Source organism: Colius striatus, chromosome W, assembly GCF_028858725.1.
Source record: "Colius striatus isolate bColStr4 chromosome W, bColStr4.1.hap1, whole genome shotgun sequence".
NCBI lineage: Eukaryota > Metazoa > Chordata > Aves > Coliiformes > Coliidae > Colius > Colius striatus.
Window position 1 is genome coordinate 7,955,043 of NC_084789.1, and position 53,450 is coordinate 8,008,492.

General features: G+C 46.0%; 1 long non-coding RNA gene across 2 annotated transcripts; it reads left to right on the top strand.

Annotated features, from left to right (window-relative positions):
* The first annotated feature begins 29,007 nt into the window (after positions 1 to 29,007).
* LOC133628503 (uncharacterized) lies at positions 29,008 to 46,571 on the top strand. 2 transcript variants are annotated; one of them, XR_009820731.1, is made up of 3 exons: positions 29,008 to 30,449; positions 31,615 to 33,339; positions 44,847 to 46,571. It is a non-coding gene; the product is annotated as an uncharacterized LOC133628503 (long non-coding RNA). The 2 variants fall into 2 exon arrangements; XR_009820730.1 differs by lacking the exons at positions 29,008 to 30,449; positions 31,615 to 33,339 and adding an exon at positions 33,378 to 34,198.
* The last annotated feature ends 6,879 nt before the right edge of the window (positions 46,572 to 53,450 follow it).

The window sequence follows — 53,450 nt, forward strand, 5'->3', positions numbered from 1 at the left end:
AGAGAGGAACATCGTGAGGTTCAGCAAGGATAAGTGCAGAGTCCTGCATCTGGGAAGGAACAACCCCATGCACCAGTACAGGCTGGTGGTTGACCTGCTGGAGAGCAGCTCTGCAGAGAGAGGCCTGGGAGTCCTGGTTGATAATAAACTAAACATGAGCTGGCACTGTGCCCTCATGGCCAAGAAGGCCAATGGCATTCTGGGATGCATCAAGAAGAGTGTGGCCAGCAGGTTGAGGGAGGTTCTTTTCCCCCTCTACTCTGCCCTGATGAGGCCTCATCTGGAGTCCTGTGTCCAGTTCTGGGCTCCCCAGCTCAAGGGACAGAGAACTTCTGGAGAGAGTCCAGTGCAGGGCCACCGAGAAGATCTGGAGCATCGTCCTTATGAGGAAAGATTGCACAAACTGGGGCTATTTAGTCTAGAAAAGAGGAGACTGAGGGGGGATCTCATTAATACTTACAAATATCTAAATGGTGGATATCGGGCGATTGGGACATTCATTTCTCTATTGTATCTAGCAACAGGAAAAGGGATAATGGGATGAAGCTGGAACACAAAAAGTTCCATTTAATCATAAGAAAAGACTATTTTACTGTGAGGGTGACAGAGCACTGGAACAGGCTGCCCAGGGAGGTTGTGGAGTCTCCTTCTTTGGAGGTCTTCAAGACCTGCCTGGACATGTTCCTATGTGACCTGATCGAAGTGGACCTGCTTCTGCAGGGAGGTTGGACTAGATGATCTCTAGAGGTCCCCTCCAACCCCTACCATTCTAGGATTCTATGATATCTCATCTGTGCATTTACTTAGAATTCAGTTACCAGCTCTTACCCAACATGTACCTTCAACAAATTTATTTCAAAGTACTTTAAGTTGTGTCTCATTTCCCATCATTCAGCTTTTAAAAGCCTTTAAAATTTCCTCTTCAGCCCAAGATGTGATCATCACTAACACCTAAACCAAAGACCCTGGAGTTCCAAGATAAAGATAAAAACAAGGGCAGAATATCATAACACAGTGTACATTTTCCTTAGATTTGACTACCTGTTTCCATTAATGAAATTAATGAAAATTCAGTTGAAAGCTCCTTTCACCTCCTATGACACAAAGTCTATTTAATCCTAGTACCTGAACAGGTTAATGATGCAGTTTTCCATTTAGCACAATTATTCAAGGGCACTGAACTAACACATGCCTTTTGACACTATAAATTGTGAGAACTTTGAGAAACAATCTCTCTTGCATATTCATAGTAGTGCATGTTAGAACTGACTTTCCCAAATAGAGTCCTATTCCTAGATCACAAAAACTACATCTTCTCAAGAGTGTAGAAAATATCTATTCCTAATAGAGTTGTTATATTCATTTCTGTAAATAAAAAGCCTACCTGTGACAAAGACTCGAGTCCTTCTACAATACCAGTATGGACACTGGGATTCTGTATTGACATAGCTTGAAAGCCTTGAGACTGTGAACAGATTCTTACTCTTGATTTAAATGCCTGTCATGGTTTGACATGACAGCCTTTTCTGGTAAGGGGGAAGGGGCTGCAAAGATGGCTCCTGCAAGAAGTTGCTCACAACTCTCCCCAGCTCAGAGGCAGACCCACTTCTGGGGCTGAGCCAATTAGACGCCTCCACGATCACTTTTTAAGAAGAAGCCGGAAGGGGAGGTGTCTTCCTCCATCTTCTTTTCTTTCTTCTGCCCCTTCTTCTTTCTTCTGGCTGGTGGTGGTGCAAGGAGTAGGAACAATGAGAGAGACAACCATGCGGACTCCAAGGTCAGTGATGAAAGAGAGGAGGAGGTGTGCTGTAGCAGAGACTCCCCTGCATTCTATGGAGAGACCTGGTGAAGCTGAGATTTATTTTCATTTCTTTAAAGACCCCGCATCAGCAGTACAGACTCATTTTGATAATGAGCCCGCATCAGGGGCAGAGACTCATTTTGCTAAAGCTGACCCCGGACCAGGGGCAGCGATTCACTTCATTAAAGACCCCGAGCCAGGGACAGTGATTTTGGCCGGAGGAGGCCTTGTCCCTGTCGTGGTTTGGCCCAGCTAGCACAACAGCACCACGACAGTTTCTTGCTCGATGCCCCCATTCACCCCCACCCTCGTTAAGATGGCGGAGGACCCAGTGAAATGGGAGTAAAAAGATAAGCAAGATTGTTGTGGATTGAGACAAGGGCAGGGAGGGCTCACTGCCAATTATGGTTCTGGGCAAAACAGACTCCAGTACTCGACTTAGAGAGGAAAGTAGGAAAGTTTATTCTACAAGAAACAGAACGGAATAAAAGCAAAAAGGGAGTAGGATGATGAGAAAATTACAACCAGCACTTTAAGATCTCCCTCCCCCATCCCTCCTTTCTTCCCGGGCCCAGCTCACTGCTCCCGATATCTCTACCTCCTCCCCCCGCAACAGCTCAGGGGGGCAGGGAGTGGGGGATGTGGTCAGTCTCTCACAGATGGGCTTTGCCGCTTCTGTCTTCTCAGATGAGGATGACTCCTGGCATTCTTCCCCTGCTCCAACACGGGGTTCCTCCCCCGGAACACAGTCCTTAACAAACTTCTCTGGTGTGGGTTGTTCCCAGCAGCTGTGGCTTCTGCCGATACAGGTTCCCTCACACGGGACACAGTCCTTGGTGAATATCTCTGGCGTGGATTCTTCACCGCGGTTGCAGTTTCTGCAGTTGCAAGGTCCCTCTCTTGGGACAAGGCCTCTTCTGGGCATAAGTTTAATGAGCTGCTTTGTCGTGGGTTCCTCCCCACAGTTGCAGCTGTGGATATTGGGTCCCTTCCTCGGGACAAGGCCTCCTCCGGCCATAGTGATAAAGGGCCCCTCCTTCGGGACAAGGCCTCCTCCGGCCAAAATCACTGTCCCTGGCTTGGTGCCTTTAATGAAGTGAATCGCTGCCCCTGGTCCGGGGTCAGCTTTAGCAAAATGAGTTTCTGCCCCTGATGCGGGCTCATTATCAAAATGAGTCTGTACCGCTGATGCGGGGTCTTTAAAGAAATGAAAATAAATCTCAGCTTCACCAGGTCTCTCCATAGAATGCAGGGGAGTCTCTGCTACAGTACACCTCCTCCCTTTCATCACTGACCTTGGAGTCCGCATGGTTGTTTCTCTCACCGTTCCTACTCCTTGCACCACCACCAGCCAGAAGAAGAGAAAAAGGGGCAGAAGAAAGAAAGAAGATGGAGGAAGACACCTCCCCTTCCGGCTTCTTCTTAAAAAGTGATCGTGGAGGCGTCTAATTGGCTCAGCCCCAGAAGTGGGTCTGGCTCTGAGCTGGGGAGAGTTGTGAGCAACTTCTTGCAGGAGCCATCTTTGCAGCCCCTTCCCCCTTACCAGAAAAGGCTGTCATGTCAAACCATGACAGTCCCGAAGGAGGGACCCTTTATCACTATGGCCAGAGCAGGCCCTGTCCTGAGGAAGGGACCCAATATCCACAGCTGCAACTGTGGGGAGGAACCCACGACAAAGCAGCTCATTAAACTTAGGCCCAGAAGAGGCCTTGTCCCGAGAGAGGGACCTTGCAACTGCAGAAACTGCAACCGCGGTGAAGAATCCACGTCAGAGATATTCACCAAGGACTGCGTCCCGTGTGAGGGACCCTGTATCGGCAGAAGCCGCAGCTGCTGGGAACAACCCACACCAGAGAAGTTTGTTAAGGACTGTGTTCCGGGGGAGGAACCCCGTGTTGGAGCAGGGGAAGAATGCCAGGAGTCATCCTCATCTGAGAAGACAGAAGCGGCAGAGCCCATCTGTGAGAGACTGACCACATTCCCCACTCCCTGCCCCTCTGAGCCGTTGGAGGGGGAGGAGGTAGAGATATCGGGAGCAGTGAGCTGGGCCCGGGAAGAAAGGAGGGATGGGGGAGGGAGATCTTAAAGTGCTGGTTGTAATTTTCTCATCATCCTACTCCCTTTTTGCTTTTATTCTGTTCTGTTTCTTGTAGAATAAACTTTCCTACTTTCCTCTCTAAGTCGAGTACTAGAGTCTGTTTTGCCCAGAACCATAATTGGCAGTGAGCCCTCCCTGGCCTTGTCTCAATCCACAACAATCTTGCTTATCTTTTTACTCCCATTTCGCTGGGTCCTCCGCCATCTTAACGAGGGTAGGGGTGAATGGGGGCATCGAGCGAGAGACTGTCGTGGTGCTGTTGTGCTAGCTGGGCCAAACCACGACAATGCCTCAAGCTCAGTTTTAAAAGTTTCCAAATAGCCACCTTCTTCTGCCTGTAAAGAGAAGAGTGAAATCTTTTTAACCTTAGTCAGATTTGCTTCTAGTTGTAAGCATATATACTGCTAAAAATAACTCCTGCAGTAATGCGTATTATACTCATTGAAGAATAATGGTTTAGACAAGTCAATAACAATATTATCACCAGTCAGCTTAAAAAGAAGATTTAGGTATGCTAGGTTTTTTTGTTTTGTTTTTAAGAAACAGCACCTCCCACCCCTGCCACCATGACAGAGGGGATACCTAGAAAAGACTGGAAAGTACGCTTTGCTAATGAAACAGTACTACCTAGCGCTCCAAGTACTGATGCGCCTCTTCCTTGGGATCGTTAACTCCTGCTTCTCCTCCTCTCCTGTTGTCACCCCCCACGTCTGGGGAGGAGGAAGATCAACATAAACAGATTTTGCAGCAGGAACTGGCAAAACAAGGGGAAGAAATGAAATAGCTTTTGGCCTGCTTGGATGAACTGATTGAAAAACCAAAAGTGACAGCTAATCAACTGTTGGCTCGGCTTGATGAATTAATTGGTAAATCAAACGCACAAGTTTTGACTCCACCTGTGGTGAAACACCTCCAGCTCAATAACTCTGATCCTGCTAAAAAAATGGAGAGATTTCATATGTGATGCAGTAATAGAAGGAGAATTAATACCACAAGCCTTCCCAGTAATACCAGTGGGTAATAATCCTGCACAATGGCAGTGGGTGCCCTTCAACTGGAAATTAGTCAGGGAAGGACAAAAAGCAATAATGAAATGTGGACTAACCCATTGTCATGGTTTGACATGACAGCCTTTTCTGGTAAGAGGGAAGGGGCTGTAAAGATGACTCCTGTAAGAAGTCGCTCACAACTCTCCCCAGCTCTGAGCCAGACTCACTTCTGGGGTTGAGCCAATTAGACACCTACATGATCACTTTTTAAGAAGAAGCCGGAAGAGGAGGCTTCTTCCTCCATATTTCTCCTTCTTCCTTCTTCTGCCCCTTCTTTTCCTTCTGGCTGGTGATGGTGCAAGGAGTAGGAACAGTGAGAGAAACAACCATGCGGACTCCAAGGTCAGTGATGAAAGAGAGGAGGAGGTGTGCTGTAGCAGAGACTCCCCTGCATTCTATGGAGAGACCTGGTGAAGCTGAGATTTATTTTAATTTCTTTAAAGACCCAGCGGTAGAGACTCATTTTGATAATGACCCCATATCAGGGGCAGAGACTCATTTTGCTAAAGCTGGCCCCAGACCAGGGGCAGTGATTCACTTCATTAAAGGCCCTGAGCCAGGGACAGTGACTATGGCCGGAGGAGGCCGTGTCCCGTGGGGGGGACCCAACCACTTCACTTCAGACCCCGAGCCAGGGGCAGTGATTTTCTTCTTTAAAACTATGGCCGGAGGAGACCTTGTCCCGTGGGAGGGACCCAATATCCACAGCTGTAACTATGGGGAGGAACCCATGACAAAGCAGCTCATTAAACTTATGCCCAGAAGAGAACTTGTCCTGAGAGAGGGACCCTGTAACTGCAGAAACTGCAACCGCGGTGAAGAATATATGCCAGAGATATTCACCAAGGATTGCATCCCGTGTGAGGGACCCTATATCGGCAGAAGCCGCAGCTGCTGGGAACAACCCACACCAGAGAAGTTTGTTAAGGACTGTGTCCCGGGGGAGGAACCCTGTGTTGGAGCAGGGGAAGAATGCCAGGAGTCGTCCTCATCTGAGAATACAGAAGCGGCAGAGCTCATCTGTGAGAGACTGACCACATCCCCCATTCCCTGCCCGCCTGAGCTGTTGAGAGGGGAGGAGGTAGAGATATTGGGAGCAGTGAGCTGGGCCCGGGAAGAAAGGAGGGATGGGGGAGGGAAATCTTAAAGTGCTGGTTGTAATTTTCTCATCATCCTACTCCCTTTTTGCTTTTATTCCGTTCTGTTTCTTGTAGAATAAACTTTCCTACTTTCCTCTCTAAGTCGAGTACTGGAGTCTGTTTTTCCCAGAACTATAATTGGCAGCGAGCCCTCCCTGCCCTTGTCTCAACCCACAACAACCTTGCTTATCTTTTTCCTCCCATTTCGCTGGGGCCTCTGCCACCCTAACGAGGGTGGGGGTGAATGGGGGCACCGAACGAGAGACTGTCATGGTGCTGCTGTGCTAGCTGGGCCAAACCATGACACCCAGATGTACAGTCGTTATTAGATAATATTTTTACCAGTGGTTTAATGATCCCCTTTGATTGTGGAGAGCTGGCAGAAATCTTTTTTTGAAACCGACTCAGGCATTATTATGGGAATCTGAGTGGGAGAAGACAGTGGAAGAAGCAAGACTAGAGAATTTGAATTTATAGCAGGAGGATCCATGGCAGCTTGCCACAGCTGACATGATGTTGGGTGAAGGACAATTTGCTGACCCCCAAGTACAAGCTCAAATAGACATAGTTGTTTTGCAACAGACAGAAATATTGGTCCGGCAGGCATTTAAGGCCGTTCCTGACATGGGAGTGCCAGTTCCCTTGTACGCAACTATTATGCAAAAACCTGATGAGCACTTTATGACCTTTTTTAGACTGCTTGAGAGCAGCATTGGATCGGGTACCAGGCATGTCAGTCAAGGTTAAAGCTGCAATAGGAATGCAGCTGGCAGCAACTAATGCTAACCCTGACTGTAAGAGGATTTTACAAACTCTCCCATGGGCTGCAACATTAGTTGACATGATAGAAGCCTGCTCTCGAGTAGGGTCATTAGAAGTAATGCCTCTGGGTGAAGCCATGGCAATGGCATTTAAACCCCTAGTACAGCAAAGAAGAGGAAATCGGGGACCAAAGTGTTTTAGTTGTGGAGAAATGGGATGTGAGAAAACAATGTCCATCTAGACTGCTGGTCCAGAAAAACAGCTTGCCTAGAACATCAGAATTCAATGGCACTTGCAATAGATGTGGCAAATTTGGTCATAAAGCCATTGAATGCTGCTTTTGTGTGACCAGACATGGCATGCCTTTGGGAAACAGATTTACAAGCACAAAGAAGGTGAGCATAATGACACAAAAACACCCTTCGACATCAGTGACTGCTTGGATCGCCTCGGGTCAGCCACTGCAGGAAGTGCAGGAGTGGATGTGGAAACAGCAATAAATGTAACCATGTGGTGGTTTAGCCCGATGTCCATCCAGTCATAAAATCACTCCCTCTCCTAAACTGGACAGGAAAGAGAGAGAGAAATATAACAAACGACTTGTGAGTTGAGATAAGGATGGAGAGATCACTCAGCAATTGGCACTGTATTGGCTGTAATGTATTGTTTGATACAGGGGCAGATGTGACCATTGTTCCATTATCCTTTTGGCCAGAAAATTGGCAATTGGAGAGTTTAAGAACCCCCGTTGTTGGGGTAGGGGGCACGCAGATGACATGAATCAGTGAAGATGTAATTACAGTTTGGGTATAAGGTGAAGAAAATAGTCATGTGCAAGTTTGTCCGTATGTGGTGAATATCTCAGTCTGGCTCTTAGGCAGAGATGCTTTAAGCCAAATGGGCTATCACCTATCAAATGAAAATTTTTAGCAGCAGCCATTGATGGGTGACCAATCCTAAAGTTAACTTGGCTTACAGAACAACCAATATGGGTTGATCGATGGCCGCTAACTAAAGAGAAACTCGCCCAGATACACGAATCGGTAAATGAGCAATTAGAAAAGGGACATATTAAACCATCTACTAGTCCCTGGAACACCTCAGTTTTTACTATTCCTAAAAAACTCAGGAAAGTGGTGATTGTTAAACGATCTGAGGGCAGTTAATGCAGGATATGGTTGCCTTGCAACCGGGATTACCTTCCCCAGCAATAATTCTGAAAGACTGGCCTTTATTAATAATAGATCTAAAAGATTGTTTCTTTACGATCCCCTTACATGAGAAAGATAGTGACAAATTTGCTTTTACAGTACCCTCTATTAATAAGCAGGAACTGGCAAAATCATATCAATGGGTGGGTAGTATTGCCCCAAGGAATGAAAAATTCCCTATTTGTCAAGCATATGTCACCTGGGCACTGGCACCACTGTGTAAAAATTATCACTGTGTTCTATTTTGCCATTATATGCATGACACTTTAATTGCAGGAACAGACTTGAATCAACATCAGATATTAGAAGTAGTAAACTGACAGTTGAGTGTCTCATGCTTCTTGGAAATATTTAGGCAATATTATGTGCATATTTATCCTCTGAAAGTGACAATAAAACAAATTGCCAATTTAGCAGATATTCAAAAGTTGATAGATGACATCCAGTGGGTGCAAACTGTATGTGGCATTACAAATGAGGATCTTGTGCCATTAATGCCTTTGTTAAAAGGATCAGTAGAGACTGACAGTGTGTGAAAATTGTCTCAGGAGCAAAAACAAGTAATAGACAAAATAGGAGCCAAAATAGTCAATTATAGTTATTGATATGATCCAGACTTGTCTGTTAATATTGCTGTGTTAAATCAGAATTGACATGTAATGACAGTTTTGATGCAATGGGACTCAGTAGCAAAAGACCCATTGAAGATTTTGGAATGGATACCATCTAATTTGCAAAAAACAATAATGACTAGAATTGAGACAATTGCAAAAATAATAGTTAAGGCTAGAAAATGTCTGTTAGAAATAGCAGGAATTGAGGCAGACGTTATTTTCCTTCCTCTAACAGATGAATTTTTGAATTGGGCATTGCAACAGTCTACTGAATTACAATGGGCTTTGTTGTCATACCCAGAGACTTTGAAAAACCATTACCTGTCTCATAAATTGTTTTCAGTCAGATTTCTAATGGAAGATTGGCCAATGAGATCAACAGTACCTGTTAAAGTGTTAACTATTTACTGATGCAAGCAAAACACAAGCTAAAGCAGGAGTGGTCTGGTGGGAGAATAGAAAGTGGCAAAACTTGATTGTTCATTCCCTAGGCAGCTCAGTCTAGCTGTTAGAACTGATAGCCATGGTCACAACTTTGGAGAAATGGCCAGATGTTCCATTGAACATCATTTTTGATTCATATGTGGTGGATGCTGTAACTCGATTAGAGCGAGCATTATTGAAGGAGTTCTCTAATCAGAATCTTTATAGTCTGTTTGTATGACTTTAGCATTGGATAAATGAGTGTCAAACTGTCAACTATACTGGGCATATTTGAAGCCATTCAGGGCTAAAAGATGGGTTATCAAGAGACAATGAGGTAGTTGGCGAAGTAGTTGCAACACCTCTATAGGCACCTGTGGGGCCAATAACTGACAAATTTTCTCAAGCCGGTGGATCATATGACTTTTTTCACCAAGGTGCAAAAATGCTGGCAAAACAATTTGACATTGCAATATCAGAGGCTCAGGGTATTGTCTCTACATGCCTTGCATGCCAAAACCAAATTGGACTAGGAGTAGGAGTTAATCCTAGGGGTCTGACGCCACTAGGAATATGACAGTCTGATGTTACAATTTATGCTCCTTTTGCACGCTTTAAACGTATACATGTTACCATCAATACCTATTTGGCTATGGTATGGGCTACTGCCTTAACAAGTGACAGTGCTCGAGATGTTATAAGACATTGGAGGAGTTGTTTTGTAGCCCTTGGTGTTCTGCAAAAGATAAAAACTGAGAATGGCTCAGGGTCATCAAGGGAGCGGGAGGAAGAGTCAGAGCCAGAGATAATCACCCGGTCCTTGTCCCCAAGCGAACTGCGAGAAGTGCGAAAAGATTACAGCTGCCACCTAAGCAAGCACCTTGTCGCCTGACTGCTCCGATGCTGGGAGAATGGGGCCCACAGCTTGGACTTGGAGGGCAGGGAAGACAGGCAGCTGGGCTCTCTGTCCTGGGATGGCAGCATTGACAAGGCAATTGGAAGAAAGACAGAAGTCCTCAGCCTCTGAAGAAGACTTTTGTCAGGTGTGAAGATATTGTATGCCACCCAGGCAAGTGGACCACAATGGACAAAGGTATCCAGTACCTGAGGGAGTTAGCTGTGCGGGAAATGATTTATAATGAGCAGTCACCAACAGACCCAGATGAGGTCCAGTGCACACGATCTATGTGGCAAAGATTTCTGCAAAGTGCACCATCATCTTATGCTAATTCATTGGCAGTCATCTCCTGGAAAGAAGGCGAGGGGAAAACAGTGGGGGAAATGGGTGTTCAACTTCGGCAATATGAAGAAAGTCTGTCTTCCTCCCTACAGGCTGTTGTTTCAGCTGTAGATAAAATGTCACAAGAGTTCCACCAATTCAAAGAAGATATGTCCCGCCCTCCACCTGCCCGAGTCCATACTTCAACTATTAGTAGATGTCCCTCTGTTCAAGAGAGGGAATATAGAGGGCAAACACCACCAGGTGCTTTGTGGTCTTACCTGCAGGACCAGGGAGAGAACATGAACAAGTGGCATGGGCAACCTACTTCGGCCTTAAGGGCACAGGAATGGGAGTTACAGGGAAAAACCGTTACAAGAAGCAGTTTCTCCTGGAAAGATGCCGCTCCAGTTTCAAGTGAGCAACTCCCTAGACAGAATAGAAGGGTTGATCTCTATTCTGGTCCCCTCGAGGGGACTTCTAGCTCTTTTCTACAAAAAGTATCCAATGACTGCCATGGCCAGTACTAGGGAGGCCCTGCCTCCAGCCAGGTGGAGGAGAGGGACAACCGAGTTTATTGGACAGTGTGGATCCGATGGCCTGGCACATCAAACCCACAAGAGTACAAGGCTTTAGTGGATACTGGAGCACAATGCACTCTGATGCCATCAAGTTGTAAAGGGACAGAATCTGTTTGTATTTCTGAGTGACAGGGGGATCTCAACAGCTAACCTTGTTAGAAGCTGAAGTGAGTTTAACTGGGGATGAGTGGCGCAAACACCCCATTGTAACAGACCCAGAAGCTCCGTGTATCCTGGGCATAGACTACCTCAAGAGAGGGTATCTTAAGGACCCAAAAGGGTACTGGTGGGCCTTTGGTGTGGCTGCAGTGGAGACAGAGGAAATTAAACAACTGTCTAGCATGCCTGGCCTCTCAGAGGACCCTTCTGTTGTGGGGTTGCTGATGGTCGAAGAACAACAGGTGCCAGTTGCGACCACAACAGTGCACCGGCGGCAATATCACACCAGCAGAGATTCAGTGATTCCCATTCATAAGTTGATTCACCAACTGGAGAGCCAAGGGATGATCAGCAAAACTCACTCACCCTTTAACAGTCCCATAGGGCCAGTGCTGAAGTCGAGTGGAGACTGACAGTGGGCTATCGTGGCCTGAATGAAGTCACGTCGCCACTGAGCGCAGCTGTGCCGGACATGCTGGAACTCCAATATGAACTGGAGTCCAAGGCAACCAAATGGTATGCCACCATTGATATTGCCAATGTATCAATTCTTTTGGCAGTAGAGTGCAGGTCCCAGTTCACTTTAACTTGGAGAGGAATTCAGTATACCTGGAATCAACTGCCCTAGGGGTGGAAACATAGCCCCACCATCTGCCGTGGACTGATCCAGGCCACACTGGAGAAGGGTGAGGCCCCAGAACACCTGCAGTACATTGATGACATTGTTCTGTGGGGCAACTCAGCAGAGTTCTGAAATTCTTCTGAAGGCTGGTTTTACCATTAAATGAAGTAAGGTCAGAGGGCCTGCACGGGAGATCCAGTTTTTAGGAATAAAATGGCAGGATGGACATCACCATATCCCAGTAGATGTGATCAACAAAATTGCAGTCATGTCTCCCCCAACTAGCGAAAAGGAAACACAAGCTTTCCTAGGTGTTGTGGGTTTTTGGAGAATGCACATTCCAAATTACAGTATGATTGTGAGCCCTCTCTACCATGTAACACAGAAGAAAAATGATTTTGAATGGAATCCTGAACAGCAACAAAGTTTTGAACAAATTAAACAGGAGATAGTTCATGGAATGGCGCTTGGGCCAGTCTGGACAGGACCAGATGTTAAAAATGTGCTCTACACTGCAGCTGGAGAGAATGACCCTACTTGGAGTCTTTGGCAGAGAGCACCTGGGGAGACTCGAGACTGACCCCTTGGGTTCTGGAGTCGGCGATACAGAGGATCCGAGGCCCAATATACTACAACCGAGAAGGAGATACTGGCAGCATATGAAGGGGTTCAAGCTGCGTCAGAAGTGATTGGCACAGAAACGCAACTTCTCCTAGCACCCTGACTGCCAGTGCTGGGCTGGATGTTCAAAGGGAAGGCCTCCTCCACACATCATGTAACTGATGCTACATGGAGTAAGTGGATAGCACTGATCACACAACAAGCTTATGTAGGAAATTCTAGCCGCCCTGGAATTCTGGAATTGATCACAAACTGGCCAGAGTTGAAGACAGTGAAATATCACCAGAAAAGGAGGCGACATGTGCTGAAGAGGCCCTATCATATGAGGAACTTCCAGAAGACGAGAAGCGGTATGCCCTGTTCATTGATGGGTCCTGTCGTCTTGTGGGGAAGCATCGGAGGTGGAAGGCAGCTGTGTGGAGCCCCCTACGCAAAGTTTCAGAAGCTGCAGAAGGAGAGGGTGAATCGAGCCAGTTTGCAGAGGTAAAAACCATCCAGTTGGCTTTAAACATTGCCGAACGAGAAAAATGGCCGAGGCTTTCTCTCTACACTGACTCGTGGATGGCAGCAAATGCTGTGTGGGGGTGGTTACAACAATGGAGGCAAAACAACTGGTGATGACAGGGCAAACCCATCTGGACTGCCCCAATATGGCAAGACATCGCTGCTCGTCTGGAGAAACTAGTTGTGAAGGTACGCCATGTAGATGCCCACATACCTAAGAACAGGGCCACGGAAGAACATCTGCATAACCAGCGAGTGGACAAGGCTGCAAAGATTGGAGTAGCTCAGGTAGATTTGTATTTGCAACACAAGGGGGAGTTATTTTTAGCTTGGTGGACCCATGGCACCTCAGGTCATCAAGGAAGAGATGCCACCTATAAATGGGCTCATGATCGAGGGGTGGATTTAACCTTGGACACCATTGCACAGGTTGTCCATGAATGTGAGATGTGCTACAATCAAACAAGCCAAATGGTGGAAGCCCATATGGTATGAAGGACGACGGTCAAAATATAAATACGGGGAGACCTGGCAGATTGATTACATCACACTATCACAGACTCACCAAGGCAAACGCCATGTGCTCACAATGGTGGAGGCGACCGCTGACAGGTTGGAAACGTATCCTGTGCCTCATACCACCGCCCAGAGCACCATCCAGGGCCTTGAAAAGAAAAATCTCTGGTGACATGGCACTCCAGAAAGAACTGAATCAATGAGACACTTCCGGAACAACCTCATAGATGCCTGGGCCAAAGAGCATGACATTGAATGGATTTATTATCCCCTATCATGCACCAGCCTCGGGGAAAAATTGAACGATACAATGGACTATCGAAGACCACACTGAGAGCAATGGGGGGGTGGGACATTCAAACATTGGGATACAAATTTAGAAAAGGCTACCTGTCTAGTCAACTCCAGAGGATCTGTGAACAGAGCTGGCCCTGCCCAATCGGAACTTTTACATACTGTAGAAGGGGATAAAGTCCCTGTAGTGCACGTAAAAGATCTGTTAGGGAAAGCAGTCTGGGTGAGTCCTACCTTGGGTAAAAGCAAACCCATTCGTGGGATTGTTTTTGCTCAGGGACCTGGGTACACTTGGTGGGTAATGCGCAAGGATGGGGAAATTCAGTGTGTACCTCAAGGAAGTTTGATTTTGGGTGAGAACAGCTTGTGAATTCCATGAATCTAATTGTATTATGTTAGTTGTTAAATAACTTTGCTGTTGTATTCCACCATTACCATAGTTGCTCTATGCCATATCACTAACACTACAGTAAGAACCACCCAGATCACTGAAGGATGGACCTGAACGAGCAAGATACAGAATGACGGAATGTGAATTGGTGCCCAGTGATGTCCTCAAGATCAATGCCTTCAACTTACAGACAAGACACACCAAATAGACCAGCTGCAAACTCCTGATGCTACATGCAATGACTTATCTCACACACACACCCCCCATCTGCCCTGCTGCAAAAGATTTATGATGAATAAGACCTGAAATTATGGACTAAATGGACTCAACGGGAACGTTAGGGGGATGGCCTGTAAACTGAGGGAATTATGTACTTCTCTGTGTGTGCCCATATTTAGTTGGTTTTGGGTTTTTTTTTTTCAGGGAGAAGAAGTGTGGTGTTTAGATGTTGTATATTGTGAAAGTAGGCATGACGTAGATGGTATAGAATAAGGGATGGAATGTCCTGGTTTGGACTAGGATAGAGTTAACTTTGATGAGGAAATAGGAAGGGGTACAGCATGGACAGCTGACCCAGGCTGGCCAACAGGTATTCGATACCATACTGACGTCATGACCAGTACATATAGGCAGGGGCGGTGCTGCAGAACCGCGAGCTTGGCTGCCAGTCTGGAGCAGTCGTGTTGGATCCCTGGTGGTGAGCAACTGCAGCACACACCATTCGTTTTGTATATCCCCTCATATACTGTTAAAACTGTTTTTCCTGAACTTGTTTCTTCTTATTGTTATTCTATTAAACTGTTCTTATTTCAACCTACGTGGGTTTTTCCCCTGGTTCCCCTCCCCGCTCTGCCAGGAGGGGGAGGAGTGAGTGAGCACCCTCATGGCTCTTTGTCCCTGTCTGGACAAAACCATGACACAAGGGCAGGGAGGGCTCGCTGCCAATTACGGTTCTGGGCAAAACAGACTCCAGTACTCGACTTAGAGAGGAAAGTAGGAAAGTTTATTCTACAAGAAACAGAATGGAATAAAAGCAAAAAGGGAGTAAGATGATGAGAAAATTACAACCAGCATTTTAAGATCTCCCTCCCCCATCCTTCCTTTCTTCCTAGGCCGAGCTCACTGCTCCCGATATCTCTATCTCCTCCCCCCTCAAAGGCTCAGAGGAGCAGGGAATGGGGAATGTGGTCAGTCTCTCACAGATGGGCTCTGCTGTTTCTGTATTCTCAGATGAGGACGACTCCTGGCATTCTTCCGCTGCTCCAACATGGGATCCTTCCCCCGGGACACAGTTCTTGAACTTCTCTGGTTTGGGTTCTTCCCAGCAGCTGCGGCTTCTGTCGATACAGGGTCCCTCACATGGGATGCAGTCCTTAGTGAATATCTCTGGCATGTATTCTTCACCACGGTTGCAGTTTCTGCAGATACAGGGTCCCTCCCGTGGGACTTGTTCTCTTCTGGGCATAAGTTTAACAAGCTGCTTTGTCGTGGGTTCCTCCCCACACTTACAGCTGTGAACACGGTGTCCCTTCCACAGGACACGGCCTCCTCCAGCCATAGTTTTAAAGAACAAAATCACTGCCCCTGTGTGGTGGCTTAGCCTGAAGTCCACCCATCACTGCTCCTCCCAAATTGGACAGGAGAGAGAGAGAGAAATATAACAAACGACTTGTGAGTTGAGATAAGGACGGAGAGATCACTGGGCAATTAGCATCACAGGCAAAACAGACTCAACTTAGGGAGAAAAATGTTTGATTTAATAAAGAAACAATAAGAGCAGGGAGATGAGAAATAAAATTGTGTTTAAAAAACCTCCCCCCACCTCCTCCCCCCCCCAGCGGCACAGGGGATGGGGGTTGCGGTCAGATGGACTTTGCCGTTGCTTCTTCTCAGGGGGGAGACCTCCTCACACTTCTCACTGCTACACTGTGGGGTCCTTCCCATGGGAGACAGTCCCTCATGAACTTCTCCAGCATGCATCCTTCCCATGGACTGCAGCTCCTCATGAACTGCTCCAGCATGGGGCCCCCCACAGGGGCAGGTCCTCACACTGCCCCAGTGTGGGTCATCCACCGGGAGAACAGTCCTTCAGGAAGAGACTGCTTCAGCCTGAGTCCCTAATGGGATCACAAGTCCTGACAGTAAACCTGCTCCGGCATGGGCACCTCCCCATGAACTCCCAGGTCCTGCCAGGAACTTGCTCCAGGATTAACTTCTTACGGAGTCACAGCCTCCTTCAGGCATCCACTCACTCCGGCATAGGATTCTCAATGGGCTGCGAGTGGGTCTCTGCTTCCCAGTGGTCCTCCATGGACTGCAGGGGGACAATGTGCTTCACCATGGTCCTAACCACATATCACAGGGAAGCCTTTTCAGTGCCTAAGCACCCTCCTCCCCTTCCTTCTCCACTGACCTTGGTGTCTGCGGAGATGTTTTCACATGCTCCCTCCCTGTCGCTGCTACAGTTTTGCAACTGCGCAATAACTTCTTCTCAAATACGTTATTCACAGAGGCATTACCTCCATTGCTAATTGGCCAGGCCTGGGTCAGGTGCAGGGTCCAGCTTAAAATTGACTGGCCCTAACACTGTCAGCTACAGGGGAAGCTTCTGGCAACTCTTTGTTTAAAGAAGCCATCCCTGTAGCCCCCCTGCTACCGAAAAACCTGGCCCAGGCAAAACCACTACACCCTAGCTCAGGGTCTGTAGTGAAGTGATTGGTTCCCTCCCATGGGACACGGCCTCCTCTGACCATAGTCAATGTCCCTGGCTCGGGGCCTTCAATGAAGTGAATCGCTGCCCCTGGCCCGGGGTCTGCTTTAGCAAAATGAGTCTCTGCCCCTGGTCCAGGGTCATTATCAAAATGAGTCTCTACTGCTGATGCGGGGTCTTTAAAGAAATGAAAATAAATCTCAGCTTCACTAGTCCTCCGTAGAATGCAGGGGAGTCTCTGCCCCAGAACACCTCCTCCTCTCTTTCATCACTGACCTTGGAGTCTGCATGGTTGTTTTTCTCACTGTTCCTACTCCTTGCACCACCACCAGCCAGAAGAAGAAGGGGCGGAAGAAGGAAGAAGGAGGAAGAAAAAGGAAGAAGAAGCCTCCTCTTCCGGCTTCTTCTTAAAAAGTGATCATGGAGGCGTCTAATTGGCTCAGCCTCAGAAGTGGGTCTTGCTCAGAGCTGGGGAGAGTTTCGAGCAACTTCTTATAGGAGCCATCTTTACAGCCCCTTCCCCCTTACCAGAAAAGACTGTCATGTCAAACCATGACAATTCTCTTATGACTGTATATGAATGCAAAATGTATTTGTTTATGATTAATATTTGAAAATAATCTTTAAGTTCTGGCTTTATTTTGTATTGAATAATAATAATTGCAGTTCAGCTACACAATTGGTTTTTCTTTTTTGTGACTATTCCAGATTGGTATTGTTTTTTTTCCCTTCCAGTTATAGATGGACCTCTGTGTCTAAAAATAAAGGAACTATTGCAATGACTATCTGAAATGTAACACTGGTTCTGTCAATTCAAAAGGCATTAAGTTTCATTCTTGTTGGTAACCCAGACAGTGAATGCTCATGAAGCATTAGAAGACTAGTCAAAAATGCTCCTCCCCCCACCCCCTTCCCGGGATTCCCCTTCTTTCCCCTCCAGTGGCAAAGGTGATGAGGGAGGGGGTTTACGATCAGTTCGTTACAGATGGACTTTGCCACTGCTTCTTCTCAGAATGAGGCCTCATCACACTCCCCACTGCTACACTGTGGGATCCCTCCCCATGGGAGATAGTCCCATTCGAACTTCTCCAGTGTGGATCTTTCCCATGGGCTGCAGCTCCTCATGAACTGCTCCGGCATGGGACCTCCCACTTGGGCAGCTCTTCACACACTGCCCCATGTGGGTCGTCCACCGGGAGATCAATCCTTCAGGAAGAGACTGCTCCTGCATGAGTCCCTCACAGGATCACAAGTCCTGACAGCAAACCTGCTCTGGCGTGGGTTCCTCTCTCCCCATGGACTCCCAGGTCCTGCCAGGAATTTGCTTCAGGGTGAGCTTCCCACCGAGTCACAGCCTCCTTCAGGCATCCACCCGCTGTGACGTGGGGTCCTCTACAGGCTGCAAGTGGATCTCTGCTTCCCAGTGGACCTCCGTGGACTGAAGGGGGACAATGTGCTTCACCATGGTCCTCACCACATATCACAGGGGAGCCTTTCTTCCAGGGCCTAAGCACCTCCTCCCCCTCCTTCTCCACTGACCTTGGTGTCTGCAGGGATGTTTTCACATTCTCACTCCCTGTTGCTGCTGCAGTTTAGCAACTGCACAACAACTTCTTCTCCTTCTCAAATATGTTACAGAGGTGTTACCTCAGACACTAATTGGCTAGGCCTGGTTCAGGTGAAGGGTCCATCTTAGAACTGACTCGCCCTAACCCTATGAGCTACAAAGGAAGCTTCTGGCAACTCTTTGTTTAGAGAAGTCATCCCTGTAGCCCCCCTGCTACCGAAAAACCTGGCCCAAGCAAAACCACTACACCAAGTCAAAAGGAAACAGGCTGATTTTTACTTATGTCTAAAGCACTAAGATAACAAGTGTAATAATGCAGCAAATTTAGCAAAGCAACAGAGAGAATAAGGTAATAGACCTAATAATTACTACATAAAGTTAGCAATAGTAAGGAAAATACATCACCATTCACCTTAATTATCCTCATCCAGATCCGCAGTCATTGGGGAGCCCCAATTGCAGTGAGAATTTGGAGAACCTGTCCCGACAACTGGGAAATCCTACACACTGCGTCCACTCATGGGAGAGGTCTCCGAAGTCACTGCAAGAGGATCCAGCTTTTATATTGTAGAATAAACAAGGTTACATAACTTCAAATGTGGTAATATCTGGTTTCGCTCTCCATTGGGATGCCATCCAAAGCTTGACCAGGGCTCAGGGAGGAACCAAAGGAGTTTCTTTACCTTTTTGTCTTTGCTCACATATTTTCTCATAAGGCCAGACACCTGGTTTCATGGTCTTGACAGCCTGCCTCTGAATAAGCAAAGGAATACATTATCATGACATCTATCTTCACTAATAATTATATTCTAAGCTACATCTTTCCCTAATAATCATACACATTTCACTAATAATCAGATACTAATTTTATATCATGTTTGGTTGGGAGGTTCATCTGGAGGTCAAATTTAGTTCAGGGTTTGTTGCTCAGGCACTTCACCCTGCTTGAGCAGGGAGTTTGGAGCAGATGAGATCCCTTCCAACCTCAAATATTCTGTGATTCTGTAACTATGTAACAGGAGTATATGTCTATGAATCCAGCAATATTGGAAAGTGCAAGGGATGTGCAATCCTTGAATTGTCTGCCAATTCATGCTGTTCTACATGGCCCAGTGGGAAAGTGAGAATGCTCAAATCCTATAACTGTCCATTGAATAAGCTAGAAAAACTGCAGTAGCCTATGCTGTAACTCATGATATAGACAGATCTAAAGGAATAAAGGGATTAAATTCCACCTAAATCCTAGTCTGTATAGATAAACTTCTCAGTATTGTAATTGGTGTTTGTAATGCTGAAAATACCAAAGGAGACTACTGCAGCTAAAATTGAACATTGAGTGACTGCGATGTCAGGCCTTGGGCAACCTATCCTCCAAGGCAATGCTAGTCTTCCCATTGATGTTGTTGTGGTTTAGCCCTGGCTGGGAGCCAGGTGCCCACCAAGTTGTTCTATCACTCCCCTTCCTAAACTAGACAGGGGATAGAGAAATATAACAAAGGACTCCCAAGTTGAGATAAGGACAGGGAGATTATCATTATAGGCAAAACAGACTCAACTTGGGGAGAAATGGCTTGATTTATTAATGAACAATCAAAACAGAACAGGGAGATGAGAAATAAAACTGAATCTTAAAACACCTCCCCCCACCCCTCCTTCTTCCCAGGACTCTCACTCCTCCTCCCGCAGTGGCTCAGGGAGATGGGGAATGGGGATTACGGTCAGTTAATCAAAGCTAGACTTTGCCGCTGTTTCTTCTTAGGGGAAGGCCTCATCACACTTCCCACTGCTACAGTGTGGGGTCCCTCCCATGGGAGATAGTTCTCCATGAACTGCTCCAGCATAAGTCATTCGCATGGGGTGTAGCCCTTCATATGCTGCCCCAATGTGGGTCATCCACAGGGAAAACAGTCCTTCAGGAACAGACTGCTTCAGCATAGGTCCCCCGTAGGGTCACAAGTCCTGACAGCAAACCTGGCCCAGTGTGTGCCCCTCTTTCCACAGGTTCTCAGGTCCTGCCAGGAGCTTCCCACAGAATTACAGCCTCCTTCAGGAATCCACCCGCTTTGACGTGGGGTCCTTCAAGAACCGCAGGTGGATGTCTGCTCCCCCGTGGACCTCCATGGACTGCAGGGGGACAGCCTGTCTCACCATGGTCTTCACCATAGGTCTAGGGGAATCTTTCTTCCAGGGCCTAAGCTCCCTCCTCCCCCTCCTTCTCCACTGACCTCAGTGTCTGCAGAGATGTTCTCACATTCTCACTCTTCTGCTGCTGCTGCAGTTTAGCATCTGTGCAGCGACTTCTTCCCCTTCTCAAATCTATTGATTACAGAGGCATTACCTCAATCACTAATTGGCCAGGCTTTGGTCAGTGGAGGGTCCATCTTAGAATTGACTGGCATTGGCCCTATCAGCTACAGGGAAGCTTCTAGCAGCTCTTTGATTAAAGAAGCTACCCCTGTACCCCTGCTACCAAAACCTAGCCACACAAAAACACTACAGACTTTGGCCCTAATTCAAGTCTGGAAAGACCAACCTCAGTGGGATCAGATGTTAAACAATGCACATACACGTGGTTGCTTTTAGCATCCGTTGCAGGTCAGCTTAATATTGTTATAGATTGCTGTGATAAAGTTCACTAGCCAATTTAAGTGACCCATGGATCAAATTTATTAAGCAAGCGGCAAATAAGCAAAACAGCGCTGGGCGGCCGGGAGACTCTGCTCCACCAACGGCTTGCGACCCTCCCCCCCGTATCACAGTCCTTTTATACAGTCTTTATCGGTTGGGTGCATTGCTCCCTGGTGTACTCTGCGCATGTGCCCCTCTTGTTACTAGGGGGTCTTCTTCTGCCTCCTGGTGGTCGTAGGGTGGCCGCTGGGATGAAGTCAGCAGTCTTCCTCAGTTCATGCGCAACCTATTGTACCTCCTATAAGCATCTCAGCCAACTGCACCTGTTCACATTGTAGAAACTTCACGGTTAAAGTTTTACAAGACTTTTACAATGACTTTAAATGGTTCCTTGCACAACTATTCTTTCATGATTTGATTAATGAACATGACCTTTTCCATTACAATCCCTCCTTTTCTTTTCCTCATTTCGTTCACCAAATCTCCTAATAACATCTTCAGCCATTTCCAAAATAGGTGTTTCATTTATTTCATCCTCTCCGTTGGCTAACTGCTCGTATTGCTTCCTTACCAGCATTAAGTGGGCTGCTTCTAGCCTGGTTTTTACAATCTCAATTACCTTATTGAATACACAAGGCCCAATCGTCAGCACTAATACCAGTAGAATGACGGGCCCAGCTATAGCTGACAATAATGTCTCGTGAGCCAAGGGGAATAGTTGAACCATGACTTATACCAGGCTTGTTGCTGTTCCCTTTCTTGGTTTTGTTTCTCCAAGCCCTCCCGTAATTTTGTCATCATATATCTCACTATACTGGTATGATCTGCATAAAAACAGCATTCTTCCCCTAGGGCTGCACACAGTCCCCCTTGTTGTAAAAACAGCAGATCCAAACCCCGGCGATTTTGTAAAGCTACTTCTGAGAGTGATCTCAAAGACTTCTCTAAGGCCGAAATGGATTGTTCTATTTTCATCAAGTCCTCATCTACAGCTGCCTGTAAATCTTGGAATTTCTGGCTCTGCTGCACTAGAGATGTAATCCCAGTCCCTGCTCCCACTGCCCCAATTGCCATCAAGGTAGCTATAGTTAGGGCTGTGAAAGGCTCCGGCTTGTGCCGGAGCACCCTGGTATTCCAATGATTATAGACAAACTCTTCAGGGTGATATAAAATGCGTGGAACAATGGTTACCTGAATACAATATTCACTGCTGGCATTAAATACCTTTAAAGAGAGGCATGGAGTTACACCAAATTTCAAACAAACCCACTTAGAGCCGTTCAAAGGACTGATTGACTCACTCCGATTGCCTCATAAAATGGGGGGTTCATGCTATAACATAGCCAGCAGCGCTCCGTAACATTTGGACTAGGATAGTTAACCACTCCATCAGCCAGATAACAACATACCATCCCCGGATAATGGGTGGGGCCTTTATCAAATAAAATGGTACTTTCCTTTTTAGTTTTTTCACCTCACATTCTTTTAGGTGCAACGCTTTTGCCCTTCTTAGAGGTAGGCTTGGGATCTTAGGATTCCCAATTTGAGGCTTTGAGAGACTCTATACCCCACTCCCAGTATGCCTCTGCCTCCTTCACCTACTCTGTTGCTTAGAGCAGTGAGGTTTATGATCTTCTCGGCAGCAGTCGTAATCTTCAGGGGTATTCTCTGTCTCCTTATAGGCCTCTTTCCTTTTGCCTTTTCCTCCAGCACCCACGGGGTGCCTGAAACACTGGCTTTCACATCCAGGTCTCGGTTCTATGGGCCTTCTGGGTATAAAGCACCCTTTTATAAACTTAAATTACAACCCCCACTCAACTCAGATTGTTTTATACTTCTAAGCTATTTCTATTCCATGATCTGTTACTTTAAAATAGGTATTACAGCCCCACTGATTATCTTACACCTTTCTGATGATCACAATTTAAACATTAAACTCTAATATTTTACAAAAAGGAAATCACTCCGCTCCTCAGTCAACATGTCACTTTTTATGCAGCTTAAGTTTCAGTTCTCCTGGGACCTCTGCAGCTTCCCACTGATCCTGGGAAATTGGTCCTTGAATAAGACAAGAAAAGGACCCTCCCATCGGGGGGTTAAAGATGATTCTTTCCAAGTTTTTATCAAGACTTTGTCCCCAGGATTAACCGTGTGGATAGCAATATCTAAGGGTGGTCTCTGTACCACCATTCCCTTTTCCTTAATTCATTCCATCTTTTCAACATTTCAATAATATATTTCTGCAAATATCCTTCTTCTATCCTAGGGTGTTCCTGAGGGATCTCTAAATTATAAGGCATCCCATATAACATTTCAAACGGAGAAGCCCCCATGTCTGTCCTTGGTTGTGTCCTTATGTTTAACAAAGCTAGAGGTAAACATTTAATCCAGGACATTTTTGTTTCTAACATTAATTTTGTTAGCTGTTTCTTAATTTCTCCATTCATTCTCTCCACTCTTCTGGAACTTTGGGGATGCCGCGGGGTATGGTATTCCCATTTGGTTCCCATTGGAGCCAATGCCTCAGGGTATCATTTGGCTCCCCATACTGGTGGTTTCTATTTCTAATTTCGGAGAGTGGATTAATATACCTTCATATTTTAAGAGCCTAGCATCAGTTATCCATTTTTCTGCCTTTTGTTGTAAAACCTCCCCCGAATGTTATGGGGAGAAAACACCTTTAACTCCCCTCCAAAGGTAACAGATAAAAGGTTTTCTAACATCAGGCAGGCTAAGCACAGGAGCATTAATCAAATCCACTTTTAAATTCTCAAAGTCTCTTTCATCTTCTTAGGTCCATTTAACTAATCCATCTCAAGTTAATTTCTGGTACAAAAATTTTACTTTCTTACTAAAATTTTCAATATATTGTCTGCAATATCCCAACAGACCTAAAAGCTGTCTAACTTGTCTCTTTACTCTTTGGAGCTTGTAGGGACAGTATCCCACTTACTCGATCTGGATCAAGTTTCTTACTTCCCTTTATCAACCAGTGTCCCAAATATTTTACCTTTTATTTAGACACTTTCAACCCTTGTAAACTCAGGAAATTAAGCAATTTAATACTTTCCTGTCTAACAGCTTCTTCATCTCTCCCCGATAATAATAAATCGTCCACATATTGAACTAAAATAACTTATTTGCCTAACTCATAATTTCTCAAGATCTGTTCTAGTGCTTGTCCAAAAAGATTGGGGGACTCTGTAAATTCCTGTGGTAATACAGTCCATCTCAACTGTTGTTTTCTATGGGTTTCAGGATCTTAAGGTGTGCGAGTTAGCTACCACAGGGAACCTAGTAATAGTTCTCTTGTTTATCTCCTGGAGGTCATGTACTAATCTATAAGTCCCATCAGATTTCTTTACTGGTAATATGGGAGTATTGTAAGGGGACATACAGGGCTCAAGTAGTCCCTTAGATATTAGTCTTTCTATTTCTGGTTTTAATCCTTGTCTACCTTCTTGTGACAAGGGGTACTGCTTTACCCTCACCAGCAGCCCTGTGTTTTTCCTAAGTCTATAATTAAGTCTCTCCCTAATAAATTATAATCAGCCTCTGGAACTAACAAAAAGGAACCTACAGCATATTTTTGCTGCTTCAGATTCTATCAGTACCTCCTTCACAAGAGGTACTTTAAACGGCTCCCCTTTTGCCCCTACTACTTGTATTTTCTCTGAAGATATCTTACACCCCTGGGGCAATTGCTGTATTGTAGATCTCTCAGCCCCAGAATCCACTAAAAATTCTACTTCCTGACGCTGAGGACCTAACTTCAGTTTTATCAAGGACTCCGTTCCTCCTGTGGTCCTCAGCAAATAGAGCCCCTGACCCCCTTATTCTTCCTTAAATATCTGTTCATCCTGGAATCTCCTTCTACAATTCCTTTTTAGGTGTCTCTTCTGTTTACAATAAAAACATTCCATCGTCCTTTGATTCATTTTTTCTCTGATGAATGCACCTGTCTCCCAGGCTTTTGTTTCCCTTTCTCATTGCCTTGGACTACTGCCAGAGTCCCTTTCTGTCCCTCCCGAACAGCCGCCACTAAAAGTCTAGTTTGCTTTCTCTCAGCTTCCTCCTCTCCTCACATAATTTCTCAAGCCAATCAGTTGGGGTTTCGTCTTTTCTCTGTCTCTCATTGAATGCTTTGTTAATATTCCGTCCTCGGGGAACAGACTCTCTGATTCCCTGGACAATGATGGCTCGGAGGTCTGCCATATGGACTCTGTGCTCCGCCATCTGATTATTCCAATTGGGCCTTTGCAAGGGCCATTTCACATCTGCGGTTGGTCCTGCCTTGTGCTGTTGATCCCAGATTCTCATTCCTGATAGTTCATCCCAAGTATAGAGATTTGGCCCTAAGAACTGATCTAATCTCTTAGACACACCCAGAGAATCTTCTAACAAACTCCCCATCTCCTTTTTTTAATTTTCTCACATCCCCGGTATTCAAGGGCACAGCTATATAACCAACCCCTGGTCCTCCTATCTGAGCTCCTGCTCCTGCATTCACAACGGGGACTTCCCTCAAGGTAAATAACCCCTCCTCAGCCCTTCCCTCCCGAGTCTTACTCCTCGTCAAGGGGCCCGGAGGTTTCAGTTCTAACTCGGAGTTTTTGTCCCGATGCTCTACTTCTGGAGGAACGAGACTCACCCCTGCCTCGGGCAGGGGGGAGGTGGAAGAGGTAAAATCGGAGGACCAGGCTCAATAGTTGGTGGAACATATGGGGGAGGCCAAATCTCCTCTTCGGGTGGGCTCTTAGCTTTCTTTTCCCTAAGAGCGAACAAGGATACCTTATCAGAAGGTTGGGGTGTCTAGAGACTCGCATATTCAATTTCCTCTTGGGTAACGGTCTTCTTATCATTTACCCACAAATTGAGGTCTGCGCATAACCAATCCTCAAAAGATCCAAATATGGGCCAAATAATATGGGGATTTCCTAATGACTTCCCCCCCACACTTCCATACAGTAATGCACCATCTTTTCCTTACTCTTTTGTCTTCTACGGGGAGAATCATTCCAAAATTTTATCATCATCCCCAGAGGACATTCCTGGGGAATATCTGGCAGCCTATCCCTATGGCCACCCATGGGATCAGAGGGCTTGCTCTTCCTCTGTCCCATCTTCCAGAGTGTCCTTGACTCGTTCCCACAATCATTCCCCTCGGTCGTGACCCACGCCCTCGCGGGCAATGGGAACTGCACTACTGGAGGGTCCACACTCGCTTGGTCTCCTTGAGACCTCTCAGTCACTCGCACTCTAAGAAACTCACCCCGACCGAACGGAACCACGCAAATACTTACTCAATTCACAGTCTTCGTTTGGATCTTCGTGCACAAAAATTATGGGGTACTGCAGGTTTATTTGCTTATTTGACAAATTTTGAGGGGGTTCGGAATACAGAGATTGGCAAGGGAATTTCCCACACCAGGGCCATCCGCAGATGGGGTGCCCCCCTAGTCCAGGAATTCAATACCAAATCTACTTGTATCCGAGTCACGACACCAAATTGTTATAGATTGCTGTGATAAAGTTCACTAGCCAATTTAAGTGACTCATGGATCAAATGTATTAAGCAAGGGGCAAATAAGCAAAACAGCGCTGGGCAGCCAGGAGACTGCTCCACCAACGGCTCGCGACCCCCCCCCCCCCCCCTCCCCGTATCAGAGTCCTTTTATACAGTCCTTATTGGTCAGGTCGCTCCCTGGTGTACTCTGCGCATGTGCCCGTCTTGTTACTTCTGCCTCCTGGTGGTCGTAGGGATGGTCGCTGGGATGAAGTCAGTAGTCTTCCTCTAGTGACCCACTCATGAACTCTTCTCTTGGCTCTTATCAGCTCATGCGCAACCTATTGTACCTCCTATAAGCACCTTAGCCAACTGCACCTGTGCACATTGTAGAAACTTTACAGTTAAAATTTTACAAGACTTTTACAATGACTTTAAACGGTTCCTTGCACAACTATTCTTTCATGATTTGATTAATGAACATGACCTTTTCCATTACAATATTTTCAGACCAAATTAATAACTTGCTAGTGAATGTTCTTTATCAATAATATTATAGGAAAATATATGCTGAATTCAGTGGCCCAAGAGAGATAAGATTATTGCTGCTCCATGTCCCCAGATCCAACCAGTAGCACGGTCAAAGATGTATTCCCAGCAAGTGCACACACACAAACCTCACACTACATCTACATGCAGACATATATACATGACCAGATCACAGACAGACACTCAGATTACTCACATAAACACAAACACCACCAATGGTCTCATTATGCTTCCTTCTCTGTCTGAGCAGGATGGAGGTTCACTACTGAGAATATATTGTGGAGGGTTGACTTTGACTGGCCACCAGGTACCCATCAAGTTGTTCTATCACCCCTCTCCTCAGCAGAACAAGTGAAGAAAATAAGATGAAAAAAGCTCATGGGTCAAAATAAGCAAAGGCTGTGTGTGGAAGTAAAGGAAAAGAAAAATATTCTGTACTTCTCATCAGCCAGCAATGTCCAGAAACTTCCTGGGAAGCAGGGCCTCAGGACATGTAGCAGTTGCTTCAGAAGACAAATGCTAATAAATGTCCCCCCATGCTCCTTTCCCCTTAGCTTTTATTGCTGAGCAGATGTCATATGGTATGGAATATCCCTTTGGTCAGTTTGGGTCAGCTGTCCTGGCCATATCCCTTCCCAATCTCTTGCCCACCCCGAGCCTATTGGCCTTTGATTGGAGAGTTTGGAGAGACAGCCTTAATTCTGTGGGAGCACTTCTCAGCAGCAGACAAAACACTGGTGTGTTATTGATACCATTCTAACTATAACTGCATAGCATGGCACTGTGAGGACTGCTATGGTGAAAATTAATTCCATCTCAGCCAGACCAAATACTGTCAGCGACATTGCTGCCTTTGGGTTTCAGACTGTTTTCTGACTTGGAGGCTTAGGTATTTTAAGACTGTTGTTTTACCTATTCCCTTTTAAAGAAAGTACTTGAAAACACATGCTATTAGAGAAATATGGTGATCATGATATTTCCATAGGTCCTTGTCATGGATTTGTGTGGAGCTGCTTTTTGCTTGATAATGGGATGAGGGGACTGCAGTGCTGCCCCTGTAAGAAGTTCTTGAAACTTTCCCCTGGCTCACAGGTGGACTCACCTCCAACCTGGCTGGGACAATCTGGCACCTCTGCGATCATTATTTAAGAAGAGAAATCTGCAGTAGAAGTGGAGATGGAGGAGTGGTATAAGATGGAGGCAACCATGTAGACCCCCACAGTCAGAGAAGACGAAGCACCAGACTGGAGACGCCTCTGCAGTCCATGACAAGAACACAAGACCGTGCCCCTGCAACCCATGGAGGGCAATGGCAGGACTGCAGATCCAGGAGTGCTTGTGGGCTGCAGAGGAGACCCACACAGGAGGCAGAGAAGAGCTGCAGCCCTCAGGATGAACACATATCAGAGCGACCTGTGCAGGGCTGTCTGGCATGTGAGGGACCCCGCGCTGGAGCAGGGAGGACCGGCGAGGAGTCTACCTGCCTTGAGGCGAGACAAGTGGCAGGAGCCATCAGGAAAAGACTGACTGAAACCCCCATTCCCTGTCCCCCTGAGCCATTCAGGAGGGGGAGGAGTTAAAGACACAGGGACCAGGGCTCTGAGCCTGGGTAGAGGGGAGGGGAAGGTGGTCTTAAAGGGCTGGTTGTGCTCTTCATCATTGAACCACTCTGTGTTGTTTTCTGTTTGTTATGTTTTGGGGTTTTATGTTTTTAGTTGTTGTTGGATTAAATTAATTGTTGTTTTCTTCACCAAGTTGAGTAGTCCTGTCTGTTTTGCCCAGGACCATAAGTGGCAATTGAGCTCTCCCTGTCCTTAGGGAGTTCCAAAGGCCCTTGGTATTTATGGCTGATCATGGTCCTTCGTTCCTAGATGAGCCTAAACCGTGACATTCCTCTAAAATTAGTGAAGGCAACAGTGTCACATACTGCATTGTAAATTGTCCTGGTTTAGCAAGGAGCAGCTTTTGGCTTGGTAACAGGGGGAGCGGGTTGCAGTGAAGATCCTCCCCCGGCTCCTAGGTTCAGACCCACCTCCGGCCCGGCTGGGCCAATCTGGCGCCTCTGCGATCACTATTTAGGGGACGGGAATTTGAAATGCGAGTCGGGAGGTGGAGAGTGATACAAGATGGAGGCCACCACGCGGATCCTTCAGCCAGAGAAGGAGGAAGGAACGAGAAGCAGTAGACCGGAGACCCTTCTGCAAGCCGTGGCGAGAATACAAGCTGTGCCCCTGAAACCTATGGAGATTCGTGGCAAGACTGAGAGCCACCAACAGCTCCGTGTGGGTGAGCCCGGACGGGCGGGGGACTGTGTGGGGAGATGGCCATGGCCCAGGCCGTGCTGGAGAGCCTGCGCGCCGCAGAGCAGCCCCACACGAGAGGCAGAGAGGAGCTGCAGCCTTTGGAATAAGTGCGCATCGGAGCAGCCCGTGCAAGTCTGCCATGCTTGTGAGTTACCCCACGGACTTGCAGGGAGGACTGGTGTGGAGTTCACCCGTCCTGAGGAGGGACAAACGGCAGAAGCTCTCGGAAACCGACTAACTGAACCCCCCACTGCCTGCCCCCCCCGAACCGTTCGGGGGGGAGCAAGGTAAAAACACCGGGATCAGGGCTCTGAACCCGGGAAGAGGGGAGGGATGGCAAGAAGGTGTTCTTAAAAAGGCTAGTTGGACTCTTCATTGATGTATTACTCTGGGTTGTTTCATTTTGGTTATGTTTTGGTTGATTTTGCATTAAATTATTTTTCTGTTTTCTTCCCCAAACCGAGTAGCCTGGTCTGTTTTGTCCTGAACCTTAAGCGGCAATTAAGCCCTCCCTGCCCTCGAGCAATCCTCAGCCTCGAGGCTAATCGTGGCCTTTGTTCCCTGATGGGCCTAAACCACTTAAATATTTCAAGATGGTCCTCAATGAGAAGGAATAAGCAAAGGAAGATGAATCAGGACTAGTAAAAATGCAAATTATCTCATTGCTTATGAGATGAAATGCATTCTTGCCAGTCCTGATTCATCTTTTTTCTTAAAAACACACAAACAGAAAGGCTTCCTAGATTTTTGTTATGTTTCTTGGTTTAAATTTTGCAAAGAGTTATCTTCATAGAATCATAGATTCAAAGGTTAGTCTTTTATTTCCCTTTTTCTGACCACTTTTCACACCTAACCAGTAGGTAATTTAAAGCACTCATTTTACCTTTATAAATGTCAATCTGATAATGCAGTGGTTTTGCTGTATTATTGCTTATTATGTTTTTGCCTTTTAGGTGCCAAGCTGGATTCAGTGGAGCAAGATGTACTGAAAAGCTGCTTATGACAATCCTAAACCAATAAAGTATACTAAAATAATCTCAACTTTTTTCCCCCAAATTACAGCAAGTGTTTTCATGTTTCAGTTGGAACTGGAATCTTTAATATGGAGAAGCCTGGCAGATTGATTATATCACACTACCATGAACCTGCTACAGCAAGCACCATTTGCTTACAATGGTGGAAGTGAGTATTGGATGGTTGGAAATGTACCCTGTGACTCATGCCACTACCTGATATACCATCTTGGGCCATGAAAAGCAAGTTTTATGGCAACACAACATTCCAGAAACAATTGAATCAGACAACAGGATAATTTCCCAAAGAACCTCATAAATAGTCTGGGTTATTCTTGAGGAAAAGGCAAACCCATTCATGAAATTGGGTTTGCTCAAGGATCTGAATACACTTGGTGGGTAATGCAGAAGTATGGGGGAGTCAAATGTGTACCTCAATGTGATCCAATTCTGGATGAAAATAACCTAGTTGCATGGTGGCAGCATTACATGATGTCGTTATGATCACTGCTGTGACTGCCATATATCAAAGGTATTACAGCAGTGTCATGATTTTGTGTGGAGTCATTTCTGGTAATGGGGAAAGGGCTGTAAAGATGGCTCCTGTAAGAAGTTTCTCAAAACTCTCCACATCTCTGAGTTAGACCCACTTCTGGGGCTGAGCCAATTAGGCACCTCCACGAACACTTTTTAAGAAGCCAGAAGAGGAAGGTTCTTCCTGTTCCTTCTTGTTCTTCCTTCCTTCTTTTCCAACCAGTTGTGGTGCAAGGAGTTGGAATCACAGAATCACAAAATCTCAAGGCCTGGAAGGGACCTTGAAAGATGATCTAGTCCAATCCCCCTGCCAGAGCAGGACCACCTAGAGTAGGTCACACAGGAACTCATCCAGGTGGGTTTTGAATGTCTCCAGAGACATTCAACATCCAGAGACTCAACAATCTATCTGGGCAGCCCATTCCAGTAGTCCTCACAGTGAAGATGTTTATCTTTATGTTTGTTTGGAACCTCTTATGTTCTACCTTGTACCAGTTGCCCCTTGTCCTATTGTGGGAACAAAGAACTAGTAATTGGCAAAAAATGTAAACCGACCTTCAAAGCATGAGACTGATTGTGGACAAATGAGGTAATGTTACAGAATGCCCTAGTGAGAGTGTGAGAAGCAGCAGTGTGAGAGTGGAAAACAGGCAAAGTCTGAAAGGTCAACAGGATGTAAAAACAAAAACAGATATTATGTAATTTTGACAATAAATTGGGGGCTTACATACAGCATGGTAGGGCTTGCTCATGGAAATGCTCCCCCTTCAGCAAACCAGAGTGTGTTTGATATGTTTCAGCATGTCACCCTGATCCCGGCTGGCCCGAGACCAGCAAGTGGTGTGAGGTGAAGTAGTCAGCAGCATGCTCATATGCCGAAGAGGAATGATGTCCAGATCAAAACATTTTTTTTTTTCCTCTGCCCCTGGTGAGTAACAGACAGCAGCGCCTGTCTATGGGAAGCTATCGGCATACATAAGTTCAGAAGGAGTTTTCTTTTGTCTCTTTCTCTCATCGAGCCTTTGGGGGGAGCCCAAAGCTAATGTAGCTTGTCTGTGCCCCTCCCCCTTTCCCCCCCCCCCCCCCCTTGCCACCAACAACCACTCTCTTTCTCTCTCTCTCTTCCTCTCTCTTAAATCATGCCTTTCTAAGGAAAGGCATTTTCCTTAGAAATCCAGCTTTTCTAAGGAACAAAAGTTGTATATGCAAGCTTTAAAGCAGCTATTACAGGCTGTTCACTGTTCAGTAACAGATGATCAATTGCGTGAGTTGTTGCACTGTATTGGGAGATATTGTACATGGTTCCTGGCAGAAGGGAGCATAGATTTAGCATTATGGTACAAGGTGGGGCAAGAGTTTAAAACTAAAAAGGAGACGGGGCTTGCAATTCCCGTCTTGTTGAGTTTACATGGTAATTGATTTATATAGTTTTACAACCTCTGGTGGGAGAGGTAACAGAACCCCTTGAGATCCCATCTCAGCAAAAGAAAGAAGTAACACCCAGTGCTTCCCTCTGAGAAAAACAATATCTGGGATGCAAAGGGTAAAGCTTACCTCCCCCAACCTGAAACTCCCCCTCCCTAAGGCATCCCTGGTAGAAATCCAGGGAAAAGAGTCTGTTTTAGAGACATGTTTTAGATAAGCATTAAATAATGGGGACCCTGTGGCATTTCCAGTGATGTTAAGACCCCACCAACAGCTACGGCACTTTTTTAAGAGCTGCGGAAAAGCATCAAGGAGAGGGGGCCTCAGAGTCCATTTACAGTGAGTATATTGGAGGGAATCTCTAACGGATATGAATTGGTCCCATGGGACTGGCAAGCAGTGTTAACGCCAGCGTGGTATTTCATTTGGAGAACAGAGTATATGGATCTTTGTACTCAGCAATCCATGGAAAATTTGACTGACGGCACACTGATAGGTGATGAGATGCCAGTATTTTACATATATTCCCTCTCCTGGACAATGGAGCTGAAGTTACTGTATTGCATAATGATATCAATAATAAAAAGCTGTATCACAGATATGTGGATTGGAGGCAAGTTCGACCCCGCCCTCCAAGCTGAGGTTGCCTTAACAATAGGAAATGCTATGCCATTTATTACTATACTGTTAATTGCTCCAATTAAGGAGTATGTTTTCAGTACTAAAGTATTGGCAGGACACATGGTGGAAATTTAAAATTGTCTTTTTTTTTTTCTCTCTTTTTTTTTTTTCGTTGTTGTAGGGGTCCGGAAGATCTCGGGTTGTAACGTGAGAGGTGGAGGGTACAGAAGAGGTAGGCACGGGTGGAGTGAAAGGAGGTGCTTGTGTTAGCAGATAAAAGCACATGGCATAAACAATTAGTTGGAATAAAGTATCATCCATACTGTGTATGAAGTGATCTTGTCCCCTCAGCGGGGGTGGGCTGAGGTGTGCGGGCGGCCTGGTGATGTTGTCGGTAGCGGCAACATATGGTGACCCCGACGTGATCAGCGGAACGCAGGACGTCCGCTGCCATGGCACAGTTGGAACAGGTGATTAAGGTACTCAAGGCGGTGGCGCTTGAGGTGGGCGAGGGGATTAATCGTGAGCCCATAGCCACGTGCATCCTATGGATGCGGAGGCGGGGTGTGGTACAGGCATCCACAAAGTTATTAAGTGTCCAGATATGGACGGTGGTAGAGGAAGAGATGTTACAGACTGCCTTAGCGGGGACCAAGGGAATGGATCAGCATCTTAAAGCGTGGGGGGAGATTAAGAGGACTCTGTCTAAGGCAGCAGAGGAGAAACACTTTTTGTTGTTGGCGCAGGAAGCTATCCGGGGGGAGGGGCGGAAAGCGCAGACAGAGTTTGTAGTGATCAGGAGGCTCAAACGAGCGTGGAAGTGGAGAATCTGGGGGCGCAGACGGGTCCGTCGCTGTGTGGGGATACGGAATGTAATAAACTTGACAGCGAGGAGGAGAGTGAAGGGTGCGGCCCCGGAGCAGAGCCCCCACGGGAGAGCTGCTTCCCAGTCGAGCCCCGCCCGCCGGGTTACCCCTGGGACGAGTTGTAGAGGATGCGGATGGGGGATGCCGAGCGGGCGGAGTCGGGCGGGGGTACGGTGCAGGATGATCAGGGGAGAGTGGTGGGGCGCGACCCCGTGTTAGACTGGGCACCATCGGGCACGCGAGGGGAGACAAAGAAAAAACGCAGGGGGGAGTAATACCGACTGCGCCGGGGCGAGCGGTGCCGAGAGGAAGGAAAAATCAGCTGCGCCACGAGTCACCAAAGATGGCGCCTGAAGGAAGTGAGGCGGGAGAAATGAGGAGTATCAGCTGCGTCACCGGCCACCAAAGATGACGCCTGGACGAGGAGGGGACCGAGTACAGGGAGGTGGCCGGACATCGCTGCTGATGGGAGGTAGAGAGTAACAGCGTTATTTGCTTTTGCTTCGCTTCTCGCGCCCGCGGCTTTGCTGCTTCTTTATGAAACTGCTTTTATCTCAAAAAAAAAAAAAAAAAAAAAGTTCTCCTCTACACAAGAGTTTTTACAAAGTCAAGGAGGCAAAAAGGACCCAGCGCAGCCGAGAGCAGAGTGAGGCCTGCCGCCGCCCCCCCCCCCCCCGACCCCATGCGCCGACACCACCGGCCTCAGCCCTCACGGACCATCCTTTCCATCCTCAATCCGTTGCCTATGATGAATAGTGTTGATGAATAGTGGTTTTCTTACAGTGGAAAATTTCTAAGGTGTTTTAGGTGTCAGGAATGGAACTTGGAAGAACAGAACATTTTGGCATTGAAAAGTCAGTGACACATTAAAAAAAAAAGAAGGTGAAGAAGGTTTATAAAAAGTGGTTTATGTTTTGGACTCATTGGTAAAAGATTTTTTTTTTTATCAGGAGTAAAAAATGGATTTTGTCATACTGTTGATGCTTCAAATGATTGTGGTAAATGGGTTTAGGCAATTTCAACAACCCAAGCAAAACATGTGGGTTACACTGGCCAAAGCAATCAATCAGTCTACAATATGTTTATCAATGGCCACTCCAGATAATCCTTTTTCTACCTGTTTGGTGGGAGTTCCATTAGATGTGGCACAATGGCCTGTACCAAATGCATTAAAACCAAATCCCTTAGTTAAGGGTAATGGCAAAGTTGACAACTGGGATTTGATCATTTCATGGTTACCAACAATAACAACAGAGCCACAGGAGTTAGAATTATTTGGATCTATAAAGATGGATTTTTGTGTTATGTTTCATTTTACCAACAATACCAAAAAATTTTAGACAGAATGTATATCTCATCCCGGCTGTGTAAAAGAACACGACATCTTGGTGCAATTATACTTCACCAAAAAGATCCAGGTCTTGTCTTGTGCCTGTACAGTTACCAAAGGGAATTTGTCTGATTTGTGGGGACCAGGCATGGCCTGGAATACCCTCGAGATCACAAGGGGGACCGTGCAGTTGGGACGACTGACGATCTTGATGCCTAATCACACAATGATTTGGAAACATCGTCATCCAAAACGATTTGTGCGTGCATTTACTAGCGAATGTGATGACCATGTTACCCTTTGCTCTCCCTCAGCAATAATAGCAACTAGTATATCTGCTCCAGGTGTAAGAGTATCTGCTTTATGAACTCAGCTATGCAAATTAGGATGCTGGCTTAGCAAACAAAGTAATCAAACCTCAATGACATTAGAAGGCTTGATTAGTGATGTAAGTAGTATTAGACATGCAACCTTGCAAAATAGAGCTGCTATAGATTTTTACTTTAAGCACAAGTGTAATAATTTTGTTTGTCAGCTGTGCTTTTTTCTTCAGTGTATAAAAAGAAGCTTACCAGGCATGAGTTGCTCAAAAAGAAAAACGGGGAATTGTGGAGAAATTTCTGTCTGAAAGAAGCCACGCTCTTAGATTCAAGGAAAGGCTGCGAGAACTGGGGCTGTTTAGTCTAGAGAAGAGGAGACTGAGAGGAGATCCCTTCCAACCCCTACCATTCTATCATTCTATGATAAGGCTGGCCTTATCCTTATTGATTAGGCCGGCCCTTGGGAAGCCCAGTCCAGCAAGGACAATAGGATGGCCAAGACAGCAGAGGACTTGCCCTGGATGGAAGAGGATGAGGTTAAAGACTTGTTGGTCAATCTTAAGGCTCATAAGTCTATGGGTCCTGATGGAATGCATCCTAGAGTGCTGAGGGAGGTGGTTGATGTGATTGGTAAGCCTCTCTGCATCATTTTTGATCATGGAGAACAGGCAAGGTGCTTTAAGACTGGAGAAAGACCAATGTCACTCCAGTCTTCAAAAAGGGCAGGAAGGACGACTCAGGAAACTGCAGGCCAGTCAGCCTCACCTCCATCCCTGGAAAGGTGATGGAACAACTCATCCTGAATGTTATCACTAAACATGAATGAAAAGATGGTTATTAGGGGCAGTCAACATGGGTTCACCAAGGGGAAATCCTGTTTGACCCACCTGATAGCCTTCTATGAGTGCATAACTGGCTGGCTAAATGAGGGGAGAGCAGTGGATGTCACCTATCTTGACTTCAGTAAGGCTTTTGACACTATCTCCCATAACATGCTCATCAGAAAGCTCAAGCAGTGTGGCTTGGATAAGGGGACAGTGAGGTCGATAGCTGGCTGAATGACAGAGCCCAGAGGGTGGTGATCAATGGCACAGAATCGAGTTGGAGCCTGTGGCCAGTGGAGTTCCACAGGGATGGGTTCTGGGGCCAGTCTTGTTCAACATCTTCATCAACCACCTGGATAAGGTTCAGGACAAAACAGACCAGGCTACTCGGCTTGGGGAAAAAAACAGAAAAGAATTTAACGCAACATCAACTGAAAACATAACCTTAAAACCCCCAAACATAACCAAAATACAACAACACAGAATGGTACAACAATGAAGAGTCCGACCAGCCCTTTAAGACCACTTTCCCCCCACTCCTCCCCTCTTCCCGGACTCAGAGCCCTGATCCCGGTGTTTTTACCTCCTCCTCCCTTGAATGACTCAGGGGGGCAGGGAGTGGGGGTTTCGGTCAGTCTATTCCTGATAGCTTCTGCCATTTGTCCCTCCTCAGGGCAGGTGGGTCCTCTCCAGTCTTCCCTGCAAGTCCATGGGGTACCTCACACACACGGCAGCCCTGCACGGGCTACTACGACGTGCATTTATCCCAAAGGCTGCAGCTCATTTCTGCCTCTTGTGTGGGTCTGCTCTGAGGCCCGCAGGCTCTCCAGCACAGCCTGTGCCATGGCCGCCTCCCCACACAGTCCCTCGCTCGTCCGGGCTCACTCACACAGAGTTGCTGGTAACTCTCAGTCCTGCCATGGCCCTGCATGGGTTGCAGGGGTACAGCCTGCATTCTCCCCACAGCTTGCAGAGGGGTCTCTGGTCTGGTGCTCCTTCCTTCCTCCATCTCTGACTGTGGTGTCCGCATGGTTGCCTCCATCTTGTATCACTCTTACACCTCCTACCAGCACTTCAAATTCCCATCCCTAAATAGTGATCGCAGAGGCATCGGATTGGCCCAGCCGGGCTGCAGGTGGGTGTGAACCCAGGAGCCGGGGGAGAGTCCAAAAACTCTTTACCAGGTCTTCACTGCAACCTGCTCCCCCTGTTACCAAGCAAAAGCTGCTCCTTGCTAAACCCTGACAACCCTCAACAAGTTTGCTGATGACACCAAACTGGGAGGAATGTCTGATTCACCAGAGTCTGTGCTGCCATTCAACAGGATCTTGACTGGCTTGAGAGATGAGCAGAGAAGGAACCTCATGAGGTTCAACAAGGACAAGGGCAGAGTCCTGCATCTGGGAAGGAACAAATTCCCGCACCAGTACAGGCTGGGGGTCAAATTGCTGAAGAGCAGCTCTGCAGAGAGAGACCTGGGAGCTCTGATTGATAATAAACTAAACATGAGCCAACAATATGCCCTTGTTGCCAAGAAAGCCAATGGCATTCTGGGATGTATCAATAAGAGTGTGGGCAGCAGGTCAAGGGAGGTTCTTCTCCCTCTCTACTGTGCCCTGGTGAGGCCTCATCTGGAGTACTGTGTCCAGTTCTGGGCTTCCCAGCTCAAGAGGGACAGAGAACATCTGGAGAGAGTCCAGTGCAGGGCCACCAAGATGATCAGGGGAGTGGAACATCTTTCATACGAGGAAAGGCTGCGGGAACTGGGGCTGTTTAGTCTAGAAAAGAGGAGACTGAGGGGAGATCTTATTAACATTTATAAATATCTAAATGGTGGGTGTCAGGAGGTTGGGACATCCCTTTTTTCTGTTGTAGCTAGGAATAAGACAAGGGGTAATGGGAAGAAGCTGGAACACAAAAAATTCCACTTAACTATAAGAAAAAACTATTTTACTGTGAGGGTGATGGAGCAGTGGAACAGGCTGCCCAGAGGGGTTGTGGAGTCTCCTTTCTTGGAGATCTTCAAGACCCGCCTGGACATGTTCCTATGTGACCTGATCTAGGCGAACCTGCTTCTGCAGGGGGATTGGACTAGATGATCTCTAAAGGTCCCTTCCAACCCCTACCATTCTATGATTCTATGATGTAATTGGAAATTATGTAATGCTGCCACATGCCACACCTGTGGGTCTGAAAGAGGAAACGCATGAGGAGGCAGAAGGAGAGATAAGAGATAGACTGCCTCCCACTCTTATTTCTATGAGAACTCATAACAAAACGACTCCAATTATTCAAGCCCCATTGTGGGAAGCAATGGGACCAATAGGAGCCACCCAAATTAAAGTACCTTTTAGTATGAGTGAATTGGACGGATGGAAAATGGATGCTATGAATTATCGAGATGACCCACTGTGAATTGAAAAAGGATTTGATTAAATGGTCAAAAATTATGACCCTGATTGGGAAGATGTAGATTTAATGTCAGAGATATATAGATGCTTATGATTGCAATGACAGAGACTGAAAAATAGATGGTTTTGAAAACTGCCCATACCCATGTGCTGGCTCAGATTACTGCTGGAACCTTTCCAGGAGCAATATGTTCCCATGTCAGATTCTAATTGGAACCCTAATGATATTGGAGAATATTGACATTTAAAACAATATAAAAATTGGATAAATTTTGGTTTGGAAAATGCAATCTCAAAATCTGTTAATTGATCAGCATTGTATGCAGTGAAACAAGGATAAACTGAGACAAACTGAGTTTTTGGATCATTTAAGGGTGACAATGCAAAAATATACCATCCTAGATCCTTTATTGAATGCAGGGAAACAGTAGTTGGTATCATTGTTTTTGGGACAGTCATCAGAGGATATTAGGAAAAAATTGCAAAGACTAAGGGAACCTGATATATAAGATTTAGAAAAATTAATTGAGGAATTCTGGAGGGTGTATAGAAATAGAGAGGACAATGGTAGGAAGAAGTTGAGAAACACAGTATTTGCAGCATTAAGAAGGGGACAAGGGAATCAAAGGCCCTCTCGGGAAGGGGGGACAGGGGGATCAAACAATGGAAGAAGTTACAGATCATCTCTAGGGATAAACCAATGTGCATGTTGTAAAGAACAAGGACACTGGAAACAAGAATGCCCCAAACAGAAAGAAGCAAATCCAACAGTGGTTGCAGAGTTAGAATGATGGAGACCTGGGGAATCTATCCTAGGGGATCCACTGGTTAAAATAAAGCTAGGGAAACAAGACAGAGAGGTAGAATTTTTAGTAGACACAGGGGCTTCTTATTCTGTATTAAATCAACAGCTAGTACAGATGGATTGGGAATTTGTTAATGTAGTCGGGGCTATTGGCCAATCAGTAAAAGCTTTCTTTTTGAATCAGTTGCTTTTAAATTAGGAAAACAAATAGGAATACACAAGTTTTTATACAAAAAATGAGTTAAAAATTAAAGAAGATCGATTGGTTGAAATTTTAAGTCTGGCTTTAATACAAACTGAAAAGAAAAATTCGGCCTCTCGGGAGATTGCTAATGTTCTAAATCAGGTATACCCAGAAGTATGGGCATCTGGAATAACTGGCAAAGCAATGAATGCGACTCCCATCAAAGTGGAATTAAAAAAGGGGGGGCCAACTGGGTGAGAATAAAACAATATCCTCTCAAATTAGAGGATCAAAAAGGAATAAAGGAAATAAGAAACGTCTTTTTACAATTTGGACTATTAATAGAATGTGAATCTGAACCTATTTTACCTGTGAAAAAGCCTGATGGAAAAGGTTATCAATTAGTACAGGACTTAAGAGCAATAAACAAAATTGTTGAAGACCTACATCCAGTAGTGGCAAATCCATATACTTTGTTAAACAAATTAAAAGATAATCAAATATGGATTACTGCATTGGATCTAAAGGATGCCTTTTTCTGGTTAGAACTGGCAGAAGAATGTAAAAAAATGTTTGCCTTTGAATAGGAGAATCCAGACACGGACAGAAAAACACCAGTTACCTTGGATAGTGTTACCTCAGGGATTCAAAAACAGCCCCATAATTTTTGGAAACCAATTGACCCAGGAGCTCGAGATCTGTGATCCCCCATCAGAAAAGGGGACCTTGCTACAATATGTAGATGATTTATTAATTGCTACAGAAACCAGAGAGAATTGTATGCAATGGACCATAAATTTACTCAATTTTCTGGGGGCAAGTGGGTACAGTTTCCCAACAGAAGGCCCAGCTGCTGCAACCACAGGTGACCTATCTCAGATTTGAAATCTCAGGAGGACAAAGAGAAATTGGAACAGCATGAAAAGAAGCTATCTGTCGCACACTTGGATGTAGCAATGTACCTGAAGGAAAATGGACGTGGCCCACCCAGACTTTGGTTATATGAAACTGTAAGCTGCATGAGGCTCAGACAGGCCTCAGATGCAGGCCTCAGACTTTAGCTATATCAGACAGTGAACAGTGGGCATAAAGAATAGTCAAGGACGAGTTGTTTATTAGAATGTGTATGTGGGAAAGAAATTAGCTGTGTATGTGGGAAAGAAACTGTGTAAGCTTAGAATAGAAATTAGATAGAGAAGGAATTAGGTAAAGGAATTCTATGGTCATAGTTAATCTTAACAAATCACATTTTGCTATTAGGCGTGTGAACAGAGCATGATAGACTGAGCTATCCAATCATAATAGATTACATCATGTATTTAGAAAAGAACAACATATATAATGTGATTGAATGCTAAAATAAATGGCTTCTGCATTGATCATATTGGTCTGATACATAGTCCATGAGTCCCGTCCCATGAGGTGGTCCCTGCAAGTGGCACCTGAACAGGGACCCCAACTTTTTAAATGTTCATATTGAACTTTCTAAATAATTAAAAAGAAGAAGAATGCAGGGGGAAAAATGGGAAAGTCCAACTGGTTCAGAGAGAACCGCTGCAAATGAGCAGGCAGTGCACTTTACTAATACTGATGTGCCTTTACCACCCTCTGCTCCACCGACTCTGGTTGCAGCCTGCTCTAAGAGAGCTCCAGAGGGATGGGTGGAAGAAATGAATAAGAAATTGCAACTATTACAGGAGAATATGGAAAAATGGAGACTAGAAGCTGATCCAGCAGCTTCAGCTCCTACGAGACCTTCAACAGCACCACAACAGGAACCAGTTTTACCTGAACCAGGACAAAAATGGAGAGGGATCGTTAAAGATGCTTTAATAGAAGGGGTTATGTTACATGAGGCATTTCCTGTGATTATGGGGAATGAGAATCAACCAAATCAGTGGGTAAATCTTGACTGGAAATTGTTAAAAGAGCTTAAACAAGCGGTTACTCAATATGGTTTAAATTCTTCTTACACTCGAGGTTTTTTGCAATACATATTCCTGGGTATGTTGTTAACTCCATCAGATACTAATCGTATAGTACAGTTATTACTGTCGCCAGCTCAAAGACTTCATTTTCTTAATGACTAGGAGCGTCTTTGTCATGAAGTGGCTGTGGAAAATTTAAACCGTGGGCAAAATGATCTGTTATTTGGTATAACACATGAAATGTTGTTGGGAAGAGGTCCTTTTGTAAATGAACAAGTACAGGCTAGGCTTGTTGTTCAGGCTTTGCAGCTGTCTCAGTCACTAGCTTTACTAGCGTTCAAAAGTGTGCCAGAATTAGGGAAGATGGTTCCACCCTATAGCACCGTCTGTCAAAAAGATAAGGAGCCATATGGGTCTTTTTTAAACAGACTCACAGAAGCCTTGGAAAAACATCCAGACTTAGATAATGAGGTGAAAGAGGAACTTTTAGTATCACTGGCACTGGAGAATGCTAATTCACAATGCAAACGTATTCTTTATACATTGTCTAAATCTGCTACACTTGCTGAGATGTTAGAAGCCTGCTCACGGGTAGGGTCTAATGAGGAACAAGCAGAGATTTTAGCCAGTGCTTTTGCTGCAACAGTAAAGCCTTTAGTACAGCAAGGGCATGAAGGTAGAAGATTAAAGTGTTTTAAATGTAGAAAAAAATGGTCATACTAAAACTCAGTGTAAAAACAAAGCAAAAGTTTCAAACTCAGCAGAAACAAGAAATACTGGCTTTGCAGGAAATTGTGATTGTTGTGGAAAGTTTGATCACAGGGTAGGAGATTGTCATTCAAGATTTCACAGAGATGGCAGGGTGCTGGGAAACTCAATAACCAGGGTGACTGTCCCGTGCGCCACGACACAAGTACAGGATGCCTGGGTTGCCTCTCCTCCGCAACCTGAGGGAGTGCAGGAGTGGACTTGGCAATAGCAGTAGACATTACTATAGTAGACAATCAAGTTCATTGTATTTATTCCATTTGAAATGAAAGGCCCGTTAGGGTATGGCTTATGTGCTTTGTTACTTGATCGATCGTCAACATCGTGACAAGATATATTTGTATTGCCTGGGGTAATTGATGCAGACTTTGAAGGAGTCATTGGTATAATGGTACAGACCCTATGTCCACCTGTGTCAATTAAAAAAGGGTCTAAAATTGCTCAGCTTATACCATTTAAATCTATGGTGTCAAATAAAGGAGAGAAACATAGAGGGAAAGGAGATTTTGGATCCACAAGTGATCCTCAGATATTGTTTGCAATGGATATTCGTAAATCAAAGCCTGAAGATCTGGTATTACTAACTGGTCCAGATCAACAGCAGTTAAAAATACAAATGATTTTGGACACTGGGGCAGATGTTACTATTGTACCAAAGTCTCTTTGGCCTGTGACATGGCCCTTGGACAATAAAGAAGGAGGAATTTTTGGAGTTGAAGGTATCCAGTCAACTCAAATCAGTAAATCAGTTATTAGTTTCACAATGTCAGATGGTTCAATTGCTCAGACACGACCATGTTTTGAATGTTAATATTGCTGTCATGGTTTGACATGACAGCCTTTTCTGGTAAGGGGCTGTAAAGATGACTCCTGTAAGAAGTTGCTCACAACTCTCCCCAGCTCTGAGCCAGACCCACTTCTGGGGCTGAGCCAATTAGACGCCTCCACGATCACTTTTTAAGAAGAATCCGGAAGAGGAGGTTTTTTCCTCCTTCTTCTGCCCCTTCTTTTTTCTTCTGGCTGGTGGTGGTCCAAGGTCAGTGATGAAAGAGAAGAGGAGATGTGCTGTAGCAGAGACTCCCCTGGTGAAGCTGAGATTCATTTTCATTTCTTTAAAGACCCCGCGTCAGCGGTAGAGATGCATTTTGATAATGACCCCATATCAGGGGCAGTGACTCATTTTGCTAAAGCTGATCCCAGACCAGGGGCAGCGATTCACTTCATTAAAGGCCCCGAGCCAGGGGCAGTGATTTTCTTCTTTAAAACTATGGCTGGAGGAGGCCGTGTCCCAAAGGAGGGACCCTTTATCACTATGGCCGGAGCAGGCCGTGTCCTGAGGAAGGGACCCAATATCCACAGCTGTAACTGTGGGGAGGAACCCACGACAAAGCAGCTCATTAAACTTATGCCCAGAAGAGGCCTTGTCCCAAGAGAGGGACCCTGTAACTGCAGAAACTGCAAACATGGCAAAGAATCCACGCCAGAGATATTCACCAAGGACTGTGTCCCATGTGAGGGACCCTGTATCGGCAGAAGCCACAACTGTTGGGAGCAACCCACACCAGAGAAGTTTGTTAAGGACTGTGTCCCAGGGGAGGAACTCCGTGTTGGAGCAGGGGAAGAATGCCAGGAGTCATCCTCATCTGAGAATACAGAAGCAGCAGAGCCCATCTGTGACAGACTGACCACATTCCCCATTCCCTGCCCCCCTGAGGCATTGAGGGGGGAGGAGGTAGAGATATCGGGAGCAGTGAGCTGGGCCCAGGAAGAGAGGAGAGATGGGGGAGGGAGATCTTAAAGTGTTGGTTGTAATTTTCTCATCATCCTACTCCCTTTTTGCTTTTATTCCATTCTGTTTCTTGTAGAATAAACTTTCCTACTTTCCTCTCTAAGTCGAGTACTGGAGTTTGTTTTGCCCAGAACCATAATTGGCAGCGAGCCCTCCCTGCCCTTGTCTAAATCCACAACAATCTTGCTTATCTTTTTTCTCCCATTTTGCTGGGGCCTCTGCCATCCTAACGAGGGTGGGAGTGAATGGGGGCACCGAGTGAGAGACTGTCGTGGTGCTGCTGTGCTAGCTGGGATGAACCACGACAATTGCCCTAGTTGACTGAGATATATTGAGCCAGCTAGGAATGAGACTGACTAACCAGCATTTTTAGTTGCGGCCATTGGGGGGATGGCCAATCCTTAAACTTCAATGGGATACTGATACTCCTGTTTGGATTGATCAATAGTCGCTAACATCTGAAAAGCTGTCCACACATAACAGTTTAGTAGAAGAGCAATTAGAGAAGGGACATATTGTTCCATCTACGAGTCCTTGGAATACGCCTATTTTTACTATTCCTAAGAAAAGTGGGAAATGGCATTTTCCTCATGATTTAAGAGCCATTAATGCTGTAATAAAAGACATGAGAGCCTTACAACCAGGGTTACCCTCACCAGTTATGCTACCTGAACATTGGGACTTATTGAGAATTGATTTAAATTATTGTTATTTTACCATTCCTTTGCATCCTGATGATTGTGAAAAATTTGTCTTTACAGTACCATCTGTGAACAAGCAGGAGCCAGGAAGATCTGAACATCTCCAACCAGACTCTCCTTATTTGTCAGCACAAGGTCCATCAGCACAGCCCTCCTCATTGGTTCGCCTGTGACAGGAAGTTGTTGTTAACCTTCTGTAGGAATCTCCTGGACTGTGTGCGCTTGGCTGTGTGGCTTTGCCAGCAAATATCAGGGGGATTGAAGTCCCCCATAAAGACCAGGGATTGTGACTGTAAGGCAGCTCTCAACTGTTCGTAGAAGGCCTCATCCACTTCCTCCTCCTGATCAGGTGGCCTGTAGCAAACTCCTACAACAATATCACCTACCTTACCTTGCCCCTTAATTTTTACCCATAAGCACTGAACCTGCCCCTCATCCCCACCCGGGCAGAGTTCAAATGCAAGTTAATTGCTCCCTCACATAGAGAGCAACTCCATCTCCGCGGTTTGTTAGTCTGTCTTTCCTGAACAATCCATAGCCCTCTACGGCTGTGCTCCAGTCATATGAGCTGTTCCACCACATCTCTGTGACCGCAATGAGGTCGTAGATCCCCATCCACACCCACATCTCCAGTTCCTCCTGCTTATTCCCCAGGCTGTGTGCATTGGTATAGAGACAACACAGGGGTTTACTCAAACACACAGGTTTCCCTGGACGGATGCAGGAGGATCCTCTCATTCTTGGCTCTCCCTCAGGGTGGTCAGTCTTCTGCATCTCAACAAGTTGTGCAGATGAGGGGCACTTATCACCACGTTCCCTGTCCTGTCCTGTTTCCCTCCTAGATAGGATAGCTTGTTCTATTTTGTTTCTCCCCCTACCCCCCAAGTTCTTTAGTTTAAAGCCCTCTTGACCAAGTTGCCAACCTATTCCCAAATATTCCAGTGCCCTTATGGGAGAGATGAATTCCATCCTGTCGTATCAAGTTATAGTCCCCAAAGAAGGATCCGTTGTCATAAAATCTGAAATCTTCCTGCCAGCACCAGCCTCTTAGCCAGGAGTTCACTTGACTGATCTTTTCATTGGTGACTTCCCCTTTACCTCTGATGAATAGAAGGGAAAATAACTTGTGCCCCCCTACCTTTGACTTGCTCTCCCAATGTTTTAAAATCCTTTTTGATTCTGGAGATATCATGCCTTATGACATCATTCATACCTACATGGAACAGAAGGGATAGTAGCCCGAGTCCCTGACGAGACATGGCACTCTCTCAGCCACATCACAGATCTTGGCTCCCAGCAGGTAGCACACCTCTTGCAACTCCTTATGCAATCGACAGATGGCTCTCCCAGTGCCTCTTAGCAATGAGTCACCCACAGCAAGCACTCTTCACTTCTTTCTGTGGTGCCCGTTACCTGTTGCTGGTGGAGCAGCTGATGGTGAATTGTTTGCTGGGATTTCCCCTTCTGCAGCTTGCTCATCTAAGTCCCCTGTGCATTGCTAAAGGTTGTCTCGCAATGATAGAGGAATCAGACCATGAAGGGTCACTTGGTGAACACTTTGAGGAAGATGAAGAAAGACCTCTAGATGAAGTAAACGACCACCTAAGTGAAAACCAAGGACATTAAATGGAAGGTGGATGGCAGTAGGGCACTGTGAAAGTGGCAATCTGAAGAAATTAAAATAACTGAAATTATGACATGATTTGTGACTGTTGGGGAGGGAATATGATAATCACTTTTGAAATCGTGTAACTTTTTGGGAATAAATATGGGTTTGTTGTTTAACTTAGTTATGCATGTTTAGTGGAGATATCCCCATGCATCCAGCACTGCAATAAAGAATATCTGCTCAATAACAACTTTGTTGTTATTGAGTCCTTATTCGGGAATCTTTACTGAGCCAAACCTATCTTCCCACTCTTAGTGAGCTCCGGCTTTGAATCAGACTTAACAGTAGAGTGAAAGAGACAGAGGGTGAGACAGAGAGAGGGAGAGGAGGAAAGCGGGGGGCTGAAGCAGAGAAAGAGGCCAAAATTGAGACAGGAGGTGGTGGGGGGGGGTAATATTGAGGGAGTGAGACAGAGAGGGAGACAGAGCTGCAAACAGGGCAGGGTGGGAAGGCCAAGTCCAAGAGAGAGGGAGAGGGTGAGACAGAGAGATTGAGAGTCCCCTGAGAGAGACAGAAAAGGGAGGAGAGATCCAAAAGCGGGGAGGGAGGAGGTTGAGACCTAGAGAGAAAGCAAACAGCTGAGATATAGAGAGTAAGGCAGAGAGAGAGAGAGAGGCAGAAGCACAGAGAGGGAAAGGGAAATCCAAAGACTGCTAGAGCTAGAGAGGGGCCAGGATGGGGAGGTGTTAGGGAAAGCAAGAGAAAGATTGAGATGGTGAGACAGAGCAGTAAGGAGAGATAGTTGTCCAAATGCCAAGGGACTGAGAGACAGAGAGAGGTGAGCCTAAGAGAGACCTGAGACTGGGGGAAGGGGGGGAGGTATAGAGGAAGGATGATAGGGAAAAGCACTAAGACATAGAGACGCATTTGTATTGAGTGGGGAGAGATAGACTGAGGTGTTGAGGGAATGAGAGAGGGTGAGACAGAGAAAGAGAGGGAATGGCTGATACCAGGAGACCAAGAAGTTGAGATAAGAGGTTGAGACTGAGGCCAAAAGAGGGAGATAAGGGTTGAGAAACACATAGAGTGAGACATAGAGACAGACAGATAGGGGTGGGGGAGAGCAAGTGAGCTATCACCAAAGGGAGAGAGGCCATAGCCAAGAATGACAGAGAAAAAAAGAGAGTGTAGTGGGTCTGGGATGGTAGTGATTTTCCACAGCAGCTCCTGCAGTGCTGTGCTTACTGTTGATATCAATATTATGACTACCGCTTGCACAACATCAGGGCTGTCCCTCCAGCATTCCTTTCCCCACCTTCACCAATAGCTGTGGATGGGCATGATCTTGGGAGGGACTATGGCCAGGACAGCTGACCCAGGCTGACCAAGGAGATATTCCATACCATATGACGTCAGCTCAGTAATATAAACTGGGGGAGAGGAGCAGGAAGGAGAGGCGAGATTCATTTCTGGCCTTCCCAAAGCAACCGCTACGCGTACCGCAGCCCTGCTTCTCGGGAGGTGGCCGGACATCGCTGCTGATGGGAAGTAGAGAGGAACAGCTTTATCTGCTTTTGCTTTGCTTCCCGCATGCGCGGCTTTGCTGCTTATTTATTAAACTGCTTTTATCTCAACCCACGAGACTCCCATCTTATTTTCTCCCCTTCCCTGGCTTGCTGAGGAGGTGGGGGATAAAGCGGTGTGGTGGGCACCTGGCATCCAGCCAGGCTCAAACTACCACAGAGAGGTAGAAAAAAAAAGAGAAAAAAATATGACTAAAGGCTCATGGAGTGAAAGACAGGGAGATCACTCAGCAATTACTGTCACAGGCAAAACAGACTTGACTTAGGGAAATTAATTTAATATATTACCAATCAAATCAGAACAGGGTAATGAGAAATAAAACCAGATCTTAAAACACCTTCCCCCCCACCACCACCTCTCCCTTCTTCCCAGGCTCAACTTCACTACCGATTTCTCTACCTCTTCCCCCTGAGCAGCTCAGGGGGACAAGGAATGGGGGTTGTGTTCAGTTCATCACACGTCTCTACTACTCATCCCTCCTCACATCTTTCCCTTGCTCCAGCATGAGGTCCCACCTGTGGTAGACAGTCCTCCATGAACTTCTTCACAAACTGCTCCATCGTGGGTCCTTTCCATGTGTCCTTTCCATAGGGTGCAGTCCTTCAGGAACAGATTGCTCCAGCATGGATCCCCCACAGGGGTCACAAGTCCTGCCAGCAAATCTGCTCCAGTGTGGGCTCCTCTCTCCATGGGGTCATAGGTCCTGCCTGTTCCAGCGCAGACTTTCCACAGGATCACAACCTTCTTTAGATGCATCCATCTGCCCTGGTGTGGGGTCCTCCATGGGCTGCAGGAGCACAGCCTGCCTCACCATGGTCTTCACCACAGGCTACAGGGGAATCTCTGCTCTAATGCCTGGAGCACCTCCTCCCCCTCCTTCTTCACTGATCCTGGTGTCCACATAGTTGTTTCACTCACATATTCTCACTCCTCTCTTCTGGCTGCTGTTGTGTAGCAGGGGTTTTTTTTCCCTCTCTTCATAAATATGTTATCACAGAGGCACTACCACTGTCACTAATTGACTCAGTCTTAGCCAGTGGAGGGTCTGTCTTGGAGCCAGCTGGCATTGACTCTATCAGACATAGGGGAAGCTTCTAGCAGCTTCTCACAGAAGCTACTCCTGTAGCCCCCCACTACCAAAAGTTTGCTTCACAAACCTGATACAAATGTCTAAACTGGTTTTTGGCTTAAAATCCTCCAACCCATTTCCACCTCAAATATGAGGAGGATGCATATATTAATGTTGCAGATCCTCAAACAAGAGGATGTCACTCAGCGTGACCTTTCTGCACATAGATCACCTCAGTTTTTTATACAACTTGTTTGCTGTGCTTATCAATTTTGAATCTGTCAGGTCCCTCATGGCTGTAAGCACTGTGAGACTCCCAGCAAAACAGATATTATTGTCACTGTTTTCTAGATCAATTAAATAGCACTGCTTTCAGTCTATACATTTGGAATGGGGGACAGACTGAAAAATTCTGTGTACCCCATCCCCAACAGCTTTTGCAATGTTGATAGCCCGGCAGCAAGTCTGATTAAAATACAGTGCTCTCACTTTGCAGGAGAGTACTGATCCAGTCTAAAAATTTTGCAGCATTCATATTGCTTAAATTTATACTGAATGAATATAAAGATTCATGCATGCTAACAGCTTCAAGATAGACCTCAGCATAATCACCAGGTTCAAACAGAACCTGGTTAGAAATTTGCTCTACAATCTGAACAAATGTTTCATAAGCTTTGTGTAGAGATTCTTGATCTAAATTAACAAATCTTTATTATTCTAAATATTGCTTATCCCCAAACCTCTGGATTGGCCATTCCCAGTGCCAAACATGCTCCATAGAAGCCGTGGGGCAATCTGTTACCTCCCCCACCACCCCTGCTGCATTTGAAGTTGGGAGTAAAGTTAAGTGTTCAAATGTCGACTGAGGCCCTGGGAGTACAGCTGATGGTCATCCCTGGAAAATATGCTCATTGTGTTCAACAGCCTCTTGCTCTTCAGAGGACTGCAGTAACCCTCCCTTCTAGGGGGTAATCCTCTACCCTAGTGGGAGACATGTTCAGTGGCTCACCAAGTTCAGAAAAGCAATTTGCATATGGGGCCCTTGTGGTCCCCATAACCTCTTTGCAAACAAGATGCTTTCAACAACTCAAAATTCATTTAGCTTTCATAATTAGCAGTTTTGTTGTGAGTTTTTGTCTGTTTTGGTAGAAAAGGAAAACAGTCCTACTAGCCCTTTTAATAGCACCATCAGCTCTTTTATCACCATCACTTGCTATTCCTTTGTATGCAGAAATAAATACGGTCTTTCAGTTCTGCAGCATCTCCATTGCTCTAACTGATCCACTTACTCTTTCTGCAGTAGCTGTGATCTCTAAGAGCATAGGAATACAGTCTCAGTTCCAAAGCCTGGGTCTTGCTGCTTTCACAGTAATCATGGGACAGTCTTGATTGCGTACTCGGTCTTTTGCTGCTTCTTTGTAGCAGTGCCCTAAAGGATAAGGAAACACATATAGGACCAGCAACTAAACACAATACTCCAGGTATGGCCTCACCAGTGCTGAAAAAAGAAGATGAATTGCCTCCCTCAACCTGCTGGCAACACTCCTCCTAATGCAGCCCAGGATACCAGTTGCTGGCTCATGTCCAACTTGGTGTCAAGTATTGGCTTTACAGGGCAAGATTATGGTAGCGGGAGAGGTTGCTGTGGTGACTTCTGTGAGAAGACACCAGGAACTGCTCCCATTTTGGACACAGTCAGTTTCAGCTAGCTAGAAGGTGGACCAAGTGTTACCAAAAGCTGAGCCAATCTGTGACATTGGTAGTGCCTTTGTGATAATATGTTTAAGAAAGGGTAAAAGACACTCCTCAGCAGCTGTGAGAGGAGTGGGAGAAACAACACTGCAGACACTAAGGTCAACGAAGAAGGAGGGGGAGGAGGTACACCAGTGTCATGGGTTTGTGTAGAGCTGTTTCTGGTAACAGGGAAGGGGCTGTAAAGATGGCTCCTATAAGAAGTTACTTGAAACTTTCCCCAGCTCTGAGACAGACCCACTTCTCGTGGAAAAGAGCCCATGCTGGAGTAGGCTCCTGGCAGGACCTGTGGCCCTATAGAGAGAAGACCATGCAGGCAAAGGTTTACTGGCAGGACTTGTGATCCTGTGAAGAGGATCCACTCAGACACAGTCCATTCCTGAAGGACTGTACCCCATGGAAAGGACACATGAAAGACTATATCCCGTGGGAGAGTTCCCATGATGGAGCAGGCGTAAAGTGTGAGGAGGAAGGAGTGGCAGAGACAAAGTGTTCTGAACTGACCACAACACCCATTCCCCTTCCCCCTGTGCTGCTCAGGAAGGGAAAAGGGGGTAGAAGAGTTGGGACTGAAGTTGAGCCTGGGAGGAAGGGAGGGTGGTTTTAGATTTGTTCTTATTTCTCATTGTCCTACTCTCTTTTTAATTGGCAATAAATTAAACTAATTTCCCCAAGTCAAGTCTGTTTTGCCCATGATGGTAATTGCTGAGTGATCTCCCTGTCCAAGTGGAGGAGTTAGGGGAGGGAATGAGCACTTCACATTGCATCAAAGAAAATGAAAGGGAGATACATGATATATTATCTGAGATGTAATAGCTTGAAGAAGCCCAGACCCTAAATGCTGCAGAGACACAGGCAGTGTCCACCCCTACCTAGTACTAACTTAAGTGCAAACTCTGGAGAAGGCAAAGGATCGAAGCTGGTGGCTTCTGGAACCCAGAGGAAGGCTCCTGATCCACTTAGGGATTTACAACTACAAACTAAGTTCACCACCCTCAAAGGTGAAGAGGAGCCACATGTGCCTACAAGCAAAGAACCTGGTCAGTCCAACCTCAAACTGGGAAAGACTACCAGGAAAAAGCAGCAAGTGATCTTAATGGGTGACTCCCTGTGCAGGAGTCAGAGGCACTCATCTACCTATCAACCTATCATCTAGAGAGACTTGTTGCCTGCTGGGCACCAGGATCTGGGATGTTGGGGACAGACTTCTTCTGGAGGGATAACACAACAGGGCATAAACAACCCAGGAAGTTTCTGGAGAGTATCAATGATAATTTCCTCATCCAAGTGGTAGAGGAGCCAAGGAAGAGAGGGACTCTGCTGGACCTCCTACTCAATCACAAGTAGGAGCTTGTTGGGGATATGAAGGTCCAAGGCAGCCCAGGTTGCAGTGGCCATGAGATGGTGGAATTCGAAATCCTAAGAGGAGGGAGAATCACAGAATCATCACGGTTGAAAAAGACCTTTAAGATCATCAAGTCCAACAACTAACATCACAATGCTAGGCCCATCAATAAACTAAACCATATCCTTCAGCACTTGGTCCAAGACCTGAAGTCCTGGTTGATAACAAACTAAACATGAGCCAGCAATGTGCCCTCGTGACCAAGAAGGCCAATGGCATCCTGGGATGCATCAAGAGTGTGGGCAGCAGGTCAAGGGAAGTTCTTCCCACCTTCTACTCTGCCCTGGTGAGGCCTCATCTGGAGTACTGTGTCCAGTTCTGGGCTCCTCAGCTCAAGAGGGACAGGGAACTGCTGGAGAGAGTCCAGTGCAGGGCCACCAAGATGATCAGGAGACTGGAGCATCTTTCTTATGAGGAAAGGCTATGGGAACTGGGGCTGTTTAGTCTAGAGAAGAGGAGACTGTGGGAGGATCTCATGAATATTTATAAGTATATAAATGGTGGATGTCAAGATGTTGGGACATCACTTTTTTCTATTGTATCTAGCAACAGGACAAGGGTTAATGGGATGAAGCTGGAACACAAAAAGTTCCATTTAAATATAAGGAAAAACTATTTCACTGTGAGGGTGACAGAGCACTGGAACAGGCTGCCCAGGGAGGTTGTGGAGTCTCCTTCCTTGGAGGTCTTCAAGACCTACCTGGAGGTGTTCCTATGCGACCTGATCTAGGTGGGCCTGCTTCTGCAGAGGGGTTGGACTAGATGATCTCTAAAGGTCCCTTCCAACCCCTACCATTCTATGATTCTATGATATCCCTCAGCACCTCATCTGTGCATCTTTTGAATATCTCTAAGGATGGTGACTTCACCACCTCCCTGGGCAGCCCATTCCAATGCTTAACCCTCTTAGTGAAAAAGTTCTTTCTGCTGTCTAATCTAAACTTCCCTTGGTACAACTTGAGCCTATTTCCTTGTGTTCTATCATTCATTACTAGAGAGAAGAGATTGACCCCCAACTTATTACAACTCCCCTTCAGGTAGTTGTAGAGAGTGATCATGTCTCCTCTCAGCCTCCTCTTCACTAGGCTAAATGTCCCCAGCTCCCTCAGCCGCTCCTAATAAGACTTGTTCTCTAGACCCTTCACTAGCTTTGTTGTCCATCTCTGGACACTCTCCAACACCTTAATTTTCTTTTTTATACTAAGGGGCCCAGAACTGAACACAGTATTCGAGGTGTGGCCTCGC